General features: G+C 40.0%; 1 gene segment (V, D, J or C); it reads right to left on the bottom strand.

Annotated features, from left to right (window-relative positions):
- Window positions 1–54,306: 54,306 nt before the first annotated feature.
- LOC101683812 lies at window positions 54,307–69,588 on the bottom strand. The segment is given in 6 exon segments: window positions 54,307–54,869; window positions 55,917–55,964; window positions 59,798–59,920; window positions 61,927–62,255; window positions 63,197–63,210; window positions 69,308–69,588. Coding segments are annotated over 6 exon segments (935 nt in total).
- Window positions 69,589–72,089: the final 2,501 nt, after the last annotated feature.

Below are 72,089 nucleotides of genomic sequence, written 5' to 3'. Positions count from 1 at the left end.
CAACAATACTAATGAAAACCAGTACCTATTGATTGATTATTACTGTGCCATGCTCTATGTGAATGTTCACAGGCATAATCTCAACTGATTTTCCTGTTACACTGATAGGAGCTAAATTTAGAGGATTTCATGTACATGGAAGGAGGTAAAATTTAAGAGTCTAAGTACCTTACTGAGTATTGTACTGGTGGTTATTAGAGCCAGCACTCAGAGGGTGGTTGTGGGGGTTTAGAAGAGCAAGACCATAGAAATCCAACATAACTTCCCATGTGGGCTCTCAGACACCATCTCTTCCAGATATCTTAATTAGTCTTAGCAAATGACCCTTTTATTACAGAAGCTCAGCATTTGAAAGCAGGGATAGAATGACATTGATAGCCATCTGAATTCATAAAATCTGAGGTGAGAGTTGTCTTTATCTATAGTGTAGAAACAGGAAAGAATAAAGCCACCCAACAAAGACAAAAATCCTTAAAATGATCATTGGCCATTGGATACAGGAAGAGAGAGTGGTAAGGTTGATTTGGCTTATCCTTTTTCTGGTCCATGTGTTCTTGCTGATGCAGACATGGTTCTGGTGTGCAATTTTATGTGTTCCACACAATCTTATTTTGGTGTTCTCTTGAAGAAATGGGTTTGAGGTATGAGCTTTGGAGTAAATCCAAAGAAGGAAAATGTTAATATAATTATGTTAAATGTTAAATTATCCTAAAGAGCTGACTTTAAAGTGCTTTAAAAGACTGTTTCTCTTTCATACAGTGATTTTACTCATCATATTGTACACCTGAACTAATATAACACCATAGGTTAAGTAACTAAAATTAAAATATAAATCCCCAAAAATGATTTAAAAATACCTTATTATCATTCATTGATTCACTTAAAGACAGTACAGTAACAATGTTCTAGTTGCCATATTTCAATCAAGGTTGGTCAAGAATGGGGACAAGATGAATTTTATCTCTTTTCAGAATTACTTCATTGTTCTGTGCATGTATACATGCACACATAAGCTTTTATCAGAAACAAAAATAGCACAAATTTTCAAGAACCAGCACTGGGGATCTGCTGTAGAATTACACTAATAGAAATGCCCTCACTAGATTTGTTGCTATGAGAAGACCTTGGGAGACATTCCTTTCAGAAATAAACTCCAAGTAAAACACATTATAAACAAGAATTTTTCTCATACCATAATAATCACCATGGAACTTACTGTACTTTTTACTTTTCTCTGATCACTAGAAAAATCAAAATCTAACAGTATACTTCAGCCCAGGGGTTACATTAAATTTATGCTTTGCTCATTGGCTTTCCTCTCTGTTAGCTGTAGAACAAGGAAGCCATTGTTTTAGTCAGTCAGTCAGTAAACTTCTTAGAGCTGACCAGGAAACTCCCATGTCCGTTGGTTAAAGGTTACAGTACTGGTGTTGAAACAGCAGTTGGGTAGGTGTGAAGACCTTAATGACTTGTGGCCTTAAGCTAAGTGAGTACATTTTGAGCCTTGGTTTTCCTTTTCAACAATCCTGCTTTTTTTCATCAGACTCTCAGCTGAACCGAGAGCTGGGATCAAAATTGAAGGCATTAACCCCACTTTCAGCAACTGCTCTGAAGTTCTCAGTTTCTCATGTTCCTCAGTACAGCATTTACACTTCCGGACCTTTTTGCTTAACCCTTGTGATAGTCACAGGTTACCACTTCAGATTTACAATTTTTGAGTTGGTCATTCTCTTCATTCTTTTGTGATGTTCCAGACTTAGAAAGATCACTAGGTTGGAGGTTACTGGCTTTAAATTTTCATGTCAAGCTTTTCAGGGAACATGATACAAGAGCCAGATTGTTAATGTGCCTGTAAACATGATAATTCCCCATGTTTGAAGAGCTATTTGATGCCATAGTTCCCAAGACTCAAAGCAATTAAAATCAGATAAATAAGAAAGACCCTGCTGAAGGAGTCACTCTGGTAAGCCACATGGCTTACACAATGATCTGATGTTTTTGGGTTTTGACTTCCCCAGTAGTGTTTATCTGGGTAATAATGTTGCCTACAGCACAGATCCAGTCTTGCTCAGCTAAGTCATAATCAAGGGCTAAATTACTTTCAAGAACTGCTTTGGCCAGAGTCTAAGGATTTTTGTTGGGGAGCCATTGCTTTAGAAGGAATTCTGCAACAATTTCAAGAATGAAAGAGAAGGTCTTGATCATTCCTCATTTAGATTTATCCCTAACCAGGGAAGTAGGGCCAGCCACAGGAGTGAATCCTAGTGGCTTCTTGGTAATTTCTATTAACTCTGGATGTAAATTTAGGGGAGTCAATCAATGAGATGTATTATTTGCCCTAAGAAAATTTAGGACTAGTGTTATATTTCCCGCTACCTTGAAATAAAAGTTTGTTCTAAATTCCAGAGGTTACCCCCATGTCAATGACCTGACAGATACAGGGCATTACCAGAGAAAATCAAAAGAAAAGAGGGAGAAATCATTTCATATTTTGTCATAGAATTAAGTTTTGAACCCCTGTTTAAGGGAAATCACTCTATTTGGATATCAGCTACTTCTGATGAAGTTCTAGAATATAGGGGAGATTCGGTAAGGTGAGGTCCGGAGCCGATGACCAAGAAAGAATTCTTGAGATACCTTCGGTGCAAAATGGTGGTTTATTAAAGCACAGGGACAGGACCTGTGGGCAGAAGGAGCTGCTGCTGCCTCAGGGTTGTGAGGGATGGCAGGTTATGTACCATGGGGGTGGGGGAAATAAGGAAAAGGGAGGTTTCAATAGAACTTTCATATGCTAAAGAGGACCTACAAGATACTGGACACCAGAGGCCTTGCCATTGCCAAGGTTGTTTTGCCCTCTAGCAAGGTATTAACATTAAGATGGGTGGGAGATTCCTAAAGAATGTCACATATGTCTCACCCAGGAGTGGGGGTGAGGTTGCAAGGTGTCAGACTTTTGCTTTGTCCTCAGCCAGCCTTCTGTCCCCTCATCACTTCTCTTTCTCTCAATCTGATTCAGAAACTTCAGTGTCTGTTCAGGACCAGGCATCAGGTGGAGACTTCTGTAGCTTTGTGATGTGTACAAGTTTCAACCTTTAATTTTACAGCAGGATCACTAGGTAATGTCTGTCTTCTACTGCAAGGTTCCAGGGCTATCTTCCTATGATGTTGTGTCTAAAATACCTAATCAGCAGGCTATAACCTGTGACTGAGAGGACCCTTTAATTGTGATCTAAGAAGGTTTCTGTAGCCTGGTGTTGAAACACTTGAGCATCAGACGTTGGAGACTCACACACGAAAGATCATCAGAAATTAGTACATTGAGACAATTCCAGGAAGTTTGCATGATTTCTTAAATGTTGTTATGATTTGTCCAGTGAAGTAGGTGCCTTGGGTCACTGGAGATCACAGAAGGTATGTCCCAAGGGGAAAACCCATTTTTAATAGTGTCTTTGCCACAGTGAGGGCATGAGCCTCATAGCAGAGAAAGGTTTTAACCCAGCCAGAAAATATATGAACAGTGACAAGGGCATAGTCACAGTCCATACTAAGTGACAGTGGAATGAAATCCATCTGCAGGTGTTCAAAGGATCCAGAGGGAAGAAGCAGGAAGCCTTTGGAGAAATAACAATTTTCCAGAATTATGGACATTGATGGAAAACCATTTTGTACTATTATAGAAGTCACCCCACTGATGTCAATTTATAATTTGAGTCATCTCAAATGCCCTATGGTGGGTGAAGGAATGAAAAATACAAAAACCATGAGAAATGGGATTTCTCAGGGAGCCTGGAAGAATCAAGTGCCTGTCTTGGTTTTTCCCATAGTTAAGGCCCTTTGTTTAATACACTGCCATGTTTACTTTCCTTAATTTCTCTGATTCAGAGCAGATTGGAGCCATGTTACAAGGACATCAGGATAGCCTAAATCTGGCAAGGAGAGACCATTCTTTGTAGAACCAGAAGGGACTTTATCTACATATGCCACAATTTTATAAACACAATATCAAGAAAACTTAGTATGAAGTTTTCTTTGACAATGCTTCCCATGAAATTTGATGTACAAAAAAAGCCGAGCTAATTTAACAAAACCTTTAGAAAATTCTAGAGACTTAAGCAGACAAAACCCTACAGAATACAAACAAACAAACAAACAAAAACCACACAATATTTGTCCTTTTAGCAGAGAGAAGACCAAAATCTAATGCAGTACCAGGTTACTTTTGATATGAAAATTCTTTATTCCAATCTCAGTCAGACTTGACTGTTATGCCCCAATAATGGGTCCATGATTAAAAGAGCGAGACTGATATAAAACGAAGGTAAAGCAAAGCTTTATTTTGTGCCAAGCATCAAGAATCTAACCGAACGTTCAAGGATGCACCTCTTACAAGAGAGGGCGGCCCTTCTCTGTTTCACAGACTAGCCTTTAAGGGCAAAGGCCATGTGGTCCAGCCTGGCCACGATCAGGTGGCCAATGAGATTGTAACACACACAGGAAACTCTAGAGCGATGCTAGGTGACCAATTGAGTTACAATTTACCCTAGTAGACATTTGAACCAGCCTATTACACCTTGATTGGGATTGGTGCCTAAAAGGCTCCCAAAGGGTGGGGCCCATACTCCTTGGTAACCAGGAAGACATTATGCATCCCCCTACTGATCTGACGTCTCCACCTGGCCGGACCCACCTTTGTATCTGGGCTTTGATACCTGAAGCTTGTTTCTGGGACTTGACTTGGAGTAATTTCCCTGGGGGAAGGGGAGCAGGGACAGTTTCTAAATAGGTCCTTACACTGATCACACATAACATTACTTTCTTAAGATCTCCTTTGTACAAACCTCTACAACTTTATTTTTATTTATTATTTTTTAAGATTTTATTTATTTATTTGACAGCCAGAGATCCACAAGTAGGTGGAAAGGCAGGCAGAGAGAGAGGAGGAAGCAGGCTCCTTCTGAGCAGAGAGCCCAATGCGGGGTTCCATCCCAGGACCCTTTGTAACTCAATTGGTCACCTAGCATCGCTCTGGAGTTTCCTGTGTGTGTTACAATCTCATTGGCCACCTGATCGTGGCCAGGCTGGACCACATGGCCTTTGCCCCTGAGCCAAAGGCAGAGGCTTTAACCCACTGAGCCACCCAGGCACCCCTACAACTTTATTTTTTACACTCAGATTTTGTCCTGAGTTAGCCCTCTTTGTTTGTTTTTTAATATTTTATTTATTTATTTGAGACAGATAGTACAGAGACAGATCGTACAGAGAGAGAGAGAACAGACTTTCCACCAAGCAGGGAGCATGATGCAGGGCTTGATCCCAAAACCCAGAGATCAGGACCCGAGCTGAAGGCAGACACTTAATGACTGAACAACCCTGACACCTGAGTTTACCCTCTTTGGATGACCAGTCTCCCTTAGGACAAAATGCCACTTTTCCCATCAAAAATATACTTTCATTCTTCATATATTTTCTTACTAAAAACACACATCTTGGGCACCTGGGTGTTTCAGTGGGATAAGCCTCTGCCTTCAGCTCAGGTCATGGTCCCAGGGTGCTGGGATCAAGTCCCGCATCGGGCTCTCTGCTCAGCAGGAAGCTTGCTTCCCCCACCCTCTGTCTGTCTCTCTGCTTACTTGTGCTCTCTCTCTGTCAAATAAAATAAATAAAATCTTTAAAAAAAAAAAACACACATCTTACTTTCCTTACATTCTGGGTTGTTTCTCATATTATTTCCAGAAGTCTGCTTAATGTATACTATAATTCTTAACCCTGAGAAACCGTCACTTTTTTTTTTTTTAGAAACCTTCATTTTTAAAGAAAGCTAGCAAGCAAGCAGTTGTGAACTATTAGTCAACATTGATTAAATTGGAAAACTTATGAATACATTTCATAATTTCTGGAAATGTGTGCTTCTTCCTAAAACAATCTTTCAGTAAAGCACAAAATACATTTATGACCAGGACCATATTTATCTTCAGTTTCTCTGCAATAAGGAAACCAAAAGTAGATAAACCTATGTTTAGTCATTAATACTTTAGTATTTTATGTTGCTTGAAAATGATCTAGATATTTATTGAATACAGCTTACTTTAGCAGGTGATCTATCTCAGCAAAACCTTAAGATTTTAAGTTCCCGAGAACATTTGGGGAAACTATTTAAAACTTAGCTAAAATTTTGTATTTTTTTATGTTGCTTCAATTTACTTGTTCCTAATGATTTAGCTGAGATTGCCCAAAAAACTTAATGAGACATGGGGAAGCTTGAGTGAAATAGGTGATGGGGATTAAGGACGGTACTTGTCCTGATGTGCACAGGTAATGTGGAAGTATTGAATTACTATACTGTGTGCATGAAACTAATATAATACAGTGTGTTAATTAACTGGAATGAAAATAATTTTTAAGAACCTTATGACACATCAAAGACCATCATCCTCCCAAGCTCTTTCCTGTAACATTTTATAACAGAGAAACATCTATTTGCTTGACTTTTTAGTAAACCCAGGCACCTGAAATTTCTAATTTTAGGTAAATAATAAATGATAAAGCAATAGGATATGCCTATTTTACTTAAACTCATAACCAAATATTTGATCAGATCATGTGAAGATGAAATACATATGGGTCAGTTTCAAACTTTCTGAGAGATTTAGAATGCCCAGTCCTCCTAAGTGTTTATGTTCAAACCAAGGAAATAGAGCTCTTTACAAATTAATTTTGGCAAAACCATCCAGAGAGAAAAATATCACACATTGACAATGTATATTCATGGACACACAGACTGGTGCAAAGACCCCAGAGCCACCCCAGACCCCCATTATGGAGAAAATGTTAAGATTTGTATTTGTCTCTGGAATTATTAAGGGCACTGTGCTAGAGTTCAGGGACAAGAGCCCTTTAGCAGTTTGTGTTTTAAGAAGGCCTTTTTGCCCTTGTTTCCCTCAGTTTCAGGCACTTGTGGCCTGTGTTTATATTTCAAAGACATGGTAAGATGTGTAACTTTGATGACAGAGAAAGAAAGCAAGTTCTTCCAAGAAGGACTTTGCTTTCCTAAAGCCAATGATTTATAAGCCCTTTTCCATAAATAGGAGAAGCTTGAAGAAGGGTAAAGGAGTAGGAGAACTTTGAATTGCCTCAAGACCTGCGTTTCTAGTTCTGTTAAGATTTGTCAGGACAGTTGCTCTCAGTTTCTCAGACTTGTGTTTACAAGAAAGGACATCATAGGTTAATCCAACCACATGAGCCTCAATTTGCTTTCCTCTCTTTGGGTGCATAGTTTAAATTTTAAGGATTTCTGGCATATAGAATAATACCCCTTCTGTGCTCCCAGAATCCTTAAAGAAGATTCAACTGATACTACCTCCCAAGATCCAGAGTCACTCACAGGGAGAGCCAAAGGAAGGAACCAACCAGACTCACAACCCAGGCAGGCAAAAGCTGAGAGCAGTTATGCAGGATGCCACCAGCAAGAAGGCAAAAGCTATCTCTGTTAGAGAAAGGATCAATAGCAATGGGTCTGGATTTGAAAAGGATGAGACAATGTTAAATTTTATCATCCTCTCTGGACCAAGCACTGTGGACAGAGATTCAGAAGGTGCTGATTCTGCTAAGGGTTTCCACCCATTCCTGGATTCTGCCAGTTTATTTCAGGACTGCTTCTGTGGGTCCTGGAATTTACCAGAATTTCCACTTGGCTGTTTAAGGGAATAATGTGCCAGTTTGCCAGAAACCAGCCAGTTTCATCAACTCTGGGAAGGGGTCATTTGGGAGCCAGCCTGTGGAGATAGATATGAGGGTGTTAGTAATGCCATGAATTTGGCAGTCTTCTGTTTATGGCTGTCGTCTTTGCAGAGTGGAAAATCAATTCAGGATGCAATGAGTGCTCAAAGGAGCAAAGAGTTTTATAGTCTTTTGTTTAGTACCTCTTCCATCTTTAACTTTTTTATTAGTTTTTTACAAGGAGGCTTTCAATGAAACAATCTTGGAATGCTTAATTTTATTTATTTATTTATTTGACAGAGATCACAAGTAGGCAGAGAGGCAGGCAGAGAGAGAGGAAGAAGCAGGTTCCCTCTGAGCAGAAAGCCCGATGAGGGGCTCAATCCCAGGACTCTGGGATCATGACCTGAGCCAAAGGCAGAGGTTTTAACCCACTGAGCCACCCAGGCAGCCCGGAATGTTTAATCTTTTGGAGGATTCTGTTCAACCGGAGAACCCTTGTATTTACGTGCACTTCTTCCTGATCTTATTGAACTGGGAATTTCCCTGTTGTGGCTATTGTATTTCTAGGTGGTCATTGCCCTGAGGTTTCGCAGCAGTTTGATAGGACATTAGCCTCAAATTGAGTTAACCCACACCCCAGTCCACCCATATCTGCCTGCAAGTGAGTTAGACCCCACATTTCTCTCTGGCATTATTTTAGGGTTTCTAACCTGATAGTCATACCAAGCTGGTTCCTCAGGACATATAACAAGTTTTAAGAATTTATAATTTTGCTAGATATCTGTAATCTGGGCAAATAGCTCTTAGGTGAAAAGTAAACAGGTATATCAGAAAAGGGTGTACTTAATTGTTTAGAATTTAAAGATCCTGTTTGCTAAGGCCTTGGGCTTCTCAGAGCCAAACTTTCACCTAAAAGGGATGTTTGGAATTGGGGATTGTGTGTTTTAAAGTATAGCTCCTTGTACAGATGTTTTATTGAGGTTGAGACAGAACCTAGTTCTGATGCAACCCATTTTCTGACCAACTCACACCATCAAGGGAGTATTCTTAAAGTAGTGAATGCTTTAACAGCCTCTAAATACTTGACTCATGCCCACCAATCTTTGTGGCTTTTTCCACCTCTCTCTGTTAGCAGTAGCTTTATGTACACTGAAGACTAACAGTTATGTGCACATTAGTGTTTGGACAGTAAGAGATGTTAGAGACAGTAAGAGATGATTCTGGCCACAGGAAGATTCTATGTACCACCAACAGTTCTCCTGGAAACTTGCTGAGATTTCCATCTGAGGAACTTGGTCTGGAAGTTTAGGGGGTTGGCTCTGGGCTGACCCTTCTGCCAGTTCAGCTGGACTCTGGGCAAATACACCAACTCAACAGGGTTCCAGACAAACCTGTTTGTTGAACTTAACACTGGCATAAGACTCTGCCAGCCCAGCTGACCTGCCCTGTAAAGCAAAGCCAATTAGATTAGGAGTTCAAACATAAAAAGTATGGAGCTTAGCGTCAAGAAGAATTCACCCACATCCTTTGAAATAGGTGAGAAAGATAGTGAACCCAAAGAGCTAACAGTTACCACCTTATTTATGTTTTGCCTTCTTTGAATGCCCCTGAACATCCACTTTCAATTCCAGTGCTGCCATTACAACTGTTAAAGAACAAAAATTCAACCAGGTAAATGTTAATGATCTAATAGCTCTATTAATGGATCAATTTATGACTTAGGCAGCATCTCACCTAGCATGTAGAGGGAAAGTCCAAAGGACTATAGGAATGGAAAAGACCATTAAAATAGAAACTGAGTGGAAAAAAAGGAAGTTCTTAACAAAAAAATCCATTGTTTTAAGCAAAATCACCCTCCCAAGGGGGACAGAGGGATCAATCAAGAAACTTTCTGGTGCTGACCAGGAAATTCTCAAGGTTACTCCTCTTCCATGGGAGTTGAAATTGCACTTGGGTTAAGTATTAGGTCTGGGATCATGACCTGAGCCAAAGGCAGATGCTTAACTGAGCCTCCCAGAGGTTATATTCATGTTTATATGAACATACCTTTGTTTATTAAAGGAAAAAGAATCTCTGACACATTGGTCAGAATTTTGTTTTGCTTCAGTAAATGTTCACTAGAGGCACATTTTGTACTGGAATTTCATTTGAATTTGAAGCATGACTAAGAGGACACCATTTTTTGACTCTTAACATCTCCATCCAAATCTGCCCACCAAGACAACTGAATTTTTGTAGCACTCCACAATTTTCTATGATTACACCTGCTGTAATCGCAGGCATATCACTGCTATATCACTGTTATAATGTTAAAGCAATGGTTCCAGAGCTTCTTGCAGACATAAGATAAAAATATATAACAAATATCATGGTTTTCAAGGGCATGTCACTTGAATGCTGCAATGGTACTTAACCCTATATTTAATGTTAATTTAATGATTGAAATTATAACTACTAGAGCTCTTTACCATTTGGTTTACAACTGAAACATAAATGTTTTTTTCATTTCCTGTTGGGCTAGTCTGGAGTAAGTATGATAATTTCTTGGGCAATTTCCTAAGAGAAGAACCGGATTTCTCCTTTGAAAGGAAAAAGGAAAACATATTTGAGAATTTCTTCAAGTGCTGCAAAGATCCTGATTTTTTTTAAAAGATTTTATTTATTTATTTGAGAGAGAGAATAAGGAAGGGAAAGAGAGAGCATGAAAGGGGAGAGGGTCAGAGGGAGAAGACTTCCTGCTGAGGAGGGAGCTCCATGAGGGACTCTATCCTGGGACTCCATGATCTTGACCTGAATGGAAGGCAGCTGCTTAACCAACTGAGCCACCCAGGTGCCCCTCAAAACTCCTGATTTTTATTCTAAATTAGTAAGCAAACAATGATGAGTTTTTTAATTCATGCTGTAAATAGAATTAGATCACAATGTGGTATTGTAACTCTGTACATCTTTTTTGTATTGTACTGCAAGTAGCGTTTTATTGATTTTATAATAAGACACTGTATATTTCTCAAACCATATACTTTGTTTTTAATTTTAAAAATGCATTATATAAAGCAGGACTTATTTTTCAAAGTATATGATATTTACACAATTTTTTCCTCTAGTCAATACAGTGAAAAGTCTAATTTTCATTTCAAGAAGTTTGGCTTTCTTATAGGAATACTACTGGCTCATCATTATAAATAATTTGAAAATCAAATCATGAACTTGGAAAATTTCTGAATGGTAAAATGCTATGCTTATCTCCTGTGTCTTTTCCTTAGCTAGATTCCTGAAGTTTCATTCTTTTCAGAATAGAATGAAACTTGAACTTCCATAACTTTCTCAATGTGATAGTTAACTGAGCATTAAATCGTGTACTTGATTATGTATGGTTAGTGCCTATATTTTGGGTAGTTATATTACTTTTTTTATTCTTTCAACATTCTTTTCTAACCTACTAACAGAGTTTTTTTTTTTTGTCCAAAATCATTCTCTTGATGCATAAAATAGAAAGCAGTTTAAAAATAAGTTTGTCCAATACATTTATATAATAATAATGATAATAATAATAATAATAATTAAATGAGGTAAATTGCCTGAGTTGTATATATTTTATCAAGATGAAACAGTATGAATTATCTTTTTTAAGATTTTATTTGTTTGTTTGTTTTTTTAAAGAGACAGAGGAAACAAGAGAGAGGAGGAGTGGAAGGGGGTGGGCAGAGGGAAAGGGAGAAGCAGATTCCATTGAGCAGGGAGCCCAGCATGGGGTTCCATCCCAGGGCCTTGGTATGATGACTTGAGCTGAGAGCTGATGCTTTACCGACTAAGCCACCCAGGCACCCCTGAAACAGTATGAATTCTATATAAATTAACCAAATGCAACCATATTTTCAATTAAGTGTGATATTTCTAATCTGCATATTAATATTGATTCAAAATTTATTTTATTCTTCTCAGTTTCTTTTATTAAATAAATAATTATAGCTATTTCATATATCAACATTAATTTCAAATTTTTTATTTTTCTGAGTATTTTTAAAGTATGAATTATATGTCTAACTATATTCCTAAATATAGTTAGACATACTTTCTGAGTCCAAAGGCCAGACTCTGTGAAGACATCCTTTCACCATCAGAAAAGGAAATGTGTCAACTCACAAAATTAACCTGTCATGATCAGCTATGTTCTTTGGTCTGACACCTTTAGAACAATTACACATGTTGTACATGCACACTTCATGAAAGTCCAAACGGACATCAGGGCAGATCCTATTACAGTGTTTGCTCATGTTGTCTATGCTGACCTTTACTGGAAGATATGGTATAAAAATATTTCCTGAGATTTCCACATCTAAACATGCTATGAAAATGAGAGGTTATAATTATCATTACCATTATTATTATCAATTTGTTTGGAATGATTTCATGCCCATTTTAATCTCATGGGACCAAAACTTCCCTTAGTAATGGATATTTGGGGGTAACAATTAGATCTATGTCAATCAAGCATGGAGACTCATTCCTTCATTTGCACCCCATGTTACTCATTTTACTGTCTGGAACTCTCTGAACCACAATCACTGAAAATATGCCTTTCACATACCAATTAAAGCAATCACTTATCTTATCCACTGCATTTCCAGTGTTTACAAAATCAAAGGGAACTAATAAAGACTAGTAATATGTGCTCAATTCATGGAAATGCTTCATCTGTGTTGTCCAAGCAAATGGCACTTTTCCTACCAACAGCACAATCTATGAGCATTCCAAGCTTTCAACAGAAATTTCTACCTCACACTCACTTCCTTCCAGCTGATGCCAAATATTTGGCTTGAAACTCCTACAGTGGGCCTTCATGGTGGAATGACTAGAGCAATGGCTGGTTCCTAGTCCTCCATGCCTCCTATTGCCCCATTAGATCACTTGACCATCACCTGCCTGACCAGGTCTGCTGAAAATCATCATCTAGGAATGATATTAAATGTCATGGTGCCATAGTAATGATGCAGTGGGAGCATGGAATGCATTTGGTAAAGACCATTTCTTCCATTTTCTAAAGTGGATGTGGAAAGCAATGCTCACTCTTTCATTTTTCTTTCCTCCTAATGCATTGAAGTCCTTTTCTCATTTTATGGCAAGAAAAACAACATATTTGAAAACTTGGTGTGCTTCATTTATGAATTAATAATAAGTATGTACTCCACCACATTTTCCTCCTACCTTTGAACATAGAATTTTACTTCGTGTTCCTTGTTAGATAATCACAGGCCATTGTTCTTCTGTTTTCCTTAGTGCTTTTGATCTTCTATTTTTAGTTCATGGCCTAATTGCACTTGCATATTTTATTTTAGGGGTTCCCAAATAGATTTTGGAAATAGGCAGCATAAATAGATGAGAAATAGCTTATGCAGTAGGGCTTGTTTCTTTTTCGGAACCAGAACTTGAGAGTTTAGTAAGGTCTACCTCGAATATGACATGAAAAATGGGAGAATGCTTCCAAATCCTGATTTGTGACTTAGATGCAAAATACGTAGAATTCAAACACAATGAAATTCCAGACCATTAAGGTGAAGCTTTTGTCCTCAACAATATCTCTCATGAAACATGGGTTGCCTTATGTTCAGTCCTTTGGCAAACTCTCATTGTATAAAATGCTCTTTTAATGCTCTAATTTGATCAAACAATACTACTTGGACAAAATATCAACCTAAAATAAACTCAGTTAATGCCAGTTTAGAGGTCATAATGGTAAGAAGTAATAAAAATATTTAATATGGATTTGGTAAATATTACTTGGGATTAAAGTCTCTATACTTTATGCTTATATTGCACAAATACAGAGTGATTGGATACACAAAATAAAGGTTTTCTTTTACTTTGTAAATGCATAATTGTCTTTTCCAATAAAATATACAGTGACATCATTATAAAAACCATCATTGGTTATATATGGATTCAAATAAATAAAATACACAAATTTCTTTATGAATCTTTCCACACAAAAATCCCAAGTGGACCTAACATCTCCACCCCTTAGGGCCCCCCATTTGCTCCAGCTAGTTAGCTCCTGGTTGATCTCCATGCTGGATCAGGCAACAACTACCCCCAAGAACTAGGACAGAGTCAACTGCCGGTCTAAGCATCCCGTTGCTACTTGTGAAAAAATTGGGAAATATCCTAGAATTCTGAGCCAGCACCAGCACCTAGGCTGCAGCCTCTGCATTACCTGCCTCCCCTCCCTATCTAATATAGGAGAATTAAAAAATATATATATATATAATATATATATATTTACCTATAACCCTGAGCTGTGTGCCAGGACCAAATACTTTGATGTATGTCCAGCCTCCCTGACTGTATCATGTCAACTGTCTGAAAAACTTCTATAAAAATCTCCTTTGTGCCTTTTTTAAAATTGTGCCCATATTTTTTCAATATTTATATAAGCATATAAAAATGGACTCTGCTAACATTAAGCAAAGATGAAGCTTCAGCAAAATCACATTAGCTATGATTTTAGTCAGGTATTGATGACTTGACCCCTCTCTGCCCGGGCTGCTTGGTTCTGTGTTTCCCAGCTCACTCACAAGGTTGGAGAGTATACCTTTTCTCAGCATATTCTTGAACCTTCTAATTCTCTTTTCTTAAAAAAGATTTTCATGTATCATAACAGTTATTTTTCTAGAGTGTAATTTAGAATTACTATTTCAATAATTTTCAAAGAGGAAAATATAAATAATATATTTGAGTATTTATTTAATACATAAATGTTCAATATGTTTACAGGTATTATTCGTCTATGTATTGAGGGGTAGATACCTGCTTTGATTAGAATCTTTCCAGAATCAAATTCCCACTGATAACATACCAAAAGAGTTGCTACAGACTCTAAACCTTTGATGATGATCTCTTAACGTATTAAGATGGATCCTTTGGACTTGAAAATGCCTAATATTTTCTAGGGTATCAATTTATAAATAATTCTGAGTTTCTCATCAAAGGATCCTGGTCTCTCTCAGCTGTCTTAGCAGGAGTGCAGAGGTAGCTCTGTGTTCCGCAGCTGAGTCCTGCATGTAGGACAACTGTTCCTGTTCTGCCTGCTTCCACATTCCCAGGAAATTTGATGCCAAAACAGGAAGATCGAATGGAATGGTGTCAGAAAGACTTGTCATTTTACAGAAATACCCTAAGAATCACATAGTGAGCATTTAATAAATGCATATTCAACATGACTTACTTGATCTTGTGTGGAAAAGAGAGACAATTTCAATGCATGATTTGAAGCAGAAGCATTGTTTTTAGCATGAATTGTAATACATTATAAATTCTTACTAGTTTAGCCATTCAAATCTGAAAGGTCAGGCTACAGAAGAATAAGCATTCAGAACTTAAAAAATGGCTTAATGTTTCTAATAGGGCAAATTGTTTAAGCTATGCCCTTTGGAATGGACAAATCTCTACTGGGTCCAAACTTTGCCATAGTAACTATCCATGTGATTTTAGGCAAATAACTGAACTTCTCTAAGCCTCAGGTTCTTGACCTGTGAAACCAGAATAAGAAGATCTCCTGTATAGGGCTGTTGAAGATTGAGATAAGGCATTGAAACTATTCAAGATGTTTCCTGGCCCTCAATAATTATTAGTTAATATTATTTATTATAATTAGTTAATATTATTATTATCCTTTGGGATGGGCTTGGGCCCTTTTATCAAATAGTCCACTAAACAAAATATATGAATTTTATAAGCAATAAACATTATATAGAATAAGAAAGAGAAGGAGCTCACAAATCCAAGACATTCTGTCTCTGGCAGCCATAGACCAAAACACTTGGGGCCCAGTCAAGCCATAAACCGGAATACTTATCCACTAGACTACAAGCTTTGAGTGTTGAGACTGTGTCTTGTGCATCCCTTTACCTCTAATGTCCAGCATAGAAATTGACTTCAGTAGCTGTTTTCTGAGACATGCAGACTCCTTTTGTGGACTCTGGAGCTGAAGCTTTGCTGAGCTTACAAATCCCATTAAACTGGACCACCTCTATGTGATATCACAAGACTCAGAATAGCACAAATTTTGACTAGTTCAGCCTACCCTTTAAGAAACTAAAAAAATGAATGGGATTTATTGATGTTCTATAGTCATTTACTATAAGAGATACATTTTTTGCACTGCTGTTAAAGATGAGATCAAAGACAAAGAAAAAAAAAAGATAAGATCAAAAGCAATCATATAAGTTTTGTAGGTTGTTAGAGGAAGAAATACTATCCATTAAGAAAATATCACTATTAATACTATAGGTACTTGAAGTGTTTAGCACTTAAAAGGCCGTCAATAAGAAATAAATCACGAGCCAATAATTTACACCTATGGTTTACGGACACGGTCCACAAGTATTTTAATATGAAGCCTGAATCTATCTCTGTGTGTGTGTGTGTGTGTGTGTGTGTGTGTGTGTGTGTGTTTTCTCTAAAAGGAGATTTTCAATCTGCTTGTAAGAAAGGAAGTAAATAAACCATTTACAAAGTAGTTTTGTTTCTATATATAGTGAACAATAGCTGTAAAATTGCTGCCCATATGCGGAGATTATCCTATATTTTTTTTTCTAAAAAGCATCTATTAATTTTTCATTCACAAGATCAAAAGAACAAAGTTACTTACTAGGAGGAGTTACTATAAGATTTATTTCTCCTGTAAATAACCTTCGTCCAGCCTGAGTTTTCACACTGGTGAGAATTTCCACAAAAATGTCAGCCTTCTCCTGAGCTTCATGGCATGACTAACAGGTAGGAACTTTGTACGAGCAATTTGATCCTCTGTGTTCCCTTGGAAATCCTCAAAAATGGGCTTCACAGTATGAGATATTTTATAAATTTCTCTCCATTAATTGACTTAAATGTCTGTTTTCCATGAAGACAGTAATCAAAAAAAGGTGCTGATAGAAAAAATATATGGAAACAAAAGGAAAGAAGGAAGAAAAAGAAGGAAGGAAGGAAAGAAGGAATGAAGAAAGGGAAAAAATGAAAAGAAATAAAAGGAACAGTGTTCAGAGAATTCAGAGTTTTTGATTTCCAGGTGTTCAAGTGTGTCAAACTGCTCACAGATGCATCAAAGGAAAAGCCCTCTGTTCTCACAAACACCAGGCCTAGTCCATTAGCAATTTGGGGTTGTATTTCAGAAAAAGGATATGCTTTAGTAACTTAAAACATAAACATGTCAACAGATTATACTTGAGAAATGCAAAGAATATTCTCTATTTTTTAGTAAGCCACTTTTACCATTTTGCAACATGAAAACTATACCAGGCAATGCAAAATGAGAAAATAATTTCCATGATGACAATATTTTTCTGGAATAAAAGGAGAAATTTGTAGAATTCTATCTCCCATTGAAAAATAGATTTTTTAAAAAATTAACATATGTATTATTAGCCCCAGGAGTACAGGTCTCTGAATCACCAGGTTTACACACTTCACAGCACTCACCATAGCAAATATCCTCCCCAATGTCCATAACCCCACAATATTCTCCCTCCCTCCCTCCTCCCTGCGGCAATCCTCAGTTTGTTTTATGAGATTAAGAGTCTCTTATGGTTTGTCTCCCTCCCCATCCCATCTTATTTCACTTATTCTTTGCCTACCCCCCATACTCCCCATATTGGATCTCCACTTCCTCATATCAGGGAGATCATATAACAGTTGTCTCTCTCTGATTGAATTATTTCGCTAAGCATAATACCCTCTAATTCCAAACACATCCTTGCAAATGACAAGATTTCATTTCTTTTGATGGCTGCATAGTATTCCATTATATATATATATATATATATATATATATATATATATATATACCACCTCTGCTTTATCCATTCATCTGTTGATGGACATCTAGGTTCTTTCCATAGTTTGGCTATTGTGGACATCGCTGCTATAAACATTCGGGTGCAAGTGCCCCTTCAGATCACTACATTTGTATCTTTGGGGTAAATAACCAGTAGTGCTGTTGCTGGGTTATAGGGTAGCTCTCCTTTCAACTTTTTGAGGAACCTCCACGCTGTTTTCCAGAGTGTCTGAACCAGCTTACATTCCCACCAATAGTGTAGGAGGGTTCCCCTTTCTCCACATCCTGCCAGCATATGTCATTTCCTGACTTGTTGATTTAGCCATTCTGACTGGTGTGAGATAGTATCTCATTGTAGCTTTGATTTGTATTTCCCAGATGCCGAGTGATATGGAGCACTTTTTCATGTGTCTGTTGGCCATCTGGATGTCTTCTTTGCAGAAATGTCTGTTCATATCCTCTGCCCATTTCTTCATTGGATTATTTGTTCTTTGGGTGTTGAGTTTGCTAAGCTCTTTATAGATGTTGGATACTAGCCCTTTATCTGATATGTTGTTTGCAAATATCTTCTCCCATTCTGTTGGTTGACTTTTGGTTTTGTTAACTGTTTCCTTTGCTGTGCAAAAGCTTTTGCTCTTGATGAAATCCTGACAGTTCATTTTTGCCCTTGCTTCCCTTGCCTTTGGCGATGTTCCTAGTAGATGTTGCTGTGGCTGAGGTCGAAGAGATTGTTGCCTGTGTTCTCCTCAAGGATTTTGATGGATTCCTTTCTCACATTGAGGTCCTTCATCCATTTTGAGTCTATTTTCATGTGTGGTGTAAGGAAATGGTACAGTTTCCTTTTTCTGCATGTGGTTGTCCAATTTTCCCAACACCATTTATTGAAGAGGCTGTCTTTTTTCCATTGGACATTCTTTCCTGCTGTGTCGAAGATTAGGTGACCACAGAGTTGAGGGTCTATTTCTGGGCTCTCTATTCTGTTCCATTGATCTATGTGTCTGTCTCTGTGCCAGTACCATGCTGTCTTGATGATGACAGCTTTGTAATAGAGCTTGAAGTCTGGGATTGTGATGCCACCAACTTTGGCTTGCTTTTTCAATATCCCTTTGGCTATTCGAGGTCTTTTCTGGTTCCATACAAATTTTAGGATTATTTGTTCCATTTCTTTGAAGAAAATGGATGGGATTTTTATAGGGATTGCATTAAATGTGTAGATTGCTTTAGGTACCATAGACATTTTCACAATATTTATTCTTCCAATCCAGGAGCATGAAAAAATTTTCCATTTCTTTGCGTCTTCCTCAATTTTTTTCATGAGTACTTTACAGTTTTCTGAGTCTAGATTCTTTGCCTCTTTGGTTAGGTTTATTCCTAGGTATCTTATGGTTTTGGGTGCAATTGTAAATGGCATTGACTCCTTAATTTGTCTTTCTTCTGTCTTGTTGTTGGTGTAAAGAAATGCAACTGATTTCTCTGCATTGACTTTATATCCTGACACTTTACTGAATTCCTGTACAAGATCTAGCAGTTTTGGAGTGGAGTCTTTTGGGTATTCCACATATAGTATCATATCATCTGCAAAGAGTGATAGTTTGACTTCTTTGCCGATTTGGGTGCCTTTAATTTCTTTTTGTTGTCTGATTGCTGAGGCTAGGACTTCTAGTACTATGTTGAATAGCAGTGGTGATAATGGACAGCCCTGCCATGTTCTTGACCTTAGTGGAAAAGCTTTCAGTTTTTCTCCATTGAGAATGATATTTGCGGTGGGTTTTACATAGATGGCTTTGATGATATTGAGGTATGTGCCCTCTATCCCTACACTTTGCAGAGTTTTGATCAGGAAAAGATGTGGTACTTTGTCAAATGCTTTTTCAGCATCTATTGGGAATATCATATGGTTCTTGTTCTTTCTTTTGTTAATGTGTTGTATCACATTGATTGATTTGCAGTTGTTGAACCAATGTTGCAGCCCTGGAATAAATCCCACTTGGTGGTGGTGAATAATCCTTTTATGAGCTGTTGGATCCTATTGGCTAGCATTTTGGTGAGAATTTTCGCATCTGTGTTCATCAAGGCTACTGGTCTGTAATTCTCTTTTTTGATGGGATCCTTGTCTGGTTTTGGGATCAAGGTGATGCTGGCCTCATAAAATGAGTTTGGAAGTTTTCCTTCCATTTCTATTGTTTGGAACAGTTTCAGGAGGATAGGAATTAATTGTTCTTTAAATGTTTGGTAAAATTCCCCTGGGAAGCTTTCTGGCCCCAGGCTCTTGTTTTTTGCGAGATTTTTAATGACTGTTTCAATCTCCTTACTGGTTATGGGTCTGTTCAGGTTTTCTATTTCTTTCTGGTTCAGTTGTGGTAGTTTATATGTCTTTAGGAATGCATCCATTTCTTCCAGATTGTCAAGTTTGTATTTCTTTGGTGTTGGTTGTGATCTCTCCTCTTGCACTCATGACTTTATTAATTTGGGTCCTTTCTCTTTTTTTATTTAATAAGTCTGGCCAGGGATTTATCAATCTTATTAATTCTTTCAAAGAACCAGCTCCTACTTTCGCAGATTTGTTCTATTGTGTTTTTTTGTTTGTTTGTTTGTTTGTTTCTATTTCATTGACTTCTGTTCTGGTCTTTATTATTTCTCTTCTCCTGCTGCATTTAGGCTTTCTGTGTTGTTTTTTCTCCAGCTCCTTTAAGTGTAGGGTTAGGTTGTATATTTGAGACCTTTCTTGTTTCTTGAGAAAGGCTTGTACCGCTATATATTTTCCTCTCAGGACTGACTTTGCTGTGTCCCACAGATTTTGAACCGCTGTGTTTTCATTATCATTTGTTTCCATTAATATTTTAAATTCTTTTGATTTCCTGGTTGACCCATTCATTCTTTAGAAGGAAGCTCTTTAGTCTCCATGTACTTGGATTCTTTCCAAATTTCCTCTTGTGATTGAGTTCTAGCTTCAGAGCATTGTGGTCTGAAAATATGCAAGGAATGATCCCAATCTTTTGATACAGTTTGAGACCTGATTTATGACCCAGGAAGTGATCTATTCTGGAGAATATTCCATGGGCACTATTGAAGAATGTGTATTCTGTTATTTTGGGATGGAATGTTCTGAATATATCTGTAATGTCCATCTTGTTCAGTGTGTCATTTAAGACCTTTATTTCCTTGTTGATCTTTTGCTTGGATGATCTGTCCATTTCAGTGAGGGGAGTGTTAAAGTCCCCTACTATTATTGTATTATTGTCAATGTGTTTCTTTGATCCTGTTACTAATTGGTTTGTATAATTGGCTGCTCCCATGTTAGGGGCATAAATATTCAAAATTGTTAGGTCTTCTTGTTGGACAGACCCTTTGAGTATGATATAGTGTTCTTCCTCATCTCTTATTATAGTCTTTGGCTTAAAATGTAATTGATCTGATTAAAGGATTGCCACCCCAGCTTTCTTTTGATGTCCATTAGCATGGTGAATTGTTTTCCACCCCCTCACTTTAAATCTGGAGGTGTCTTTGTGTCTAAAATGAGATTCTTATAGACAGCAAATTGACGGATTTTGTTGTTGTTGTTGTTTTTAATCCATTCTGTTATCCTGTGTCTTTTGATTGGGGCATTTAGCCCATTTACATTAAGGTAACTATTGAGAGATATGAATTTAGTGCCATTTTATTGCCTGTAAGGTGACTGTTATTGTATATATATTGTCTCTATTCCTGTCTGATTACTACTTTTAGGCTCTATCTTTGCTTAGAGAACGGCTTTCAACATTTCCTGTAGAGCTGGTTTGGTGTTTGTAAATTCTTTGCTTTTGTTTTTCCTGGAAGTCTTTTATCTCTCCTTCTATTTTCAATGATAGCTAACTGAATATTATATTTTTGGCTGCATGTTTTTCTCCTTTAGTTCTCTGAATATATCATGCCAGCTCTTTCTGGCCTGTCAGGTCTCTATGGATAAGTCCACTGCCAATCTAATATTTTTACCATTGTATGTTACAGACTTCTTGTCTCAGGCTGCTTTCAGGATTTTCTTTTTGTTGCTAAGACTTGCAATTTTACTATTATACGAAGCATTATGAACTTATTCTTATTGATTTTTGAGGAGGTTCTCTGTGCCTCCTGGATTTTGATGCTTTGCCATATTAGGGAAATTCTCTACAATAATTCTCTCCAATATACCGTCTGCTCCCCTCTCTCTTCTTCTTCTGGAATCCCAATTATTCTCATGTTGTTTCGTCTTATGGTATCACTTATCTCTCAAATTCTCCCCTCATGGTCCAGTAGTTGTTTGTCTCTTTTGCTCAGCTTCTTTATTCTCTGTCATTTTGTCTTCTATATCACTAACTCTCTCTTCTGCCTCATTTATCCTAGCAGTAAGAGCCTCCATTTTTGACTGCACCTCATTAATAGCTTTTTTGATTTCAAGATGGTTAGATTTAATTTTTTTACTTCTTCAGAAAGGGCTTTTATCTCTCTGGAGAGGGTTTCCTCTAATATCCTCCATGCCTTTTTTGAGCCTTGCTAGCACCTTGAGAATCATCATTCTGAACTCTAGATCTGACATATTACTAATGTCCATATTGATTAGGTCCCTGGCCTTTGGTACTGCCTCTTGTTCTTTTTTTTGTGGTGGTTTTTTTGCCTTGTCATTTTATCCAGATAAGAATATATGAAGGACCAAATAAAATACTAAAAGGGTGGTAAAGATTCCAGCAACATGTGCTTTAACCAAATCAGAAGAGACCCCCAATGGTGGTGGTGGGGAAATAAAATGAAATTCAAAAGAAAAAAACAATTAAAAAATATAGAAAAAAAAAAAGAAAAAGAAACAGGGTCACCCACTAATTTTGGGAGTATTTTGGTCTCTTAGAAGAAACTGATGAAGTTCTAGAACCTAGGTGAGGTTCGGTGGGCTGAGGTCCTGAGCCAATGACCAAGAAAGAATTCTTGAGACATCTTTGGTGCAAAATGGTGGTTTATTAAAGCACGGGGACAAGACCCATGGGCAGAAAGAGCTGCTGCCCAAGGTTGTGAGAGATGGTAGGTTATGTACCCTTGGTTGGGGAAGGTGAGGGGAAGGGAAGTTTCAAAGGAGTTTTCATATGCTAAAGAGGGCCTACAAGGTGCCAGGATATGGAGGCCTTGAGGCTTGATCAATGTTGTCCTTTGGCAAGCCATTCACATTGCTGCTATCAAGCGTCTTTTTTAGTGAGATTTAGGTTTAGAAGAGGTTTAACTATATTTGCTATATTCCCTTCTACCTCAGCCTCCTTCAGTTTTGTTTATGGTGGAGAGGGAGACAATTAGGGCTTGAGGAACTGAGCTATTTGCCTCTGGCTATTGATTTGTAAACCAAGGAAGACTCCTAACTTGCAGGATTGTGGTCTCTGCAAGTTAATTATTTGTTTATCATTTATGGCAGTCAGGGGTGCCTGAGGAATGTCACACACATTACCAAGGGGAGGGGAGTGGATGGAGAGGAGTTGCAAGGTGCCAGCTTTTGCTTTGTCTTCAGCCAGCCACCTGCTCCCTCATTAAAACTACCTCCCAAAATTTTAAAGAATAAAAAACATATATAAGAGTAAACACGATGAAGGGTTGAAATATGCCTATAAAGATGAAAAAAAAATTTCTAAAAAGGAGTTGATAAGATAAGTTGGTTGGGAGACTAAAGAAAGAGAAAGAGAGAATTTGCTCAGGCTGGAGACTAGAACAAAGCCCTGTGCTAGAGTTAGGGTATATTTTGATCTGTTAGAAGAAGTTGTATCCCAAATTTTTTTTAGAAGAAAAAACCCTATGTGTATACAAAAAATAAAGTTAGATACAATGAAGGATAAAATATCACTACAATAATGAAGGTTCAAGAAAGATTTTTTTTGAAAGGTATTGTTAAGATAAACTAGTTAAAAAATGTTGAAAGGGGAAAAATTTAGCAGTAGAGAAAAATAAAATTTAAAAAAATTAATTAACTTTGCAAGACTAAAGAATCATGGGGAGAAAGCCATGAATTTCATGATTTGCTTTCTTCTCCTCTGGAATTCTGCTGTTCTCCTTGATAAGTGACCTTGGCCATGGCTGGATTTCTTGCTGATATTCTTGGGGAGGGGCCTGTTGTAGTGATTCTCAAGTGTCTTTGCCCAAGCAGAAATGTATCACCCTTACCAGGGGCCAGGCTAAGTAATCCAGCCAGGTTCGCTTTCAGGAGCTTTTGTTCCCTGAATGCTTTCCATAGAGTTCCAGAGGATGGGAATGAAAATGGTGGCCTCCCAATCTCTGGCCCAAAGGAGCCGAGAGCTCTGGGCCCTGCTCCTCAGTGCCCTCAGAGAAAAACGCTCAATCATTCCTGTCTCCCCGGCCTCTGGCTGGTTCACCCAGCCTGTGATCAGGCATCTCTGTCTCTAGCACAAAGGCCTGCCTGGAGCCTCCAAACCCCGCAGATCTCTGAGCTCTTTCAGTGGAGTCTTCCAGGATCTTTTAGGGTCCCTGCTCACAGAGCAGTGGCCTTTGCCGTGGACCACAATTTAAGGTAACCCCAAGTTGAGAGCTTACTTCTCAGCTCGGTCTCTGTAGCCCGCTTCCTTGCTGTTATACCTGTGAGCTCTGCAACACTCAGACAGCCCTGATCCTTCTGTGACCCCATGGGACCTGAGACCACATTGTCCCCACGTGGGCTTCACCCCAGTTTAGCCTCTGGAGCAATATCCCTCAGTGGAGCAAACTTTTAAAGTGCTGATTTTGTGCTCCATTGTTCTGCTGCTTGCCGGGAGCCAGCCCCTCCCCCTGCGGTCTATCTTCCCATCGCTTTGGATTCACTTCTCAGCCCGTCCTCCCTTTCAAAGTGGTCGATTTTCTGTTTCTAGAATTGTTGCTCTTCTTCTCTTCTATCTCCTGTTGGATTTGTAGGTGTTTGCAATGGTTTGATAAGCTATCTAGCTGACCTCCTGCTACCTGATGCTGTCTCAACCTGCTACTTCCCCACCATCTTGACTCCTCCCCCCAAAATAGATTTCTTATTAAAATGAAAATTTGAAAACAAAACCAGTTATCTGATATGTTGAAAAAAGAAGTCTCTTAGAAGCTATTCTGTGGGGCGCCTGGGTGGCTCAGTGGATTAAGCCACTGCCTTCGGCTCAGGTCATGATCTCAGGGTCCTGGGATCGAGTCCCACATTGGGCTCTCTGCTAAGCAGGAAGCCTGCTTCCCTTCCTCTCTCTGCCTGCCTCTCTGCCTTCTTGTGATCTCTCTCTGTCAAATAAATAAATAAAATCTTTATAAAAAAAAAAAGAAGCTATTCTGTGATCTTTGGAAATACAAATATAGCCCTACCTCTGTGGATAACTAGTTTTGGACACAGATTTTGCCATCCCTGCTCCCCACATCCCATTTGATGTGTGGGTCTTGGGCTATGTGTGTCCCAAAGAGTCCTTCCTGTACCAACAGTTTATGAACCTGTGTTGAAGAGCAGGAAAAGGTCTGCTGAAAAGAGGCTCTCTTTTCTCACTTGAGAGAAGAGTTGTAGGTTAGTAATGGAGAAGGTTTCCTTACAGGGTTTTTGTTTGTTTTTTGATTTTGTGACATTGTGAGATCCCAGCAGGCACAATAGTAGATGGTTTCAAATAGACTTGATGACATTACTGATTATCAGGTAAGGTTCCATTGTCTTTCTTATCTGTGTCCAAGCTGGAATTGGGCTAATCTCACAGGTAATATTGGCTGAGCCAAGCAGGATTCTTTTCCGGGGTGCCCTTATTTTTGCTGGTACCAGTGAAGAATGGTCTTCTTGAGGGAAATCTAAGTCTGTTTGCAATATATGTGGATTATTCTCTGTGGTGTTCAGGTAAAGGAAACTTGATCCTGAGAGATTCTCATATTGTTATCTTCATTTGAAAAGAAAAGGAGAGAAATCAGAGGTACTTGAACAAGTCGAGTGGACCTACAAACCCAAGCCAAAACATATATAAATCCATGGGATTGGCATAGCCAGTGACTATTTCCCTCCAGGAAGGCACATGAATCTGGATTGGGAAGGCAGTGGTAGCCCTTTTTCCTCAGAGGAAAGGATGGGGGAGGAAGGCTTGCTTTAGAACCAAGGAAAGATCTTCTCAGTAGGATCTGCCTCCATTATGTTATTATGTTTCTGGTATAAAGAACCATCATAGCCCAAAGACCACACCAAAACACCCATGTTATTGTAATTCATTATTATCTTCCTTTTGAGGGCAACACCTTCACAGTTTTGCTTTAGGTTTTCCTTCAGTAACATCTGTCCTTGAGCTCTTTTTTACTCTAAGCTATAGATTTTTCAACATATTTTGCAAGAATGTGGGAAGGTATATTGTTATCATGAGAATAGAAAGAATAGTAATATTCTGTATAATAAAATGAGACAGTAATCCCACAACTTTATACTGAAGTAATTTGTAGAAAGTTGACAAAGCTTGGGAAATATTAACAATGACTATAGTTATTTCTTTACATGCTATGACATTACTATACTCTGCCATGGATGAAGAAAAATCTTGGAAGAAATAGACATTTTGGTTTATTACCCTCAACTCTTTTCATATTCAGAATTCTTAGTTTTTCAGAATTAAAACAATATTTTACTATTGTTTGGAGGACAAGTAAGGAATGTGGCTTTTAAAGAGTCCCTGAATTCCTGTGTTAGCTAGATGGCTCAGTGAAGTAGTTCAGTTATAATGGGAAAGGACACTGTGATGTGCTGACCTTGTGCAAGACCTGTCCTGTATTGCAACCTTCTTCAGTCCCCAGCAACCCTAGGAGAAAGATGTGTTAACATTCCTGGATCATCCTGTTAAGTGGCTTAACTCAATCCAAAACTAGGTTTACAGCACTCCAAAGGCATTGTAGTTTCCATCATTCATTCATTGAAAGTCAGATCACAATTATACACACTAGTTATAATTTCCTTCCCAGAAAGCTTCTCTTTGATGGAGAAGCAGAAAAAATTTATACTTCTGAAAGCCAGCTTAGGCCTCAAAGAGGCAAGTATAGATGATAAGTGACCTAACAAAGAAACATCATGGATTTTGTCCTTGGGTTCCTAGCTCAGAACTTGCTGAGGACACAGATGCCAGAGAAAGTCCTGTGAGACAGTAGCCAGGTCCATGTGGAAGGTAGAAAGGCCATGGTAGAATTTATCAGCCTTATTTGATTGACCATGTCATGGTCTCCCACCCAGATTGACTTGATTGTCTGTGCAATCTATGACCTTTCTTCACCAAGTGAAATCTCCCATGGGTAGAGCCACTTACAACTCCACAGGGAGGCCACCAGGATGACCTGTGGCTGAAGCAGCATCCTGCCAACTCTTGTCAGGAGAGGTGGTTGAATACTGGGCTGATCACAGAGCAAATCTGTGGGTTGATTTATTAAGAGGAAGTGGTCCTCTGAACACACAGCTAAGACACATAGACTGTGGAGAAAGGGAGCCACAGTATTTATACCACAACATCCTGCAAAATAGGGCTGCAAACTATATCAGCAGATTCCTCTCATTACTCTGTGATTGTTACCATCCAGTGATAACAATGTAAAGAAACTATTTTCTTCTTAAAGGACTAATCACAGTCACTGGTTCAAATCAAAGAGTAGGAGAGGGTGAGAGATGGGAGAGGAATTTTACAGTTCTCTTCTATGAGTTAAGATTATCCGTTTCCTATCTGTATCATCCTCTCTCTGACTCTCTCTCTCTTTCTCATGTCCTTCCACTGAAGTTTAGGTAACTTCTAGTGGCTTATCTTTATGTTAAGTAATTCTTTCCTTATATCTCTTAAATCCACTGATGAGCTTTTCAGGGTTCTCTATTCTGTTACTGTGTTTTTTGTTGTTGTTGTTGTTGTTCTTGAATTTTTTTTGGTTCTCTCCCATAACTATTATTTGGGACTTTCTATAATTTTTGCTGAATTCTCCTGTCTGATCTTGCATGTTGTCCATCTTTTCTACGACTAGAGCCTTTAACATATTAATCATATTTATTTTAAATTCCTGATATTTCCAGTACCTGTGTTATGTCTTTGTCTGGTTCTGGGGATTGTTTTGTGTCCTCAGACTGTGTTCCTTATTGACCTATTGCATGCATCTAAATTTTGGGCTAGAAGCTGGACATGTTTATGGTATAGTAGATATGATGTAAATATATTTTGTGTTTGAAAATGAGCACATCTTTACTGGTAGAACTTTAGTGTAGAGTTTTGGGTTAACTATTTAGGAGTTAGACTGGATTTGAAGTTTGTTGTTGCTAAGTTAATGGTTGAAATATTGTCAAAGTTTAGACACTTAAAAATCCTCTGGTTCTACTTTGTCTTTTCTTTTCACTTGTCTTTGAGTCCTCTCCTTGTTCTGCTCCCCAGAGAGAGTCTGTCTCTTGCAGCTCTCTGAGCTCTATTCCACTCTTTTACTCAAGGTTTTCTAGCATGGGGGTGAAAGGTCAGCAATGGAGACATTCTCTGATATTTTTATTAAGTCTCAATTTTAAGAAGATGCAGTGAAAGGGGGTGTTAAGGACATGGACTTCACAAGTCTTTCTGCCTCTTTTCCAGAAGTAGAACATTTTAAATCCTTGTCTCCCTCCCCAAGCAGCAAGAGTTACCCACCTACTTCAGGCTGTGATTTGATACCCATCCTTCTGCAGATGAAAACTTGTTACTGGGGCACCTGTGTGGCTCAGTGGGTTAAGCCTCTGCCTTCAGCTGAGGTCATGGTCTCAAGGGTACTGGGATGGAGCTGCTTTCCCCTCTCTCTCTGCATGCCTATCTGCCTACTTGTGATCTCTCTGTCTTTCAAATAAATAAATAAAATCTTTTTTAAAATGTTACTTTTGGACATAGAGAAGATGTTTCTAGGGAATATTTTTGTGGTCCTCTCCTTTGCCTTTCCTTAAGTGTAGTGGGATTTCACCAGTGCCTTCCCCTGCAGATGAAGTCACTTGTTTCCTACAGTGGTGATGGGGGTAGATTAGGTCTGGGTGGATTTAGTAGTAGCTGTAGTTCCCCTCCTGCAGCACCAAGGGAAGCTTTCTCTGGATTGTCCTTGATCTTCTCTGGGATAATTGTGTGGAGTTCTTAGAGAAAAAGCTTGAAAGGTGCTGGCAAATACTCTATTTATGGTCCTATACTCAGTATTTATTATTTAATTAATAGAATCAACTTTAATTTTGTGACCAGCTGAATGTATTTGACAACATTTGTCCAATGTGAACAAATGCTCACATTCTATTTCTCCCTGCAAATACTTCTCTGTATTTAGTGTTTGATTAAGTCAAGACCCTGTAACCTCAGCTCTCTAATGAGTCCAGTCATTAAATTTCAATTTGTCTTGAACTTTTGGATATTATTATAAGATAGCAGCACTACTATTTTATGTTATCTATATGTTTGAAAACATGTAGGCCCTCTTTTCCATTTTTAAAAAAATTAAAAAATTTCTTTACATTAAAATTCTATCAAAAACAGAAGAGAAGTAAATTTTAGGTGACTTCTACCCAAATTCTACTATTTCTCTTTCTCATTTTTAATAGGATTTTTAAAATACTATTATTGTGTTATAATATTTCTGTGTTATGGATACCAATCTCCTCTTTGATATATATTTTGAAAATATTTCCTCCTAATCTGTGGCCTTTCCTTTCATTGTCCTGAAATTTCCCATTTTCCTTCTTTTTTTTTAGTTTTGCAAAGAGCAGAAATGCTAATTTAGAGGAAGTTTGGTTTATTGAATATTTCTTCTATGACCTTGCTTTTGGTGTCATATATGAGCAATCTTTGCCTAACTCAAAATTACAAAGATTTTTCTTATATTTCATCTAGAAGTTTGATATTTTATACTTCATCTAGAAGTGTGTGTGTGTGTGTGTTGTTTTTTTTTTTTTTTTTAGGTTCTTCTTTTACCCCTAGAATCCATTTTTATTTAGTTTGTATACACAGTGGTTGGCATTGATTGAGATTTTTTTTTCACATAGATGAACAATTGTTCCAATATCATTTGTTGAATTATCTATTCTTTGTTCATTGGATTTCCTTGTCATCAGGCTAGAATTTAGTTAACCACTTATGTGTTGTCCTGTTTCTGGATTCTGCTCCTCTTATCTATGCATTACGTATTCACGAGTACTCAAATGTCTTGATCATTGACGCTTCATAGTAAGTCTTAAAATTCTTTTTTTCTTTTTTGGAAAAGAGAGAGGGCGCACCAGCAGGGTGAGTCGCAGATGGAGAAGCAGATACCCACTGAACAGGGAGCCTGACATAGGGCTCGATTCTAGGATCCTGGGATCATTACCTGAGCCAAAGGCAGATGCTCAGCTGACTGAGCTACCCAGGTGCCCTACTGAAGGCATTCTTATGGGTCAGGCACTGTGCTATAAACAGTTGGTTCCATTATCTCATTAGGTCTTCACAAAGCCTACTAAGTGGGTGCTTTTATTATTGTCCCAATCCTTCTTTTTTTTTTTTTTTTTTGCATACTAAATTATTTATTAAGTTGGATACATAGTACTTACATTTTTATTTTTATTTTTTTTATTTTTTATAAACATATATTTTTATCCACAGGGGTAAAGGTGTGTGAATCACCAGGTTTACACACTTCAGAGCACTCACCAAAGCACACACCCTCCCCAATGTCCATAATCCCACCCCCTTCTCACAACCCCCCTCCCCCCAGCAACCCTCACTTTGTTTTGTGATATTAAGAGTCACTTATGGTTTGTCTCCCTCCCAATTCCATCTTGTTTCATTGATTCTTCTCCTACCCACTTAAGCCCCCATGTTGCATCACCTCTTCCTCATATCAGGGAGATCATATGATAGTTGGCTTTCTCTGCTTGACTTCTTTTGCTAAGCATGATACGCTCTAGTTCCATCCATGTTGTCGCAAATGGCAAGATTTCATTTCTTTTGATGGCTGCATAGTATTCCATTGTGTATATATACCACATCTTCTTGATCCATTCATCTGTTGATGGACATCTAGGTTCTTTCCATAGTTTGGCTATGGTGGACATTGCTGCTATAAACATTTGGGTGCATGTGCCCCTTTGGATCACTACGTTTGTATCTTTAGGGTAAATACCCAGTAGTGCAACTGCTGGGTCATAGGGCAGTTCTATTTTCAACATTTTGAGGAACCTCCAGGCTGTTTTCCAGAGTGGCTGCACCAGCTTGCATTCCCACCAACAGTGTAGGAGGGTTCCTCTTTCTCCACATCCTGGCAGCATCTGTCATTTCCTGACTTGTTGATTTTAGCCATTCTGACTGGTGTGAGGTGATATCTCATTGTGGTTTTGATTTGTATTTCCCTGATGCCGAGTGATATGGAGCACTTTTTCATGTGTCTGTTGGCCATCTGGATGTCTTCTTTGCAGAAATGTATGTTCATGTCCTCTGCCCATTTCTTCATTGGATTATTTGTTCTTTGGGTATTGAGTTTGCTAAGTTCTTTATAGATTTTGGACACTAGTCCTTTATCTGATATGTCGTTTGCAAATATCTTCTCCCATTCTGTCAGTTGTCTTTTGATTTTGTTAACTGTTTCCTTTGCTGTGCAAAAGCTTTTGATCTTGATGAAATCCCAATAGTTCATTTTTGCCCTTGCTTCCCTTGCCTTTGGCGATGTTCCTAGGAAGATGTTGCTGCGGCTGAGGTCGAAGAGGTTGCTGCCTGTGTTCTCCTCAAGGATTTTGATGGATTCCTTTCGCACATTGAGGTCCTTCATCCATTTTGAGTCTATTTTCATGTGTGGTGTAAGGAAATGGTCCAATTTCATTTTTCTGCATGTGGCTGTCCAATTTTCTCAGCACCATTTATTGAAGAGGCTGTCTTTTTTCCATTGGACATTCTTTCCTGCTTTGTCGAAGATGAGTTGACCATGGAGTTGAGGGTCTATTTCTGGGCTCTCTATTCTGTTCCATTGATCTATGTGTCTGTTTTTGTGCCAGTACCATGCTGTCTTGATGATGACAGCTTTGTATTAGAGCTTGAAGTCCGGAATTGTGATGCCACCAACTTTGGCTTTCTTTTTCAATATCCCTTTGGCTATTCGAGGTCTTTTCTGGTTCCATATAAATTTTAGAATTATTTGTTCCATTTCTTTGAAAAAGATGGATGGTACTTTGATAGGAATTGCATTAAATGTGTAGATTGCTTTAGGTAGCATAGACATTTTCACAATATCACAATATTTATTCTTCCAATCCAGGAGCATGGAACACTTTTCCATTTCTTTGTGTCTTCCTCAATTTCTTTCATGAATACTTTATACTTTTCTGAGTATAGATTCTGTGCCTCTTTGGTTAGGTTTATTCCTAGGTATCTTAGGGTATTGGGTGCAATTGTAAATGGGATTGACTCCTTAATTTCTCTTTCCTCTGTCTTGTTGTTGGTGTAGAGAAATGCAACTGATTTCTGTGCATTGATTTTATATCCTGACACTTTACTGAATTCCTGTACAAGATCTAGCAGTTTTGGAGTGGAGTCTTTTGGGTTTTCCACATATAGTATCATATCATCTGCAAAGAGTGATAATTTGACTTCTTTTTTGCCAATTTGGATGCCTTTAGTTTCCTTTTGTTGTCTGATTGCTGAGGCTAGGACTTCTAGTACTATGTTGAATAGCAGTGGTGATAATGGACATCCCTGCCGTGTTCCTGACCTTAGCGGAAAAGCTTTCAGTTTTTCTCCATTGAGTATGATATTTGCGGTGGGTTTTACATAGATGGCTTTGATGATATTGAGGTATGTGCCCTCTATCCCTACACTTTGACGAGTTTTGATCAGAAAGGGATGCTGTACTTTGTCAAATGCTTTTTCAGCATCTATTGAGAGTATCATAAGGTTCTTGTTCTTTCTTTATTGATGTGTTGTATCACATTGACTGATTTGCGGATGTTGAACCAAACTTGCAGCCCTGGAATAAATCCCACTTTGTCGTGGTGAATAATCCTTTTAATGTACTGTTGAATCCTATTGGCTAGCAATTTGGTGAGAATTTACGCATCTGTGTTCATCAAGGATACTGGTCTGTAATTATCTTTTTTGATGGGATCCTTGTCTGGTTTTGGGATGAAGGAGATGCTGGCCTCATAAAATGAGTTTGGAAGTTTTCCTTTCATTTCTATTTTTTGGAACAGTTTCAGGAGAATAGGAATTAGTTCTTCTTTAAATGTTTGGTAGAATTCCCCCGGGAAGCCATCTGGTCCTAAGCTTTTGTTTGTTTGGAGATTTTTAATGACTGTTTCAATCTCCTTACTGGTTATGGGTCTGTTCTGGCTTTCTATTTCTTCCTGGTTCAGTTGTGGTAGTTTATATGTTTCTAGAAATGCGTCCATTTCTTCCAGATTGTCAAATTTGTGGGCACAGAGTTGCTCATAGTATGTTCTTATAATAGTTTGTATTTCTTTGGTGTTAGTTGTGATCTCTCCTCTTTCATTCATGATTTTATTTATTTGGGTCTTTCTCTTTTCTTTTTGATAAGTCGGGCCAGGGGTTTATCAATTTTATTAATTCTTTCAAAGAACCAGCTCCTACTTTCATTGATTTGTTCTATTGTTTTTTTGGTTTCTATTTCATTGATTTCTGCTCTGATCTTTATGATTTCTCTTCTCCTGCTGGGCTTAGGGTTTCTTTCTTGTTCTTTCTCCAGCTCCTTTAGGTGTAGGGTTAGGTTGTGTACCTGAGACCTTTCTTGTTTCTTGAGAAAGGCTTGTACCGCTATATATTTTCCTCTCAGGACTGCCTTTGTTGTGTCCCACAGATCTTGAACTGTTGTATTTTCATTATCATTTGTTTCCATGATTTTTTTTTAATTCTTCTTTAATTTCCCGGTTGACCCATTCATTCTTTAGAAGGATGCTGTTTAGTCTCCATGTATTTGGGTTCTTTTCAAACTTCCTTTTGTGGTTGAGTTCTAGCTTTAGAGCATTGTGGTCTGAAAATATGCAGGGAATGATCCCAATCTTTTGATCCCGGTTGAGTCCTGATTTAGGACCGAGGATGTGATCTATTCTGGAGAATGTTCCATGTGCACTAGAGAAGAATGTGTATTCTGTTGCTTTGGGATGAAATGTTCTGAATATATCTGTGATGTCCATCTGGTCCAGTGTGTCGTTTAAGGCCTTTATTTCCTTGTTGATCTTTTGCTTGGATGATCTGTCCATTTCAATTAGGGGAGTGTTAAAGTCCCCTACTATTATTGTATTATTGTTTATGTGTTCCTTTGATTTTGTTATTAATTGGTTTATATAGTTGGCTGCTCCCACGTTGGGGGCATAGATATTTAAAATTGTTAGATCTTCTTGTTGGACAGATCCTTTGAGTATGATATAGTGTCCTTCCTCATCTCTTATTATAGTCTTTGGCTTAAAATCTAATTGATCTGATATAAGGATTGCCACTCCTGCTTTCTTCTGATGTCATGGTAAATTCTTTTCCACCCCCTCACTTTAAATCTGGAGGTGTCTTTGGGCTTAAAATGAGTTTCTTGGAGGCAACATATAGATGGGTTTTGTTTTTTTATCCATTCTGATACCCTGTGTCTTTTGACAGGGGCATTTAGCCCATTAACATTCAGGGTAACTATTGAGAGATATGAATTTAGTGCCATTGTATTGCCCGTTACTGTATATGGTCTCTGTTCCTTTCTGATCTACCACTTGTAGGCTCTCTCTTTGCTTAGAGGACACCTTTCAATATTTCCTGTAGAGCTGGTTTGGTGTTTGCAAATTCTTTCAGTTTTTGTTTGTCCTGGAAGCTTTTAATCTCTCCTGCTATTTTCAATGATAGCCTAGCTGGATATAGTATTCTTGGCTGCATGTTTTTCTCGTTTAGTGCTCTGAAAATATCATGCCAGCTCTTTCTGGCCTGCCAGGTCTCTGTGGATAAGTCAGCTGTCAATCTAATATTTTTACCATTGTATGTTACAGACTTCTTTTCCCAGGCTGCTTTCAGGATTTTCTCTTTGTCACTGAGACTTGTAAATTTTAATATTAGGTGACGGGGTGTGGGTCTATTCTTATTGATTTTGAGGGGCGTTCTCTGAACCTCCTGAATTTTGATGCTTGTTCCCTTTGCCATATTGGGGAAATTCTCCCCAATAATTCTCTCCAGTATACCTTCTGCTCCCCTCTCTCTTTCTTCTTCTTCTGGAATCCCAATTATTCTAATGTTGTTTCATCTTATGGTATCACTTATCTCTCGAATTCTCCCCTCGTGGTCCAGTAGCTGTTTGTCCCTCTTTTGCTCAGCTTCTTTATTCTCTGTCATTTGGTCTTCTATATCACTAATTCTTTCTTCTGCCTCATTTATCCTAGCAGTGAGAGCCTTCATTTTTGATTGCACCTCATTAATAGCCTTTTTGATTTCAACTTGGTTAGATTTTAGTTCTTTTATTTCTCCAGAAAGGGCTTTTATATCTCTCGAGAGGGTTTCTCTAACATCTTCCATGCCCTTTTCAAGCCTGGCTAGAACCTTGAGAATTGTCATTCTGAACTCTAGATCTGACATATTACTAATGTCTGTATTGATTAGGTCCCTAGCCTTTGGTACTGCCTCTTGTTCTTTTTTTTGTGTTGAATTTTTCCGTCTTGTCATTTTGTCCAGATAAGAGTATATGAAGGAGCAAGTAAAATACTAAAGGGTGGCAACAACCCCAGGAAAATATGCTTTAACCAAATCAGAAGAGATCCCAAATTGTGAGGGGGGAGAAAGGGGATTAAAAGAGGTTCAAAAAGGAAGAAGGAAAAAAAAAGAAAGGAAAAGAATTTAAAAAAAAGAAAACAAATAAAGAAAAATATAAAAAAGAAAAAATATATATATTAGATAAACTAGTTTAAAAACGTTAAAAAAGAAAAGGGTAAAAGTTATAAAAAAGTTTTACCAGAAGGCGAGGAAAAAACAAAAGTGAAAAAGAAAAAAATTAAATTAACTGCAAGACTAAAAAAAATCACAGGGAGAAAGCCATGAGTTCTGTGCTTTGCTTTCTCCTCCTCTGGAATTCTGCTGCTCTCCTTGGTATTGAAACCGCACTCCCTGGTCGGTGAACTTGGTCTTGGCTGGATTTCTTGTTGATCTTCTGGGGGAGGGGCCTGGTGTAGTGATTCTCAAGTGTCTTTGCCCCAGGCGGAATTGCACCGCCCTTACCAGGGGCCGGGCTGAGTAATCTGCTGGGGTTTGCTTTCGGGAGCTTTTGTTCCCTGAGCACTTTCTGTAGAGTTCCAGAGGACAGGAATACAAATGGCGGCCTCCTGGTCTCTGGCCCGGAGGAGCCGAGAGCCCGGGGCCCCACTCCTCAGTGTTCCCTCAGAGAATAGTGCCCAGTTACTCCCGTCTGCCTGACCTCCGGCCGCCCTCCAAGCTCACCGAGCCTGTGGCCAGTTCAAGGTAACCCCAAGCTGTGATCTTACTGTCGGCTCTGTCTCTGTAGCCGGCTTTCCTGTTCCAATACCTGCAAGCTCTGCGACACTCAGACACCCCCGATCCTTCTGTGACTCTGGGGGACCTGAGGCCACACTGACCCCGCATGGGCTTCATCCCGATTTAGCCTCTGGAGCGATGACCCTCAGTGGAACAGACTTTTAAAAGACCTGATTTTGTGCTCCGTTGCTCCGCTGCTTGCCGGGAGCTGGCCCCTCCCTCCCGGGGTCTATCTTCCCGTCTCTTTGGATTCACGTCTCCGCCAGTCCTACCTTTCAGAAAGTGGTTGTTTTTCTGTTTCCAGAATTGCTGTTCTTCTTCTCTTCGATCTCCTGATGGATTTGCAGGTGTTTGCAATCTTTAGATAAGCTATCTAGCTGATCTCCTGTTAGCTGAAGTTGTTTCAGCCTGCTACTTCTCCGCCATCTTGGCTACTCCCCTGTCCCAATCCTTCTGATGAGAAAATGGAGGCTTTGACATCCTAAGCATTTTATCAAAGGTCTGAGGTGAGTAAGTGGCAGAACAGTAATTTATACCAGGTCTGGATCCCATATTCTTAAACCAGACAATTCATTTCTTCCATATGTATTTATTATAACATAATATATAATATACTACTATTATAATAATAGTAATAATATGTATATATACATATGTATGTTTGTATATATATATATATACATATATGTCTCTGTGTATATTTCTCCCAAGGCTCTAGCATGCATGTTTTAGGATTCATTAAGGGAATACTCTAAATTTGTTTCCTCAATAATGCTTCCTCAGATTCATTGATTCACCCATCACTTCAGCAAACATGTATGGAGGCTGCCCTAGAGACAAGGTGTGTGCAGACCCTGGCAAGGCCACAGACACCAGAGACACCTAGTTTGGGGCACTTTTATTCCAGTGGTACTAGCATTCATCTTCCTCATTTGACATGGCACCTGGACCTGGAGTCACATTTATGTGTAATCACATCCCCTCCCTCCATTATCTCTAGCCCCTTGTTATGCAGCTGGAACCATTAATATTCCCCAGAAATCTTAGGACAAAGGACCTGACTTAGGCAGGCTATTCTCAACAACCCAGACAGAAGCTCTCCACAGGAGGCAATCAGGTCAATGGGAAGTTGCAGCAGGAAGCCTGGCATCCTGAAGGCACAGCTGGTGACTCTCTGCTTCTTTTCCCCTTGATTCTAGGACTGAGATACCTGTCTGGGAGCACAGGGTGGGGGCTGAGGTTGAGACTGGGACTAGGGCTGAGGTTGTCCTGTGGAAAGGGTGAGAGTCCAGGACTGAAGAGAGGTTCTTGAGGCTGACTGTCTGGTTCCTCTAATACTTTGTACGCATTTGTATGTGGCTTCAACTATTGTGTTCTATGGACTTAATGAAAAGAATCATAATGGAGGATACAAGACCTCTCAGTGCTGCCAACTTATTGGTTTCCTTTAACTATCTCTGAGCAGATTTTATAAGAGACCAAGTATTTACTAGATGCTCCAGAGCCTGTTTCATTGTTGTTGGTACTGATATATGGCTAAGTTAGCAGATGGAATGTTGAGTACTGTACATAAGTGAATTTATCCTTTTCTCCTACTATGGTGTAGATAATTCTGGTTGTGTCATTTTGGCTACTAGCCAGAAAGAGAAACAGAGACAGACAGAGATGGAAAGAGAGAGAAAGGAAGAGAGAGAGAACGAAACAGAGCTTTCCTCAGAAATATCAGAGAAACCATTAAATAATTTCTTAATGTTCTCACATAATATAAACAGAGGGAGAATGAACTTATTAGCCTAGAGAAAATGACAAATGGTTGTTTATAACTGGCCACTTTGTCTCTCCAGGATATGCCTCCAAGGTCAAAGTGTAGACCTGCAAACTTTGATGGCAACAGATCAGATCAGTGTTAGGTGTGTTTGACTGTTCCTGTCACAGAAGGAAATAGATATTTAAATAACTTTACATTATTTACACTTTAAATAACTTTACAAGTCTGGTATCTGTGGGCTAATATGGGTTGTCCCAGACCTGCCACCTAGCCCAGGAGAGCCTGGTCAGGACAGAACGATTGGTCACTCAAGAAGCCGTGGATAAATGATCACAGTGCACACACACCTGGAAGAGTTCACTTTCTGTAACATCTACCCAGGACCCTTCCTGCTGGTGGAGTGAAAAAGGCTACAAAAGAAATCAAATATCTTTTCTCTTTTGTGATCTTGCTTTAGCAGGAAGTATCATAGATCAACATAAAGACCCCTTAGCTGGACTTAACTAAAAGATCAAAATATGCAATGAGGATGATGCCTTGGAAATTTGCTACTGGTATAGTGTTATCTTCCCACATTTTTAGAACTGTGATTTTTATAAGGGGAATCTGAGGTAACAGCCATCAATTTTTCCAAAACACTAGTATGTGTGGGCAGTTGGTAATGGATAATACATCTATGAAAGTTGTGATATTTAAGCAGTTCTTAGACTTAATCAGCCTTAATTTGATAATATAATGTTGATGATATCATTCAACAAGGTCATTTTGTTTTACCCACCTTAGGAATGAAATAAATGAGTTGACCCCAAATCATCAGGATATTTCAAGCATCCATCTATGCAAAATCTCCCACCCATGAGGTAATACGAGCCTCTCTCTGATAGTCAAAATGTCAGTCTCACATGAACAGACATTAATGGAGTCATCACTGTATTCGAATAAGATGCTTTCAGTTTTTCTATGAATTAGCCATTTAAACAACCTTTTACTTAGCAAACATTTACTTAGGACAGGAGAGCTTGTTGGCCTCTGGGTGGTTTTCATTTGGTATGTTTGGCCAAGTGTCTTGGTGAACCTCACCTAATCCACAACGAGAAGGGCAGGTAGAGGAAGGGACTCCAAATATGGACTTGTTGTTCCCTCCACACAGGGGTTGTTTGCTCTATGCACAAGGCCACTGTCCTCTCAGTCTGTAACACAAGGCACAATATAACCATGTTGAAAACAGAGATTTGCATTGACTTGAGCTGACTTCTTGTTACAGTGTCTTCATACTAGCTAATTTCTTCACATTAGGTAACTTCTCTCTAGCCAAACTGTAATAGTCAGGCTTTGGAGTCACTCCTCTGTGGAGTCAGGGACTGAGAGGGTGCAATAAGAGGGTTCAGTCGTATCAGGACAGTGGGGGAGACAAATGAAGGAATATCCCCCAAACAGGGAAGATAAGTTTCTGCCCCTCATCCCGCACCCCTTCCTGCACATGCTGGAGGTCTTAGCCTTGACCCAGCATTCAACAGAGTTGGAAGTGTTAGTTGAATTCTGTCAAAAGAAGGCATGTCTAAATTATAAATCTCTCACTGCAAATACAGAACCTCAAGGAGATAGAGGAGGAGGTAGAGAGCCTGAGGGACCACTTCCCTTCAGATCATTTAGACTTACCTTTCATTAGTCATGTTTACTAATGTGACTAAGCTGTGTATAGAACTTGAAATTTCAATGAAAATGGGTTTAATTCAGCTTAGACCTCCTCAGAGAGCTTTTTCTTCTTCCCTACATACAACACCAGGGATTTTTCTGTCTGGGCCTAGAGAATCAGTAGCACAGATTTTCTTTTCTTTTTTTATTTCTTCTCAAGAAGTTGACTAGCTTTATAAGAAAGCAGTGAACATAGTGCTATCTTATATCTATATATATGTTCTATATATATTGGACAGGAAGTCCAAGTTAGTGCAAAAACTAATAGATGTACATACTAGGAAGAAATAAACAAATAAATAAAAAATAAAACCAAGTCATAGGTAGTATCCTGCACTTTCACACTTCACTGTATCAAAGAAGCTTAGGCACTTAAGAGGAAAAGGAAAGTCCCCATTCCAGAAGTCTCATTAATCCTCCAAACTGCAGGTGACTCATTCAATACGACAGGACAGTGAGCAGCTGAAGCGGGATTAGAACTCCTACCCCCTCCTCTTTGCTGTGTGCACCTCTCCTTGAGTGGGCCTGCCTTTGAAACTCAGTCACTATGTGCAGAACACCCACCACCTAACCTTATTTATTTAACCCCTGAAAATAATGCAATTCTGTGAGGCACATTAGTACTCTCTCAATCAACAGATGATGACAGGCTCATTGGACATTCCTCACAAATCGACTCCTTCAAATAGCCTAGCAATCTGTTAATGATTGAATGGGCTTTATTAGAAGAAATTAGGATTACTTATGTTGGTCTGCATTTCTCCTCTAAAGTAAATGGATGCATGATTGTGTGTGTGGGGGGGGCATACACATATAGCAAATCAGTTCGAGAGAGGTAACACTAGTTCTTAAATTAGTATAGCAAATTAGTTTGGCAGTTTGTTCCTCTTCAAGGAAAGGGGCAGCCTCACACAGCGTTGACAGATTTAATGGGAAAAAGAAAGTGCAAAGTAAAATGCAATATTTGGACATAAACTATGAAATTATTTCTTATTTATCTGAAATACAGAGAAAATGTAAATCAAATTCATGATGAGAAATCATATCAGACCTGTTAGAATGACTGTAGGAAAAGTACAAATAACAAGTGTCATCACAGAAGCTGGGAGCTGAGGAAGGGCAGGAATTCAGGGTGATAGTCCTTTGCTCAGGGACCCCATGCGCTGGGGACAGGAAGCTGCCCAAGGAACAGCTCTGAGAGCAGACTCTCCCAGGCAAGCTCAATGTCCCACAGTCCTGGAAATCCTTGCTGGGACAGAAGACTCATGGTTTCAAAGTTTAAAAAGTATGAAACTGTCATCAAACTAGATCAGAAGGATAATTCTTAAAACAAACAAATAACAAAAGAAATCTCCACCAGAATGGTAGAGAAACCATAAAGCTCCAGCACCAAAAGGAGGACAACTGTTGGCACCAGATATTATTCATGCAGCACAGGGGACCCAAGAGACCATGTGGGGAGAGAGAGAAAAAGTGAAAAAATCTTAAATTTCCTCTGGGCCTAGTGTTGTTTGTGATGACTTTAATGTTGTATATATTTGTATTTTTATAAATTTATGCTGATAGTGTCAGGCACCGAGATTTCAGGGCAAGGCAGAATGCAAATATACAAATTTTAAGGTTTAGTAAAATACAATAATCTAGAGCTTGAATCCATTTTCTCTAGAAATTACTCCTTTATCAGGTATCTACTGAAAAAAAGAGAAAGCAATAACAATCCAGAAGTGAGCACTCCTAGTGTCTATGTTGTGGCATCAAATACCATTTCTTACTCCAAGTACCAGGGCCCAGTTGAGAAACGACTGAAAACAAAAATAACACAATAGTAAAAGAATCAACCACTTATCTGCCTGCTTCCATACAGACTAGGTTTCAGGCTGCACAGAGCTTATGCATGACAGCTCTTCTCTATGGAATTATTACCACCACGAAGTGCAGGAGGAATCAGAGAGAAGTTAGAATTAGGAAATCGCCCCCATGCATCCCCTAATGAGACACTGGATTCAGACATGTGTCCCAGGGGTCCCCAGCTCCCTCACTGGCACTGGTGTTGCTCCCACTGCCCTTCTGTGTCCCTCCCCCCAACGCCACCTCCCTCTGTCCCCATGGCTGTGTCCATGCTCTTTGTCTCCTGTCCTGTTGCTACCTGTGCATCTGTGCCATTCTCTCTCTGTCTGCCATTCTAGCTGGGTCTCCTTCTCCTGCTTTCTTTCTCTTTCTCTCTCCTCTGTCCCCTCCTGATCTCTCTCTTTCTCTCTCTGTGCCTCTCTATATGTCTCTCATCTGTCTCCCAGCATTTGTCTGCCATCTGTACTCCCTAGTTCCTTCATCTATTGGCTGTCTCTATCTCTCTACCTCTCTGTCTGTGGTCACAGTAGCTACTTTAAATTCTATGTCATTTCATCTGTGTAATTTCTCTGTCTTCTGGTGACCACTGCTGCTCTCAGTGCTCTCTTCGTATAAGCTTTTACCATCCATAGTCCTTTTCTTCTCTCAGGTCCTCTTGTGGGGTCTCCTGGGGCCTGTGGGACTAGGCCTGTGGGTATGTGCTCATTATGGTGGCAGGATGGGTCTAAGCCTACAAATATACATTCCTTCCTCACCTTCTCCTGACAATCGCAACTGCCACACCAAGACATCATAATGACGATGGCAATGATAGAATTGTCACCAGCATTGCTGCCCTAGGGGACAAAGTCATCATATTAACACCAGTCCTTATATTTTTATTTCAGCTGGCCATGAGGTGCTACTAAGTAATGGAATGATAAACAGTCTATTTATCATAAATTAATAGAATGTCCTATGATTTCATGACCTCTAAATGTGTCTTTTTTTGTGTTTTTTTCCTGAACACTGTGAGACAGGTCAATAATATTCTAAATGACCTTTGTGAGGGCACATACCTCTTTATGGTGAGCACTAGAAGAACAGCCTGGAAGATGCTAGATGTTTAATATATATTCACGAAATATTACATCATGTGTATGTTTTAGAAGCTTCTTTAAAGGATGTCAATAAAACTGAATAATAGTGTGTGTTTCTTGCATAGAAGATGAGGAACTGTCAGTGAACAGAATTTTCATGCAGTCAGTCTAGGCTGATACGGAAACGTGACTTTATGCAAATCATGACTCAACACACTGGACTGAAATAGGGGTTGACAGTGGAGTAGAAAGGAAGCCAGACCAGGGCCCAGTTCCTGCTCCCGGGCCCTGTGTTCCTCGGTGCCACCCCCCAGCTTCCCAGAAAGCAGCACCATCTTCTGCTAGTGCTATGGTAGGGCTGTGCCAGCACAATTTCCAGAGGAGTCCAGGGGAGCCCAGAACCTTCAGCCTTTGGCTTCCCAAATGCCTGCTTTTCCCACAGGCTCTGAGGCTGCCATGTACTCACGGTCTGCAAGGAGCACTGGGTTCAGGCTGACTCCATGTACCTGCCAGCCTTCCAGAACTGCTGGATTGGGAATGGTCCAGTCATGGGACCTAGCCTGGGAGTCAAGCTCTCTCCACAGTCAACGATGTCATCTGATCAATAGTGCACTGAGTGGGGATGTCCTTCCCAGTTTGGAGCTGTGAAATGGGACTCTTGGGGGAGTCTGAATGATACCTCCTAACTCTGGGAGAATTTACTGCACTGAGAAGGACATAATGACAACTCCAGCCCAAACCCTGTCACTTGGAGGATGGATGCCCTTGGGAAAATCCCTGTAAATGGGAATAATAATACTCACTCTGCAGACACCATCCAACATGGGCCTGTGATTGGGCCAAGTTGGTTGCTTTGTAAATAAATACCATCAGTCAGTGTGAAGTACAATGTGATTCTTATAACAATTTTTTCCTTATAATAACATATCAAGGTAGTTATAACAACCACATTTCACAGATCAACTAATTGGAATCTTAAAATGTTTCACCTGCTCAGACTCAGGTAAGTAATGGAGACTGGGTTCAAACCCAAGTCTAACAAAGTCCAAAACCTGCGACATTATCCATTCCATATATATAGAATTCAATGGGAGTGTGTGTGTGTGTGTGTGTGTGTGTGTGTAGAAACAGGAGCAGGGAAGAATTTCTTTCAAGCTTTAAGAGTAAGGGGTCATAAGGAAAATTTCAGCAAGAACTCAAGAATCTCTCTCACATGCCAAGGAGCAAGGAGTTAAGCTGTTCTTGAAGAGCAGTCATTTAGGGAACAGTGCTGGACCTCAGAATGTAGTAGCGATTCTTCTAGCACCAGTGAATTTATAGTTGCTTGCCTTTTGTGACAGACTAAATTTGTATAGGTTATAACAGAAATTATCCATTAAATAATCACAAATACACTTTATCGAATGTCAAACATTATATGTATGGATTCCTTCCCTGAAAGCATAAAGCAGGTGTTATTCATCCCATTCTGCAGATGAGACTGAGGCTTAGGGAGGTTGAGTAACTTACTTGAGATTGCCCAGCTAAGACAAATCACACGAAAAACTTCAGGTTGGCCAGACTCTATCTAGCAGGCTGTGGCCTATATAACCTGTGGAGATGTTTCTGATTCAGGGATTAATTTCTGTCCTCACTGAGCTGTTGCTTTGAATGCACGTTGTGAACTTGTTCCACTTTCCAGTTCTTTTCAATAATAAGCTTCCTGCATAAAAACTTTGGTTATTTTGCTTTTTACACTGACTTCTCCCTCCCCCTGCTGGCTATTGAAAGTACGACATATACCTTATAGTTCTCTGTATTGGAGTCCAGACCAGCAAAGTCTGTTATAGCAAGGATCAGCTTAGTGAGTGGAGAAGCCCAGAAATACTAGACAGGAAACCACTTTTTCCGGTTGTATACTCAGTGTGCTTGTTAGTTTTAGGTCAGTGGCTCATCCTTGCAAGGATCCAATTTCCGCAGCCTCAAATGAGAGGATTGACCGATATGCTTGGTGTCATACGTACCTTTGAAAACTAGGGATCTGCTTGTGAGTGTGCATATTTAAGTTTATATAAAGGCACAGCATTCCTGTCAATCCATGTCTGTCCATCTGTCTGTCCCCCAGTTCACTGGTCCTCAGTGCTGCTCCTGGTGCCACTGGCTGCAGTCACTGCAGTCATTCATCCACTGACAGGGACAGACACTCGTGTTGCTGCCCAGACGTCTATCACCAGAAAAGCTCTCTCTGACAGCTCCGGGGCTCTGCACGCTGGGAGTAAGCATTTCCCCAGGAATCTGACCCCAGGGTGGCTGGTCCCGGGAAATACACAAACACATTCTCCATGAACGCAGCACATGCTGTGTTATCTGATAGCGAAGTTTTTACCGACCTGATGGCTTCCCCAAAGCATCCCATCGTTTGACGAGGTTATGGGTTCCTGTCTGATGATGAGGAAGCTGAGGGTCTCTGTTTATACCTGGTGTCCATGAAGTGTCTCCCTCAGAGTCGAGGTTCTCTGTGTGCTTTACATGCAGCAAAGTAGAGGCTGGCTTGCAGAGGCTACAGCGTTCAGCAGAGCCAGGCCGCCTCCACTGCGGCCGGATCCCCCCATACCCTGCCTGTGAGCCCTGGAGTCAGTGCTCCTCCCGCGGTGTCTCAGCTCCTCATCTGCACAGAGGAAAATCAACAAAAGGGAGGCCGGTACTACATTGCACTTAGCTTCACTCGTAAACTTAATGAGTATCAGAATGTAAAATGCCTCTTCTGCCTTGAAGTTCACTCTGGTTGCGGACTGTGTGTGTGTATGTGTATGTGTGGGGGGACGCATGCCCTAGGATTTGCTAAGAAATATTGACTCTGCAGCTCAGTTAATACTTACAAAACCTGACAACTTCTGTCCCCTGATTCCATGCTGTCAGTCAGGTTATTATTGGCATCACTCTGGGCAGGTGTCATGTTGCTGGAAATGAGTTGGGAGATGAGTTACAAGGCCTAGGCCCTGTGGGATGATCTCTGGGCCCCCAACCACTAGGGGGGGCGCTGCCTCTACACTTCAGGGGTTCCTTCTGTGGGGAGACTACCTTTGCCTGTTGCACCTAGTGGGGGACAAAACTTAGTTTGCCAACACACTAGCCTGCTGGACCCTGGGAAAATGGACAGCACCAGCAGCTAGGGAGGAATGGGATGCGACGTAGAAGCTGATGGCCCAGTGCACAATCAGGGGCTGGAGACTGAGTGATGTGGGCAGGAGGTGAGCCTGGAAGGGCATTTCCAGGGATTCGGAGCTGCTGGCTCAGACAGGTGTCTTTGGGAGCAGCTGCCTTTTCAAAACCAAATGTCTAATTCAAATGATGCTGGATTATGTGTCTGTCAGCTGACAACAGCAATGACAGCAAGTGCCTTTTACTCCCAAAGTGATCCTGTCACAGGTCCAGCTTCCCACGTGTTCTGTACCATCACCGTCTATAATGGTGAAGCCTCGTTTTCCAGTGTGAGCTCCTGGAAACTGCATTTTCCTTTCCTGGTCATGCCTGCCCTTACCGCTGTTCTCTCAAGGGGCTTTTGGCTGCATGCTCCCCATTATTCTGTTTCTCCTCGCCTGGACTGAGATGTGGTTTCTAGATCTTAAAATGTCACCTCAAGAGGCAGAAGAGGAACCAGTAAGTGTCTTCCCAGATAAGGCTCCTGAGAGCAATTAGGGACCGAGCTAGGAAGAAGACCTTGGAAGTCCTAATTGTAACGGAGCTGCACTCAGGTAGGGATAAGGTGGATCTCGGGTCTCCATCCTTCAGGGACCCAGCAGAAATCCAGAAAAGGTGGAGGACAGGATAAAGAGAATGTGGCTCCTCTCTCAACCTGTCAGGCCAGGCCTCCCTAGAAGATAGTGTGAGCCCTGGGGAAAAGAACATCCCCAAACCGGAAGCAGCAAGCCACCTCTCTGTCTCTGTGATCCCAGTCTTAGGACATGAAGCACTATGTGCTTCTGAACAACCTTGGTTCTCAGGGACAGAGAGATGGAAACCAGTCAGGCTGAGCTGAGACAGCAACTCTAAGAGTCAATGACCCTCCAGAGTCTCCCATGGCTTCCATAGAGCAGGCGGTGGCCTTGTGGGGCCACCATCAGCACAGGTGATCCCCGGAGGGGATGAATGGTGGGTGAGAGAAAAGCTGGAGAGGGATAGGAGGGAGACATCCAGCCAGACGAATGCTCAGTCACCTCAGGCTTCCCCCATCCTCTTGTGAGGAACAGAGGCATTCCTAGTGCCATGGGATCCTGAGTTCTGTCACGGGGTTATCATTACTTGTGGGCTTTGAAACCTCTGGACATTGACTAGGAAGCCCCATGAGGGACTGAGCTTCATGGTTCATTACTGGCCTGGAATTCTTCTCTGCATGATGGCCTGAGTAGAAGCCGAGGAACCACCCCCACCCTCTTGTTGGTGACATGATCAAGACTCAATGCAGACACCCAGGTCATTTCCACACATGCTGTGATTATGCTCTGTTAGGATCTGTCTTGTTTGCCTTGCCTAATAGAAAAAGAAGGTCTCATGTCCTAGAGAAAGTAAAGCATGGTTATAACTTCAAGGAGAAGTGAGGGAAAGATAACCTTGTAAATGATTTTCTTTTGATAATCACATTTATAGAGCAGAAGTCTATAAGGACAGAATTATTTTTTAAGAGTAATTTTAAATCACCTGAATCAGATCAAGATAAACCTCTTATCCTATGCCCTCTGTTCTTTTATGAGAAACTTATTCTGGAGCTGCAGCAGAAGGAGCTAATGGAAGTTGTTTCTGTAATTGTGTATAAATACCAAATTGAGTTTGGTTGAAGGCATATCAACTATTAATGTGGCTGAGGCTTGAATGCTGATGTGATTCAGTCAAATTCAAAGGCACAAATACAGCAGAACTCAGGATGAATAAAACACCAAGAGCAGCTGTGTTCTCAGGCTCAATACTAGGTGGGATGCACACCTGGCTCCTGGGATGAGGCCGGTGCTTCCTCCAGCTTCTCTCAGTGTTATCTCCCCTGGTGCCATAATGGTTCCTCTCATCATGTGCTGAGCTCCCACACTGGCTTCCTCCTCTTTTCTGTCCTCTTGTAATTACCTTCTTTTTTGCAGGGACCCTTTATTGAATAAATATTTATTCACCATCATAATAAAAATTTATACATTTATAAAAGTCTATCCATTTATTATGCTTTACAATTGATATTTCTCTAACAAAATATGTACTTTAGGCCATCTGTCCTACCTAACCAGGGATTTTGATTTGCTTTGTGCTTTGGTTTTGATGATGATGTTGATTTGTGCAGGGAGGAAAGTATTCCCCAGGGAAAGATGCCATAAATATGGAGTCAAAGAATCACTGAAGAATAGAATTGTTGAATTAACTATGTTGTACACCTGAAACTAATATAACACTATATTTAATTATACTTTAATTTTTTAAGAAAGAGCTTGCTTTGGGGTGCCTGGGTAGCTCAGTGCCATAAAGCCTCTGCCTTCAGCTCAGGTCATGATTCCAGAGTCCTGGGATTGAGCCCCACATGGGGCTCTCTGCTCAGCGGGGAGCCTGCTTCCCCATCTGTCTCTGCCTGCCTCTCTGCCTACCTGTGATCTCTGTCAAATAAATAAATAAAATCTTAAAAAAAAAAAAAAGAGCTTGCTTCTCCCTGTTCTCACTGACACATGTTAGAGGCTGTCTATTGATGACAGACATTGTAGCAGGTATGAAGTGTTATATCCTTGTCAGCTTCATTTGTCACTATGGACTGAATACTGAAAATATTTTCAGGTGTTTAAGTTTTTCATCGATCTCCTTTGGAGAAATATATATTTTAAACCTTCTAATATTTATTTAAATTTATGTTCTTTTCCTTCTTATTCAGTTGTAAGAATTCTTAATACATTCTTTATACATTTATGGTTTTCTAATTTTTTTGAACACATTTGTAATAGTTGCATTGAGGTCTTTGTTAAAGACAGTATCTGGACACACTCAAGACAGTTTGTACTGAGTTGTGGGGGGTTTTCCCCTAATAATATTGATATTTTACTATTCTTTGCCTGTTTTGTTATTTTGTTTGTTGAAAAATATTTTGTTGAAATCATATTATAAGTAGTCTAGATTGTTTTGACTTTTCCCCAAAAGGTTGCTTTCATTGCTGCTTGCATGCTGAGAAAGTTGCTTGGACTTAATCTGTGATATTACATCCCCTGCAGTACGTGTCCACCTTTGACTCTCCTGTTTTCTTTTTAAATTATTTTCTTTTTCAGCCTAGCTTCCTGGGGATCACCCTATGTCTACATAGCTAAATAGTTGCCAAGATTACTTAGGGATGTGTCCCAGCAACTTGATTAAGACTTCCGTCTTCTGTCAGATGGTTTTGGTGTAGGTATTGCGTAAGAACACATTCATATTTTAGGTGATTAGCCATAGACTTTGTATGTAAGTCTTCCCAGCTTATACTTTCTCTGAGTCTTTCGTGGCTCCTCTGCATATGGCGATCACCTCAAGTTCGACCAGTCGTGTGGCTGGTTTGGGCTCTCTGAGTCTCTCTAAGCACGCACATAGCTTCAGCAGAGCACATGCTTGCTGCAGGAATGACCCCAACCGCAGACCAGCAGAGGCCCTCGCCTTCCTGCTTGCACACCACACAGCTTGTCAGCTCACCTTCACATCACTCCCATCCTAAATTAACCCAGCTCCTTACGCTGTGTAACTCTGCTGCTAGTCCTCATGGCCTGTCCCATCTTGGAAGAAACTTCATGCCCATGGAGCTGAGCGTTGGGAGCTGGAGGAAGGACAGAGGACAGGGGCTGCTGTAGGCAAGTGCACTGCTGTTCTTCCCTCAATTTTGCAGCTTTTCAAGCATACATAATTCTCAGACTGTTACAAGCATTTGGGCATTTCCCAATCACTGAAATGGTTAATTTTGTTGATCTAATCCAGAATTGTAGTTGGCATCCATGAGAAGACTTGTTGACCATAGTGACAGGGCCTTGTTAACTTTCGCTTTTAAATTGTGCAAAGCATACATATCATTATGTTTTAATTAAATGTTTGGCTTTATTTAGGACTCCCTAATCCCAAAATAAGCCCCGAAACAGGAATATGTTTTATGATCATCTTCCTCAGACTCGTTTCCAAGTGAGAAGGCATTTAATCTGCACCAGTATTTCTACAACAGTTTAATAGGCTGAAGGGTGAAGCCTTCCAACAGCCATGCCTTATCTATATATTTTACCACAAACTTAAACTGAACTATGCGACACTTATGAGGTAAGATGTGGGACACATCTTTTCTTAAGATTCTCTTCTATTCAGGGGTGCCTGGGTGGCTCAGTGGGTTAAGCCTCTACCTTTGGCTCAGGTCATGATCTCAGGGTCCTGGGATCGAGCCCCGCATCAGGCTCTTTGTTCAGCAGGGAGCCTGCTTCCCCCTCTCTCTCTGCCTGCCTCTCTGCCTATTTGTGATCTGTCAAATGAATAAACAAAAATCTAAAAAAAAAAAAAAAAAAAAAAAGATGCTTTTATTCATTCCTCTGTACCAGAAAAGGTTCTTGGCTATAATGCCAGCAGACATTCTTAGAAGCACAAAATATCCTATTTGAGATGTGTTATCTCTCCAGAGTAAAGCAACTGTAAGGCAGGCTGCTTCCTTTGTGTGAGTAGGCTCTATCCCTCACTTGCTACCTGGTCTTCCTATGGCTACTCTTTTTTTAATGTTTCTTCCCTGATTGTGATGGTAATACATGCTTTTTGTAAAAATGTGCATAGAACAATAATCAGAGAACCTGTCCTTCAAACTCTGTGACCACATCACCTTGACAGTTTAATTTGTTTCTTTCTCATTTTGTGTTTGTATGTTCACATAATTGTGGCCTTATGGCCGATATTATTTATACACTGTTTTAAAAATTATAATGCAAAAATAATAAAGTTATTTTGTTATAGAAATTTTGGAAGATTCAGAAATGATTGAAGTTAACCTGGCTATTTTCTTTTTGTCTCTCTGATTTACACATATGTATTTAGATTTTTATTTTTATAAATATGGTCCTATGAGTTATACAGTTTTTTATTACATATTTGCTTTTGCTTGATAGCATAAGTATTTACCAAGTTGTTGTACACTACATAAATATAATTTTAAGTGGATCCAAAATATTTCATGGAAATATAATGATTGTTTAACTTTTCTTCCAATCTCAAACATTTAGATTTTTTTCTGATTTTAGAAAAAAAATGGAAAACAAGTATTATTTTGTCAGAGATATTTCCTATAGAAATAATTACAAAATTTAATGACAGGATCAAATGTTCATTTCTACACATTAGATGAGCTCCATCTGTGCTATGCTATACTGAGAATGGACCAAATGACAGAGTTGCCACCAGGAGGGGTGTGGGAGGCTGAGGTTTAAGCAGGAAGAGTTTCTTTCTTTCTTTCTTTCTTTCTTTCTTTCTTTCTTTCTTTCTTCTTTCTTTTTAAATTTCTTTTCAGCATAACAGTATTCATTGCTTTTGCACCACACCCAGTGCTCCATGCAATCCGTGCCCTCCCCAAGGTAGAGAATGGGGCAAGGAGAGGCTGCAGATTCTGGACTTTTGAACCCAAATCTCAAGAACTCAGAGGTGTGGCCACAGTTAGAATATCTGGTGTCAGGAGGAGAGACATATAGACCAGGCCCATTGATGGTGTCTAGGCAAGAGGTGAGCTAATAAATTACCCTAAGAGAGAGCTCTCTCACATGCATGCTAGGCCCATGCTCATGGAAGCCAAGGCTTACCCAGAAGCTAACTGTCAAGTGCAGACCAAGAGGAGTGAAAACTGTGGTGAGAATGTGCTGTGAAGTCAGATGGTGAAAGCCAGGGTGGTGATCTCAGAAACAGTTTTGTTTCCCCCAGGGACTGGGCAGATTGGGACCTTGGACTGGGCAACCTCTCTGTTCCATGTTTGGGTGGGGTGAAGGTGAGGACACTTGCTCTTTGTGCTCACATTGCTGAGCAACCCTCCTGTGCTCCACACTCAGCACACTTCTCTAATATGCATGACTTCTATGGAGCCTTGCTCAGTCTGACTCTTCTGACACTTCTCTATGTAGAGGGACTGAGATGACTCAGTCTATGACATTCAATGACACAGGTGAATCCAGGGCCTCCATATTTCTGTGTTCTTGTGAGGAAAGAGGCACCTGCTATTGTAATGTCTCATGTCACCCTGCCTACACGGACAAAATGAGACCAAAAGTCTGAGCCTTAGTAAATCAACTGTCACGGAAAGGCAGAGATCCCAGTGGAATGTCAGGGATCACCTAGTGCTACAAGAAATCTCTGCTGTTTTCTTCAGAACAGTGTCATCGGAGTGGACTGAGGGAACAGCATCTCAACTGTCCTGGTCATACGATCCCAATTCATGTACCAGCTAATGGAATGAACTTGGTGTAAAATGGAGGAACCCTCACCCACAGCCTGAGAGTATGTTTGACAGCAGGAGCATGTGTGTACGATGGATATGTTCTTTCCATTAGCTGTGGCCTTTAGGAAGTGAGCTAGTTGACTGTGGTTTAACTGTACTTATTTTATCTTACAACACCTGAGCCAGTGCTTGCAGAGCCCCTAACAGCAGGGGCCAGTTTGACTTCAAGCATTTTCCACAAATCAACAGAGTTGAAAGAGCCTGTGGACAAAAATACCCTGAGAAAATAGAACATCATCACTGCACCAGGGCCCTCCTGTCACCCACATTGTCTCCTGCACCACAACCCTCCTGTCTGCACCTCCCAGTCCAGGGCAGCCCAGGTCCAGTTGGAGAAGGAAGGTGCTAAAGGAAGCCACAGGAGACACTGCCTAGGAGCTGCAGTAGTGACATCAGCCCACAGAGTTGTAGGTCATTTGTTAGCTTTCCCTCTGTGTCTCTGTGCTTTCCATGTGTGGAAACAGGTTCAGATCTCTCAGTAGAGGCCAGGCATTTGTCCTAAAGAAGTCTGATCACATTCTTGAGAATCAAGAAAGAGATCAAAATTAAGTTTCCTCTTCTTTGTATGTGGTTGGTTTTAGGTTCTTTCTTCTACTTGATGTCCAAAGGCATGTGTTTCACAGAAATAAAACTGATTGTAAATAAACAACAACAAAAAAACCTTCCCAGTTTTAAATGAGACATTGTTTTAATTCTAATACATTAAAGTTTTTACATTATATTCATTAGTGAATACAGAAAAATACAGTCACTTATATTTTCACCTCCTCTACATACTGAGCATTTGCTTTACATCCATGTTTGTAGAAATATACACGTACATACAGATTAAGTCCTACTTAGTGTGTGTGCATGTGTGGGTGTATTATCTATTATTTCTAAAGTAGATCTGCCAACGGTAGATGCTAATAATGTTGAGGATTTGCATGTATCCAGTATAGTTAACTCACCTCATTCATACAACTCTAGGAAACAGGGCACACCCTATTTTCATTTTATGAATGAGAAAGTAACTGCACAGAGAGTTCAAATAACTGTAGACCCAAGATTTAAACCCAGGCATGTGGAATTCAGAGTCCAAGCACTTAACTCCTCCCCAACCCTACCTTTCCAGTGTTAGTGCCGCTCTCATTGGGTTCTTGTGAGATCAGGAACATGGTGCCTGTGACACACTGGGACAGATCTGAGCACACCCACCAGTCATGTAACAGGTTATACTGTCACCACCGGATCATCTTCAACCAAACAAATGAATTTTCTTATATTTGAAGGAGAAACACCTGGGCACCTTCACTTGCTGTGGCTCCCTTGGGGTCAGTGCCCCAAAGAAGACATCATAGGGACTATGTCAGGGAATGACTTAGAAATGTAGAATTGACCAACATTACAACCAGTGCTGACTTTGAAGGCTCAGTTGTTGGGCTGTCCCTCACCTTGGACTCTCAGTTAGATTGCACCAAATGAAAGAACATGTAGGCAAAAATAGACTTTTGATTGTTTTTTATTATGCCTATTATGAAAAACAGTACAAAATTCAGGTATCAAAGATTGCAGCTCCTGGATGTGTAGAATAAAAAGCTAGTTGGCTGTGGTTTAACTGTCCTTATTTCATCTTACAACACCCGAGCCAATGCTTACAGAGCGCCATCCAGTAGGGGCCGGTTTGACTTCAAGTATGTACCACAAGTCAACCACATTTGACAGAGCACGTAGACAAAAACAAAACAAAACAAAACACCCTGAGAAAAGAAAACACCATCACCACACCAGCGCCCTCCTTCCACCCACACTGTTTCCTGAACCACCACCCTTCCCTCTCTGCATCTCCCAGTCCAGGGCAGCCCAGGTCCAGCTGGGGAAGGAATATTTGTAGAAATATACACATACATGTAAATGAGTGTCCAACTTGTAGTATGTGTATGTGTGCCCGTGCGTTTCTATTATTTCCAACGTAGAATTGCCAACAGTAGATGCAAATGCTGCTGAGGACCTGCATGTACCCAACAAAATTATCTCATCTCAGCTACACAACGACAGAAGACTAATCACTCTAACTCTAAAGACTAATCACTCTAACTCTATCTGACAAATGAGAACAATAGCACCAAGATTCAAATCCAGGCACTTGGGGTGCAGAGTCAAGCACTTATCCTTGGGACAGGTCTAAGCACACCCACCAGTCATGCGACAGGCTATACTGTTGCCAATAGAGTATCTTCAACCAAATGATCTGAATCTACTGACCTTTGAAGGAGAAATAAGCTGGGCACTTCACTGGCTGTGGTTTCCTCTGGGGCCAGTGCCCCAAAGATGGCATCATAAGGACTATCTCAGGGTAAGAATTAGAAACGTAGAATTGACGATTATTACAACCAATGTTGAACTGGATGGCTCAGTTGTCATACTGTTCCTTACCTTAGACTGTGAGTTAAATTACACCAAATGAAAGAACACAGAAGCAACGTAGATTTTTTAAAATTGCTTTTATTGTGCCCATTATGAAAAGCAGTACACGTTCCAGGTAGTGAGGATGGTGGTTTCAAAGTATGTAAGATAAAAAGCTTCTAGGTAATCATCTTGTTAAAAAGTCCAAGAGACTGCATGCTGGCTGTACTCAGAAGCATGGGGACTGGGTGGCTGAGGAGCTGGTGGACATTAAGGAGACAGCAGTGCTGAAACCCCATGGCCCCGCCCCTGAGTCATGGCAGAATTTGCTTTGGCTGCAAAGTGAAAGCTTCTGTTTGCCCAGTGGTGCATAAATCAGTTTTGCAATAATGACGCAGTAGAAAAAGACACATGAGAATGGAAATAACCCAATCTCAGAAAGAAAACCCCACTTGATCCTCAGCAGAGACTTTTAGGGACAATAGCCAATGGGAAAAAGTGGAACCTTGTGCCACCATGTGTTAGGAACTCTTTCCATTGCTCTCAAGTGCTGGTCCCCCAAGCAGAGAGACAATGATGATGGAGTAGACCAGGCTTTTCAGGAAGAGGAGGAGGTAGGTGTAGTAGGCAGATGTGTTCATGAGCTGCAGCTGCAGGGTGTCTAAAAGAAGCATTTTATTAATTTCACGTGTTGTTTTGAAAGGCTAGGATTTATTAATGGGTGAGGGGTGATGGTATACATTTCTGCTGACTTAGGTTCAAGTGACACACTCACACCAGCACAAACAGATAGTAAACATCTACATCGCCACCACCACCACCACCAAAACAACTCAGAACCTAGTTTGTAGGTTACGTCAGTCACACATCTGTGAAATTCACCTCGAATTTTCCAAAGTATTAAAAAGTAAGGTTGTGTTTATAAAGAATGAATCCAATGGGAAAAAGGCATTGATGAGAAATATATTTTAGCATTTCTTCCTCCCTACCATGTCTCTAAGTAAAATAAGAGGAAATATCCATTAAGTACAAATTAAATGTCACTTATTTTGAGAACTTTGCATGCAAAGCCTAAATCTTATTTAATTTTTATAACCTATGAGATCATTATCTTCATTCCTATTTTACAAATAAACAAAGAACACAGAGAAAATCTATTTGTCTAATTTCATCCAAGTAATAAGTACGAGAATCCAGATTTCAATCCCAGCAACATGGCATTTAAGAACACTTTCTAGGCTGCTCATGTATAAAGTGGGAATAAAATCTTTCACAGTGAGTACTAAAAGAACTAAACAAGATATATTCACAGTCCAACACAACACCTCTGTTTGAGAAGCTCTCAGTGTCAGTTCATGTTATTAACCACCAGCAAGAACAGAGGCTTAAAAATATAAAAGCAAAATGATAGCATGTCCTTAGTCAGTAAAAACAAAGGCCACAGAAGTAAGTGAAGTCTGTTGTTGAAGGAATTCAGAGCACATCACTGCATCCCTAATTTATAGTCTTTTCACACCCAAAACACCATTTACTGTGTGAAGAACACTCCTGAGAAATGATGAACTGACTTTAAATATCACTCAGCTTTATTGCAGGATCCAGTCATTCTGAGGCTTCTCCCTGAAGTCAGGGAAATTCAACAGTTACATTGATCAGGAGGAAAAAATGCTACAGCATAAAATAAAGGCAAACATAGAGCGAAACTTACCATTTTTATCATTCAGAGAAGATTTTGTGGAGTTAATAGCAGTAAGCTCTAAAGAAATGAGAGCAAGTGTTATTTATTTTTTCACATCCCTTTTTTGATGTTTCTATATTGTGGATAGAGGATAGATAGATGATAGATAGGTAGATAGAACTGATCAACAAAGAGAAGAGAGACATTACAAATATGAGCTCCACAATTCCAGAAACAGTTGGTCTGATTTTACGTAATTCAGTAGATCAATTAATATACTGTATTTCTGCACCTAAAGATGTTGCAAATCATGAATGATGCATTTTTTCTTTTTTTTCTTACAACTGGAAGGTAACGTTTAAGACTATCATGTTTCCTTCTGTGCTTGTAGCTCCTAGCACAGTTTCTGTTGCAAAGAAGATGTTCTTTTATTTATTTATTTTTAAAGATTTTATTTATTTGTCAGAGAGAAAGCACAAGCTTCTAAGAACCAGCACTAGAAATCTGCTGTAGAATTGCATTAACAGAAATGTCTTCATTAGTTTTGTTGCTATGAGAAGACCTTGGGAGATATTCCTTTAAGAGATAGGTGCCACGTAAAACACATCATAAACAAGAACTTTTCCCTTACCATAATAATCACCATGGAACTTACTCTATTTTTTACTTTTCTTTGATCACTAGAAAAACCAAAACCTAACAGGATAGTTCAGCCCAATTGTTGAATTAAATTTATGCATTGTTCACTTGCTTCCTCTCTGTTAGTTGCAGAAGTTAAAAATTAGGGCTGTCTGTATGATCTTATTTTAGTTAATTTTAGGAAAGGATACAAGTAAATATAATAAATATACAAATAAATTCATCCATGTTATGTTTTCAACAGCAAGCATTTTCTGACATAATCTCATTTGCTCTTCCTCACAATTCAGGTGGAAGCAAAGGTAAATGTTTAACCCAAATTTGATCATTGGACAAACTAAGAATTTGTGAAATAAGAAAAATGCAACCCAGGAAATTTAAAAAATCTAATTGCCTATATTTATCAGCCTGTTCATGAATTGGGCAACATTCTATCTATCAAACAGAGGAGAACCCCAAAGGGTAGAGGAAAGAGGTTTTTCAAGATAGACAGGGAGTGAAAAAGAAATTATTAGCAAGAGTTCATACTTTCCGGCAAGGTCATGCTTCTAAGGTAATGGCCCTCCATTTTGTCAGCAAAATTCCTAGTGCTGGTCAGGAAATTCCCATCTCTACTGGTTACAGGTTACACTTCTGGGTGTTAAAACTGCAGTTGGGTAGGTATGAAGACTTGGTGTACTGATTTGTGGCCTTCAGCTAAAGGAGTGCATTTTGAGCCTGTGGTTGTTCTTTTTAAGTCTTTTTAGCAGATCCTTTTGATCAGACTCTCAGTTTAACTGAGAGATGGGTTCTAGATTGAAATCATTAACACCACGCTCAACAACTGCTCTGAAGTTCTCAGTATTTGTTGTTCTTCTGGGTGATATTAACAGGTCTTGACCTTTTCACTTAACCTTGTGGTATTCACAGGTTACCACTTCAGGTTTACAATTTTTAAGTTGGCCATTCTCTTCATTCTTTTGTGATGCTCCAGTCTTAGAAAAATAATTTGCTTGGAGATTACTGGCTTTGAATTTGCATGTCAAGCTTTTGAGACAATGTAACACACCAGGCAGATTTTTAATGATGTCTATAAACAGGATAACTCCCCATGTTTGAAGAGCTATTTGATGCCATGGTGCCCAAGACTCAAAGCAATTAAAATCAAGAAAGTAAGAAAGACACTGCTGAAGGAGTCACTCTGTTAAGCCACATGGTTTGCACAATAATCTGTTGCTCAGTATTAATGTCCCCAATAGTGTTCATCTGTTTATCTGGTTATAGCACCCGGTATTGCCTACAGCACAGATCCAGCCTTGCTCAGCCATAAGCAAAGGCTATCTCACTTTGAAAAGCTGTTTTGGCCAGAGTCTAAGGATTTTTGTTGGGTAGCCATCACTTTAGCAAGGGATTCCAAAACAATTTCAAGAATGGAGGGAAAAATCTTGATCATACCTCATTTACAGTTATCCCTCACCAGAGAATTAGGGCCAGTCACAAGAGTAAATACTGGAGGTTTCTTAGTAGTCCCTACTAAATCTGGATATAACTTTAGGGGAGTCAGACAATGAGATGTCTTATTTACCCTGAGAAAATTTAGGACCAAGGTTAAATTATCTGCTAGCCTGAAATAAAATATTGCTCTTAATTCCAGAGGTTAAGCCTCTTGGCAATGATGTGGGAGAGACAGGCCATTACCAGAGTAAAGGAAAAGAAAAGAGGGAGAAATGATTTCGCATTTAGTTAAATATGGAGTCTTAAATCCTTGTTTTGGTGAAAGCAGTCTATTTCAATGTCAGCTACTTCTCTTTCCCTCAATTTGATTCAGAAACTCCAGGGTCTGGGCAGGACCAGGTGTCAGGTGGAGATTTCCTTAGCTGTGTGATGTGCAACTGAAGTTCAATACCTTTTAGTTTTACAGCAGGAGCACTAGGTAAGTTCCCTCTTCTACTGGGGTTTGGGAGCTATCTTCTTTTAATGCTGTGTCTAAAATACCTAAATATTTGTGACTGAGAGGATCCTGGGGTCATTTGGGCACCATCCTCCGAAGGTAGATATGGGGGTGTCTGTAATGCCATGAATTGGGTAGTCTTCTGTTTATGGCTGCCATCTTTTCAGAGTGGAAAATCAATTCAGGCTACAATGAGTGCTCAAACGAGCAAAGAGTGGAACAGTCTTATCGTCTTTGGTTTTAGGTACCTCTTCCATTATTAATTTTTTATTAGTCTTTTGCAATGAGTCTTTAAATGAAAGGACCTTGGAATGTTTAACCATAAAGGCTTCTGTTTAATTGAAAAACCCTTTCTTTTAAGGGCACTTCTTAATGATCTTATCGAGTAGGAGAGTTCCCCCATATGGCCATTGTATTTTTAGGTGGTCATTGCCCTGAGGCCTGGCAGTAATTTTGTAGAACATTAGCCTCAAATGGAGTTAACCCACACCCCAGTACAGCCATATCTGGCCACAAGTGAGTTAGACCCCACATTTCTCTCTGGCATTATTTTGAGGCCTTCAACCTGATGGTTACCAAGCCAGTTCCCAAGGACACACAACAGACTTGATTTTGTAATTTTACAAGGTATATGTAATCTGGGAATATAGGTCTTAGGTAAAAAATAAATAAACATGTATATCAGAAAATTGTGTGCTTGACTGTTTAGAATGTAAGGATCCCATTAGCTAAGACATGGGCTTCTCAGAACCAAACACCTAAAAGTGATGTGTCCTGGAATTGGGGATTGTGTGTGTTTTACATGGTAGCTCCTTGCACAGAAGTTTTCTTGAGGTTGATGGGTGACCTGGTGCTGATACAACCTATTTTGTGACTAACTCATACTGTCAAGGAAGTGCTCTTGAGGTAGCAAATGCTCTCACAGCCTCTAAATGCTTGATTCCTGCCTGCATTTTTTGTGGCTTTTTCCACCTTTCCCTGTTACCAGTAGCTTTGTCTACACAAATGAAGACAGACAATTATGTGCACATAATGTATGGGAGGTAAAAGATGTTACTACGTTTTGGCCACAAGAAGACTCTATGCATCACCAACAATTCTCCAAGGAACTTGATGAAGTTTCCACCTGGGGCATTTGATCTAGATCATTAGGGGCTTGACTCCTGGCAGGCCCTCTTGTCCCTTCAGTTGTCTGTGTGTGACTAATGCCAGATCAATGGGGCTCCAAATCTTCTAGCTCAACTTAACAGTGGCATACCACTCTGCCAGTCCAGGCTGACCTGCCCTGTTAGATTAGGAGTTCAAACACAAAGAGAGCAGAGCTTAGAACCAAAGAACTCACCCACAGCCCTTGGAATAAGTGAGAATGCTGAACTCAAAGGGCTCATAGTTAACACCTCTTTGTTTTGCTTTGTCTCTGAATGTCCCTGGGAGTCTACTTCATATTCCAGTGTTAGCAGCAAATCTGTTAAAGAATAGAAATTCAGCCAAGTAAATGTTAAAGATCTCTAATGGTGCTATTAATCAATTAAGGAATAACACAGCAACCCATTATCAAATAGAGGGGAGCTCCAAAAGACTACAGGAAAGGAAAAGGTTTTAACAATAAGGAGGGGAAAAAAGGAAATTCTTATAAAAAAAAAATCCATTGTTTTAGGCAGTCACCCTCCCAAGGGGAAAGAGTGGGTCAATCAGGAAACTTTCTGGGGCTGAACAGGAAATTTCCATATTGACTGGTTGAAGGTTATTCTTTTGGAGGGTTTAGATTGCACTTGGATTAAGTATTAAGTCTTGCTTTACTAACTTGAGGCCATAAACTAAGTGTTGCTATTTTGGGTCTTTCAACACTCCACGAAGACAAAGTCTTACTTCAGAAATTCAAGCTTGTATATAGCAAAGCTATTCATAGTTCTTGTTATGTACTCTTTCCCCATTGCTTAAAAAGTAGCCTATGAACCACAGGGAAAAGTACAAACTGATTCTTTCTTAAGGGCTCTCTGTGGCCTTGGTCTGTGATGTTAATGTCAGGACTTGACTTCTGAGTCTAGTGAGTTACTGAATCATAGTGGGATCTGGGCACATTCTGCTGTTTGCCCACACTGTCTAAGTATGACCAGTGTCTACACCAATGGGGCTCTTTTGGGATACCGTGTCTGAATCATAAGTGACCCTGAGTGATTAGGAAAAGAAGTATCTATTGTAGAAGTATCTATTGTACTACCTATTGTAGCCATCCTCCTTGGGACAGTAGTTCATCCTGCATCTCTTTCAGGCCTGGCACACACTAGGACTGCAATAGATATTTGCTGAGTCATTTTAACTCATGGTAAGAAATACATTCATTGTGTAGAATAGAAGAATGTACACATTAACCTCATCCATCTCTACTTACCAAATTTTACTTTATGGTGGTATATAAAATACAATTCTGAAAAACCTAATATCATACTATTATCTACCTTAGCAGCCAAATTACTATTTTTTGTTGTTGTTGAGCCACAATCTGGTTCCTTTAAATGGACAGCATTTTGACCCCTGTAACTCTTGTTTATGGGTTATACTTTGAGTAGAGAAAGAATGAAGTGAGAAGGACTTTGCTGAGTAGAACATTCTTGAAAGCTGTATAATTGTTCTTATTTCCTGATCAAGTCAAGTTATCAAAAGCAAACTCCCTGAACATTTCTTTTGTGTGAGGTTGCTAGGTGTTTCCCTGTGTATTATTTCATTTAATCCATGAAATGACTATAAAGAATATCACTGTGACATTAATATTTTAGATGATAAACCTGCAGTGAGAAAGGTTAAATGAATTATTCTTTTTGTTCTTCTCTGTATGTTCCAAAGCCCATACTGTTTTTTTATTTTTATTACTTTTTAGGATTTTATTTATTTATTTGTCAGAGAGAGAGAGGGAGCACAAGCAGGGGGGCGGCAGGCAGAAGGAGAAGCAGGTTCCCTGTTAAGCAAGAAGTCTGGTGCTGGACTCAATCCCAGAACCCTGGGCTCATGACCTGAACTGAAGGCAGATGTTTAACCAACTGACCCACCCAGGTGTCCACATGCCCATGGTATTTTTTTTTTAATTAAAAAAATATATATATATATTTATTTATTTTGAGAGAGAGAGAGAGAGCTCGCACTTGGAAGACAGGGCAAAGGGACAGAAACTCAAGCAGACTAAGTGCTGAGAATGGAGCCCCAAACTGCGTTCCATTTCACAACCCTGAGATGACCTGAGCTGAATGAAGAATCAGATACTCAACCAATTGAGCCACCCAGGCACTGACACAGCCTATACCATTTGACTTCGATGAGTAAAAAGCAACGTATTTATGCTACCATTAAAGGCAACAGCATTAAAGAAAAAAATTTCTAATTGCTTGTTTTCATTAATACTTGACAGAAAAGGTTGAGATTTCCCTTTGAAACAAAGGGTTCTGGGAGGTTGTGTTCATGTTTACATGTACCTACCTTTCTTTATTGAAGGAAAAAATATCTCTTGATCAACATTTCCCTTCTCCTGCTCATGGTTGACGATACATTTGTGTCTTGATCCACTGATGCTCCAGTCACGGTCAGCCAGCTGAATTTCATGTATGTGTCCTTAGTCTTCATGGTGTCTCCCTGCTGGGATTTCAGAATTGTTTTGTCATCCTTTTCTTGCCAATCTATCTTGAAAACATCAGGGAAAAAATCCTCAAGAAGACAAAGATATGCTCCAGCCTTACAGAGTTTTATTTCAGCAATTGAAGGAAAGAAAATTGTAGGCTTGGGGGTAATGTCTTCATCAGGACTTTTTTCTGTGGGAGAAAATGGAATAACAAAACATTATTAGAGAAACACAAATATATCGTGTGGTTTGAGACCACCCAGCATAGAGTAAACAGAAGGAAAGATTTCCATAGAATTATTGCCTACTATGGTCTTTCATTCACAGTGAATTATGAGGTGCTTATCTTCTTAATTTCTATGTGAAAAGAGGTTATAGAGGTTATGTAACTTGCCCAAAGTCACAGCTCTTAAGTGAAAAGGCCTAGATCAAAACATGGCATATTTTTACATAATACAGTCACTTGTTTGAATGGGAATCTATCAAGTTAACCTTTTAGATACAAATATTATCCCATGACCACCTGCCTGCCTGTCCCAGATGCATAGAAAAAGCTCAAGAAATGTTGGGGATTTGGTGTTTCATCTTAAAACTGGATTGGTTGCAGTAGATGATTTCTGGGGTCCTCTTATAGGGATTATAGTTATAGGGAATAGGGAATATTACAGCCATGGAAAATCGGGGGGATGGGTATAGACAGAGAGAGAGAAAGCATCTTTTAAGCTCTAAAGAGTAAGGGGCCATGAGGAAACTTTCAGCAAGGTTGCAGAACTCAAGAATATCTCTCACATTGGCTAGGAAGCAAGGAGTGTAAGTTGTTCTTGAAGAACAGTCGTTCAGATAACAGTGCTGGACCTCAGAACTTAGTAAAAATTCTTCTCAAACTGGTAAATAGTTGCTTGTCTTTCATGAGAGAGTATTTTTTTAAAGGTTATAAAAAAGTTATAACAAACTTTTTTTAAGGTTATAACAACATGTATATATATGTATATATGACAGGTTATTATTAAGTAATAACTTAATTGAGTGTCAAGCATTGTGCATATTGATTCCTTCCCTGCAAGCATAAAGCACGGGTTATTCATCCCATTCTGCAGATGAGACAGAGGCTAGGGATATTGAGTAACTTACTTGAGATTATCCAGCTAAGAGCACAACAAGAGCATTAAGTCCGCCAGGTTTTCGAAGACTGGGCCTACATAACCTACATTGTGATTCAGGAATTAATTTTGTCTTCATTGAGCTGTTGCTTTGAATAAAAATTGTAATCTTGGTTTCAATAATGAGCTTCCGGCTTAAAAATCTGTATTTTGCTTATTCCTTACACTGACTTCTTCCTCCCCCTGCTGGTCATTGCAGGTATGACATATATCTTACAGTTACATCTCTCTGTATGGGAGCCCAGGTAAACAAAGTTTGTAACAGCAAGGATCAGCTTAGTGAGTGGAGAAGCCCAGAAATGCTAGACAGGAAACCAGTTTTTCCGATTGTATACTCAGTGTGCTTGTTAGTTTTAGGTCAGTGGTTCATCCTTGCAGGAATCCAATTTCTCCAGCCTCAAATGAGAGGATTAACTGATATGCTTGGTGTCGTATGTACCTGTGCAAACTATAGGGATTTGCTTGTGAGTGTGCATATTTACGTTTATATAAATGGTACAGCATTCCTATCAATCCATGTCTGTCCATCTGTCTGTACCCCAGTTCACTGGTCCTTGGTGCTGCTCCTGGTACCACTGGCTGCACCACTGGATTCATCCACTGACAGGGACAGACACTCGTGTTGCTGCCCAAACTTGCTGTCACCAGCAAGGCTGTCCCTGACAGCTCAGGGACTCTGCATCCTGGGAATAAGCATTTCCCCAGGAATCTGATCCCAGGGTGGCTGGTCCCAGTAAATACACAGACACGTTCTCCATAAACATTGCCTGTGCTCTTAATCTGACAGTGAAGTTTTTACAGATCTGATGGCTCCCATGGAGCATCCCATTGTTTGAGGAGGTAATGGGCTCCTGTCTGAGATGAGGAAGCTGAGGGTCTCTGTTTGTACCTGGTGTCCATTAAGTGTCTCCCTCTGAGACGAGCTTCTCCGTGTGCTTCAGGTGCAGCAAAGTAAAGGCTAGCTTGCAGAGGCTACAGTGCACAGCAGAGCCATGCTACCTACACTATGGCCGGGCCCCCTGTATCCTGCCTGTGAGCCCTGGAGTCAGTGCTCCTGCTGCTGTTTCTCAAGTTCTCATCTGCAGAAAGGAAAATCAGTAGCTACCTCATAGTTTCACAAAGATTAAATAATGTAATACATGCAGAATGCTTAGGAGTGTGTTGGACAAATGAAGATCATTAGTTATTATATTTACTATTAACAGTAATTGATTAATATTGTATATGAATAAAAATAAAGAAATAATGACATTAACATTTAATTATTAAAATTAAAATTATACTAAATCATTTTTAATTAGTTGTGACTTGAAAGAGTTTAGTTTCTTAGATATTTTTTCTGAGTTTTAGTTGTTACAACTATCCTCAGCTTATTATCCAAACTTTGTCTAAAGCACTTTCATTAAATAAAGATCTCAATATTATTGTCACAAAGTCTTGTGGACAACATACTTTGCATACTATGGAGTCCTGTTTAAGAAAATGTGTCCCTCTCCAGCACAATGAAAGCATTCATCATTTCTTGTCATATTCATATTCAGATTTGAGTCCACGTTGATCCTGGCATTAGCATGTCTGAACTCCTGTGAACTCATCATCACTCAGTCTCTCCTTTATTTGCTCCTTGAACTTGTACATAGGATCCCTGCAGCAGATTCAGAACAAAGAACAGGTCAGTAGAGACTTTATCAGTTACTGGGTAAATGAAGAAGTGAGTTGTATTGATTTCATGTGGAATTCAGTAAGAAACTGAGTGGGCACTGGCAGAGAAGTGAACTGATGAAGAACTCTGATGATATTCATTCCTGAGGAGCTTACATTGAGTACAGAGTTATAGAGGGAAAAAGGGGGCATCATGTTACCTGATTTCAAGCTTTATTACAAAGCTGTGGTCACCAAGACAGCATGGTACTGGCATAAAAAGAGACACATAGACCAGTGGAACAGAGTAGAGAGCCCAGATATGGCCCCTCAACTCTACGGTCAATTAATCTTCAACAAAACAGGAAAAAATATACAGTGGAAAAAAGACAGTCACTTCAATAAATAGTGCTGGGAAAACTGGACAGCTATATGTAGAAGAATGAAACTCGACCATTCTCTTACACTGTACAAAAGATAAACTCAAAATGGATAAAAGACCTCAACGTGAGACAGGAATCCATCAGAATCCTAGAGGAGAACATAGGCAGTAATCTCTTTGGTATCAGCCACAGCAGCTTCTTTCAAGATATGTCTCCAAAGGCAAAGGAAACAAAAGCAAAAATAAACTTTTGGGACTTCATCAAAATCAAAAGCTTCTGCACAGCAAAGGAAACAGTCAAAAAAGCAAAGAGGCAACCCACGGAATGGGAGAAGATATGTGCAAAGGACAGTACAGAGAAAAGGTTGATATCCAGGATCTATAATGAACTCCTCAAACTCAACACACACAAAAAAGGCAGTCATATAAAAAAAATGGGCAGAAGATATGAACAGAGACTTCTCCAATGAAGACATACAAATGGCTATCAGACACATGAAAAAATGTTCATCATCACTAGCCCTCAGGGAGATTCCAATTAAAACCACATTGAGAAATCACCTTACAACAGTTAGAATGGCCAAAATTAACAAGACAGGAAACAACATGTGTTGGAGGGGATGTGGAGAAAGGGGAACCCTCTTACACTGTTAGTGGGCATGCAGGTTGGTGCAGCCTCTTTGAAGAACAGTGTGGAGATTCCTCAAGAAATTAAAAATAGAACTTCCCTATGACCCTGAAATTGCACTACTGGGTATTTACCCCAAAGATACAGATGTAGTGAAAGGAAGGACCATCTGTACCCCAATGTTTATAGCAGCAATGGCCACGGTTGCCAAACTGTGGAAAGGACCAAGGTGCCCTTCAACGGACGAATGGATAAGGAAGACGTGACCCATATACACTATGAAGTATTATGCCTCCATCAGAAAGGATGAATACCCAACTTTTGTAGCAACATAGACGGGACTGGAAGAGATTATGCTGAGTGAAATAAGTCAAGCAGAGAGAGTCAATTATCATATGGTTTTACTTATTTGTGGAGCATAACAAATAGCATGGAGGACATGGGGAGTTGGAGAGGAGAAGGGAGTTGGGGGAAATTGGAAGGGGAGGTGAACCATGAGAGACTATGGACTCTGAAAAACAATCTGAGGGGTTTGAAGTGGCAGAGGGGTGGGAGGTTGGGGTACCAGGTGGTGGGTATTATAGAGGGCACGGATTGCATGGAGTACTGGGTGTGGTGAAAAAATAATGAATACTGCTATGCTGAAAAGAAATAAATTAAAAAAATATTCTTGAATATATATTGAGCCTGTGATTGGTCTTTTCTATTCCATATATCTAATAATGTTATATGTCTGTAAATATAAAATATCAGAAAAATAATGGCCAAAAATGTGGCTGCTATGAAAAGAAACTCCTGGTTATTAAGGTTGTCAGAATTTTTAGTGATACATGGATGTTAGCAGTATATTTCACTTAGTGTCAGGCTGTAAACCTAATGAGTATCAGAATGTAAAATGCCTCCTTTTCCAGGAACCTCACTGTTTGCAGAGAGACTGTGTATGTGTGTGTGTGTCTGTGTGTGTGTGGTGATTTAATAACAAATACTGACTCTCCCGCTGTTTTAATACTTACAGAGCTGCACACCCAATGTCCCCTGACTACCCATTCTGTCAGTCAGGCTACTGTTGGCATCACTCTGGGCAGCTGTCATGTTACTAGGAATCCTAGTTGGGGGATGGTGGGACGAGGTCATGTAGGATGATGGTTGGGCTCCCCAACCACTGGGCGTGTCCCGCCTCTGCCTTTCAGTGTTCACTTCTGTGTGGAGACTTCTTTTGCATGGTGGACGTTGTGGGGGACAAAACTGAGTTTGCCAACACACCAACCTGCTAGACTCTGGAAGGAGGGAGACCACCAGAAGCTAGGGAAGGATGGGGCACCACAGAGAAGCCCACATTGGCCTGGTGCGTGTTCAAGGGCTGGAGACAGAGTGATGTGGGCAGGAGCCCAGCCTGGAGAGCTTTTCCAGGCATTAGGAGCTTCTGGCTCAGACAGGTGTCTTTTGGGAACAGGTGTCTTCCCAATGTCAAATGTCTAGTTCAAATGGTGCTGGATTATGTGTCTGTCAGGTGATGACAGCAGTGACCAGTACCTTTTACTCCCAAAGTGATCCTATCACAGGTACAGCCTCCCACATGTTCTGTACCATCACCGTCTATAATGGTGAAGCCTCGTTTTCCAGTGTGAGCTCCTGGAGATTGCAATTCTCTCTCCTGGTCACGACTGTCCTTCCAAATTTTTCCTCAGGGCCTTTCGGCTGGGAGTTCCCCATCATCCCATCACCTTCTTGCTTGAATGCTCTTGTGGTTACTTGATTTCCAAATGTCACCTCAACAGGCTGAAGAAGAACCAGTTAGAGTCTCCCCAGGTTAGGCTCCTCAGAGCAGCTGGGACTGAGCTAGAAGGAAGACCCTGGAAGGGCTGATTTGAAGGGAGTTGCATTCAGGGGTGTAGGGATGGATGTGAGGTGGGTCTTGGGTCTCCATTCTTCAGTGAGCCCCAGAAGAAAATCAGAGCTGGTAGAGTACAGGGTGGGGAGAGAACGTGGCTCCTCTCTCCAGCAGTCAGGCCAGGCTTCTCTAGAAGACAGTGTGAGCCCCAGGGGAAAGGATATTCCAACACCTGAAACAGCCAGTGCCTCTTTGTTCCTGGTGATCCCAGTCCCAGGACACTAAGTACTGTGCGCATCTGAACGGCCCTGTCCCTCAGGGAAAGAGAGATGGAAAGCAGTCAGGCTGAGCTGAGACAGCAGCTCTAAAAGTCAGCAACGCTCGAGTCACCTGTGGCTTCATAGGTGCTGTAAGCCTGTGCTTGAAAGGCCTGCCTGCAGCCCCTCAGACTTGATGTGCCAGGAACAAAGCTTTCGACACCCTCTGTGTGTGCAGCATCATCAGTCGCATCTTCCAAAGCTAATTTTGGGTGAGCCCCTTCCCCTCTCTGCTTCTAAAGGTTGAACATTATCATTCCTCTAACTTTCTTCTCCTTCAAGGTGTTTTGGGTGTTCATGTTAATTTTAGTGTACGCTTGATAACTTGCGCCCCCAATGCCTGCTCCACTGAATCTTTAATGAATTTGCTAAGAACTACCATCATGACAATATTGAGTCTTTTAACCTATAACATGGATCCTCTCTGGATTTATTTAGATATTCTTTAATTTTTCTTAATTTTATTAATTCATTTTATTCTTAATTTTTCTTACATTCTTAAATTTTCTTATATTTCTTAGTATTCTTATTCTTAAATTTTATTAATTTTTCTGCAATATTTTGTAATTCTCCACATACAAGATTTGCTCTTCTTTTCTTAAATTAATTCCTAAATGTTTTATTTCTTTTGGTTCTATTGTAAATGGAATTGTTTCTTAAATTTCATTTTCAAGTGGTCAAGCCAGTATGCAGAAATTCAACTGATATTTTGTACGTTGAAGGTGTACCTTGTGACGATGCTGACCTTGTTCATAAGTTCTACTTTTGGTTTGTGTGCGTGTAGATTCTATGAAATTACCTACAAAAAGACCATGTCATCTGTGGTTGAAGACATTTTGGCATTTCCTTTTCAATCTGCTAGAAATCTTCGTATTTTTTCTAGTCGCACTCTCTAGAATCTGTTACCATGTTGAACAGAAGTGTCAAGAGCAAACATCCCAGTCTGGTTCCTGTTCTTTGGGGAAAAGCATCCAGTCCTTCAGCATTGAGTATGATGTCAGCTGTGGGTTTTCATAGATGCCCTTTATCAGGTTGAAGGTGTTCCTTTGTGTTGAGATTGTTTCTTCTGCCAATGAAACTATTCTCTTAAAGCTCTCTAGTGAGTATTTCATTTCAGGATACAACTTTTCTATTCTAGATTTTATTTCTTCTAAATACATGTTTGTGTTGTAACTTTGGTATACTTGTAACAATATGCATTTTTAGCTTTTTGTATTTATTTCATTTATTTATTTATTTTTGGCTCCTGTCCACCACCAGCAGGTCCAGGAAGTCGCAGTCACCACGGTCCAGGTAGAGCAGCAGCGCGCACGTGGGGCTGGTGCACAGGCTGAAGCTGAGCTCTTCGCTGCTTGCCCTGTTTGACCAGCGCGCATAGGGAGACCAAGGCCCAGGGCCGCCGCCCAACTGCAGGCCACCAGCGCCTGCCTCCAACGCCAACGCCCGTAGCAGCAATGGTGGTGATGGCAGCAATGAAGGCCAGCACAGGCTCTGTGCCCAGATGCTGCTCAAGCTTCATAGCTAAGGGGGCAGGGGGAGGGCAGGGGCCGTGCGTCACCCGCATATCCACCGCGCAGAGCAGGACTCCCTCGCCGGCTCACAGTACCATGGGCCTGGCTGCGGGGCAAGGCACAGAGGCCCAGGTACAGGCTACCCAGGACTGAGGTAGCGGTGGCAAAGGCGCCCCTCCTTCGCTGCGGGCTCCAAGGAAGGATGCTGGAGGGATGCCTTAGCAGCCACCAAGAACAAAGCTGTGATCCTCCTTAGTATTTTAAACGTGTTTTTGAACATGAACTTCTTACAGCTACTTCGAAGTAACCACACACCTCAAAGACTTTGTATTGAGTGGTAGGGTAATCACCCCCTAACAACAGTCACACTTTTGTGATTCTTTGACGGTCTTATTATTTTTTATGAAAAATATTTTGTTGAAAATATATTGTGGCAACTTGAGATTGTGACTTTCTCCAGAAGGTTGCTTTCATTGCGGTTTGCATGCTGAGAAAGTTGCTTGGACTTCATCTGTGATAGTCTATCTCCTGTGGTATGTGACTGCTCATGCCTCTCTTGTTTTCTTTCCTAGTTATTTTAGTTTTCAGCCTAGCTTCCTGGGAATCACCCTGGGTCTACGCAGCTTCATGGTTCCAAGATTTCTTAGGGATGTGTCGCAGCAACTTGATTAAGACTTCGCTTCTGCCAAATGGTTTTGTTGTAGGTCTTGGGTAGCACATTCCTATTTTACACAATTAGCACATAAATTGTACGTGCTAACGTGTACGTCTTCTCAGCTATACTTTTTCTGAGTCTTTTCATGGCTCCTGTGCATTAGACGGTCACCTCACTGTCAACCAGCTGTGTGTGGCTGGGTTGGGCTTTTTTGAGTCCCTGCTAAGCACGCACACAGCTTCAGCCGAGCACATGCTTGCTGCAGTCATGACCCCAGCCGCAGACCTGCAGAGCCCCTGGCCTTCCTGCTTGCACACCACACAGCTTGTCAGCTCCCCTTGGCATCGCTGCATCCCAGATTAACCAGCTCCTTACACTGTGTGACTTTGGATCCCATTCACAAGGCTTCTCCTAATTGGGAGGAAACTTCCAGCTCACGATGCTCAGTGTGGGAGCTGGGGGAAGAAAGGAGCAACGCAGAGGAGTGCACTGCTGTCGTTCCTGAATTCTGTAGGTTTCAGATATAAACCATTCTCAGACAATTGTGCAAATCAGACATTTCCCAACCACCGAAATAGTCACTTTTGTTGCTCTAGTCTGGTTTTATTTCTAGCATTCACGGAAAGATTTGTTGACCATAAAAGAGGACCTTGCTACCGTTCACTTTTAAATTATGTAAACTATACGTATTACTATGTTTTAATCCAATCTTTGGCTTTATTTAGAACTTCCAAATAATCCCAAGACATGTCAGCCCCATGAGGCTCAAACGCCATTATCTTGACAGGTGGGCAGTGAGCCTAGAAACAGGAAGACATGGTGTGACCATCTCCTCAGACTCGTTTCTAGGTGAGAAGGCATGTAATCTGCCCCAGTGTCTCTACAGCAGTTTAATAGGCTGGAAAGTGAAGCCTCCCAACAGTGATGCCTTGTCTGTGTATTTTACCACAAACTTCTCCTGAACTATGGGACATGTATGAGGTTAAGATGTGGAACACAGCTTTTCTAAAGGTTCTCTGCTATTTATTTGCCTGTACCAGATAAGTTCTTGGCTATAATGCAGCAGACATTCTCAGGAAAAGAAAATATCTTACTTGAGGTATACTATCTGAAAGGATTAAAGCAACTGTGAGGCGGGCTGCTTCCTTCATGTGTGAGTCAGCTCTATCCCTCACCTGCGACCCTGGTCTTCCTGGGGCTACTTTTTTTTATGTTCCTTCCCTCATTGTGAGAGTAATACAGGCTTTTTTATTTTTTTAATATTTTATTTATTTGACAGAGAGAGATCACAAGTAGACAGAGAGGCAGGCAGATAGAGAGAGAGAGAGAAGGAAGCAGGCTCCCTGCTGAGCAGAGAGCCTAATGCGGGACTCGATCCCAGGACCCTGAGATCATGACCTGAGCTGAAGGCAGCGGCTTAACCCACTGAGCCACCCAGGTACCCCAATACAGGCTTTTTAAAAAAAAATGTGCATAGAACAAGATCATAGAACTTGTGAACTCTGTGACACATCACTGTGGACAGTTTGTCTCTTATTTTGTGCTTATATGTTCACATAATTGTTGTCATATCACCAATATTATTCATATCATATTTTAAATTCTAATGTAAAAGGAATAAAGTCATTTTGCTGTAGAGATTTTGGAAGATCCAGAAATGATTGAAAATACCTGGGTATTTGATTTGCAAGCACACACACACACACACACACATATATATATATATATATATGTTTTTATTTTTATAAATATGGTCTTATGGGATATACAGGTTTTTCATTACATATTTGCATTTGCTTGATAGCATAAGTATTTACCAAATTGTTGCCCAATACATAAATATACATTTTAGTGCAAAATATTTCATGGAAATATAATAATTATTTGACTTTTTTCTAT

This window comes from Mustela putorius, unplaced genomic scaffold (assembly GCF_011764305.1).
Source record: "Mustela putorius furo isolate JIRA1106 unplaced genomic scaffold, ASM1176430v1.1 tig00003845_pilon_pilon_pilon, whole genome shotgun sequence".
NCBI lineage: Eukaryota > Metazoa > Chordata > Mammalia > Carnivora > Mustelidae > Mustela > Mustela putorius.
The sequence above is the reverse complement of the archived record's forward strand: the minus strand, read 5'-3'. Positions and strand labels throughout refer to the sequence as shown.